Source organism: Argopecten irradians, unplaced genomic scaffold (genome assembly GCF_041381155.1).
Source record: "Argopecten irradians isolate NY unplaced genomic scaffold, Ai_NY scaffold_0307, whole genome shotgun sequence".
Taxonomy (NCBI): Eukaryota; Metazoa; Mollusca; class Bivalvia; order Pectinida; family Pectinidae; genus Argopecten; species Argopecten irradians.
The window spans coordinates 859-63,458 of NW_027187774.1; the positions used below are offsets into that span (position 1 = coordinate 859).

The following is a 62,600-nucleotide window of genomic DNA, read 5'->3' on the forward strand; positions in this document are numbered from 1 at the left end:
GCCAAATTGGCCCCTTTTGACCCCGCCCTCAGGCCCCCGGGGGGTCAGCCCCATCATTTGTACAATTTTGAATCCCCTTTCCTATAAGGATGATATCATTGCATTATGGGTGCTATCCCATGCTTGGTTTCAGAGAAGAAGTCGTTTATATGGAAATAGCCAAATTGAGCCCTTTTGACCCCGCCCCTCAGGCCCCCCCGGGAGTCAGCCCCATCATTTGTACAATTTTGAATCCCCACCCTATAACGATACTACAATTGCATTATGAGTGCTATCTCATGCTTAGTTTCAGAGAAGAAGTCGTTTATATGGAAATAGCCAAATTGACCCCATTTGACCCCGCCCCTCAGGCCCCCGGGGGGTCAGCCCCATCATTTGTACAATTTTGAATCCCCACCCTATAAGGATGCTACCATTGCATTATGGGTGCTATCCCATGCTTGGTTTCAGAGAAGAAGTCGTTTATATGGAAATAGCCAAATTGACCCCTTTTGGCCCCGCCCCTCAGGCCCCCAGGGCATCAGCCCCATCATTTGTACAATTTTCAGTTAGTAGCCCATAAGGATGCTACCAGTTCAAATTTTTATTGAAATCCGAACTGCGGGTTTGCTACCATTCGCAGATATACCAGAATGAAAATTAACTCATATCAATATAAGTAATATGTTGAAATCCGACCATCGGATCGTGTGTATCAAGGAGACAGAAGTCGACTGTGTTGTTAAAGGGACAATTCGGTCTACGAGAAACATTAAACGTACATATATTGGAAAAAACAGTTCTTATGGAAATTAGATTAGTCGGTTTTACTGTGATATGCCAGAAAAGCCCATGGTGGAGAAATGTGTGTGAAATATTCAAACTCGCTCGCTGTCCGCCATTACACATTGTGGTAAAAAGTCTTGTATGCCGAACCCTGTCCCTTGCTCGTAGAAAAAAAGTAATGCAAACTGTTTGTCCTAGAACTGGCTAAAATCGCTCTGACAGTAGTGTGTTTTACCTAATAGGGCAATTGTCGTGCCTAAAAATCATGTTAAGCACCCCTCATGTTATGTAGTTCATTTGTTTAGCGTGCGTGACTTTGGCTCCGTAAAGGGTAAAACGATACATGAACGGCTTTATCGATTGATCAACATTTTGTAATTTCAATTGGATCAATTAGAATCTTACAATGATTGGAATTTGTCAATATTTATGTTATCTGTTTCATAAGAAATGTAGAACGATACATTTATGCCATATTATTGATTCTTGGTTAGTGTAAAAGAATAAGCCTGAGTGAATTTGTCCCCCTTTAAAGGATTCCAAGTACGTACATCCTGACATTATAAAATGTTGAGGTTTCTTAACTGGTGTGACATTAAATTCATGAAAATTCTTTATTTACCCAGCATTCCAAAGTTTTCTTTCAGGCTGGTGTATTGATAAAAAACATATGCATATAAGCAATTGCATTAAGGTAGATTGCAAACTGTTTGTAAAAAATAACTTCTTCATAACATCCAACCTGTATTTAACATTGTCTTAAAGAAATTCCTCTAAATACCAAACAAAACAAGATTTTTCTCATCAGAATTAGACTCATTCTAAAGCCCTTATCAAATCACAGCTAATCAAATCCTTAAATAATTCTATTAAATCACTAAAATACAAAAATTGACATCATTACCCATTTCATAACAGGCATTAAGTTATAATTAATCAAATAAATATAAATTAAGTCAAATTATATGTCTTAAACACAAAAATGATTAAATAATCAAAGAACAAAACAAAAAAAAATAGAGTTTTCAATAAAATTTTATGTAATTAAATTCTATCTAGAACCAACCTTAACTCCATTTTTTTAAATATAAATGTTATGACAGATGACTTTGAAGTCATATGTTGGGAATGTGATCCTTCGTATATATAACGAATATGGGAGTTAACCCCTTAAAGATACATAATTTAGACAGATGATCATGATCAAGAACCTTGGAACTGTTTTTTTCCATTTTAAAACAATATTTTTTGTTTTGTTTATTTATTTTTCTAATTTATATTTAAGGCAACCAAAGATACAATAGAACGTTCATAGAGGAAAGAAATTTGATTAAGTTATTGATTTTTTTTTCTGATTTCCATCATAATATCATTACAAACACAATAATGTACAAAAAAAAATAAACAATTGGAAATAAACACAAATGAGATTTTTAATGCTTCAGAAATCAATGAATTAAGAATAAATGGAATAATTTAAATAGAAAAAAACTCAAAATAACTGTCGATGGTCAGTTTACTTGCAAAATATGTCCAGTTTAAAATTTTAAAAAAAAATCCTTAGAAACCGTCCACAATGCAGTAATGAAATTATGTAACAAAACAATAAATTAAACCATAACCTGTTAAATAATTTAATTTCCTTTATATTGAATACAGTAATGTCTAAAAAGTTCAAGTTAAATAGCAAGATTACCACTATAATATATGGCTATAGGTTTTCAGATTTATTGTAACTAAACACCTCCGCCAAGTAAAATCAAATACATTACAATTATGTAAAGTCATTCAAACAAGACACGTAAATTTCAGCAAATAAAATTAAATTCCAACAGATGAAACATTCACTTCTTAACTTACGGTTGTAACTTTTTATACATTTTTGTGGTGGCAACAATGATCTGCACAATTGCAAAAATGTAACAACCCTCTGAATATTACTACATCAATTCATTTTTTACAATTTTGGTCTGCAAAAATACATTTATAAAGAAGTCCCATTAAATGTAAAAAGGATCCTATATTCCATATCCAAATATGACCAAGTTATCCTTACATCCATTGCAATAGAAAATCCTTGTGGTATGAATAATGAACATTTATAATTAACGTTCCAAACAAATGCTGTGTAAATCAAACGGGGGGGGGGGGGCCGGGGGGGGGGGGGGGGGGGGGGGGGGAATTAATTTTCTAACCAAAGACTTATTTCTTAGATTGTCTCTAACTAATATTTTCAACGAAATTTTATTTGCAATTTTAAAGTCATATATGGTTTCTACAATATACCCCCCTAAAAAGATTACATAACTTCTGACATTTTATTTCGAAATCTAAGAAAATTGATTAAAATGCAAATGATAAAAAAAAATTCAAATCTTCCTATAATTACCTGGCCAAGAAATAAAATTTAATTACAAGGTGAGAGTATGTTGATTTACAGTTATACTTGGGAGAAGCAAGCAAAAATAATCTTGTGATACGAACCATGATGTCGTCCTCGATACACCAGGAGTTTACAATCCACTGATGTTAATATCCAACCCTAGGACATATCTCATTGTAAAACTAAAAAACTAAATACAATCAGAGGACACAGTTGATATTATGCTTTGAAGTTGGGTGTCGCTCTCTCTCTCGTACTCTGTAATCTTTAAAGGAAGTCTCTGCAGGTCCTTTGTATGGTCAGGTTTAATTACTACTGAACTGCCTCCAATTTTACTATGAGTTTAGTCCCAGGTGCTGGATAATACAATCATTGGATAGTAAACCCATAGTATTGGGGATGACCATAATGCATAATACAACTAAATGTGCCAGATATTGAAATGAACAAAAAAATCAATGTGAACAATGAGGAAAAGTGTTGAAACATTCATTTGAAATATTGAATCTTACCAACACAATAAAAATCACGAAACAACACATGCCTTTGATGAGGGGTAGTTTAGGATGCCACCCACAGGGAAAATGACTCGAACCGTCCACCACAGGGTCCTAGAATGACACCACAAGACTTTCTCGGGGCCTTGAGTTGTTCCTTTTTATTCCCTTACAATACAGAGCCCATACACTTGCTTGAGGGTTGTATCAAACATATGTCTCATGTTAAAAAATCTCATATTGGTTGAGTGTAGACTTATTACAACGTTTCTGTAAGTACAAGACCCATACACTGGAGGAATTCCTGTGAAGTTATTTACTAGTACACAACTATTGACGAAGAACGCACGAATCATACCTCCAAATTATGATTAAGGTCTTTATAACCTGGAGTGAAGGTTATTTGTTCCCCCGCCTCACCGTAAGCTTGGTTAACCGGCTGTTCGATTTCTCCATGCTTCTATTCCTAAGTTTGAAGTTTAAAATTCCACATACTTTTGTTTGTTTCATGCCCAGAAGAGGAAGACACAGAAGTTCCAGTGATACTCTAGCGTTAACTGATTTGGTTCTCGAACTGTTGCAACTGTCACTGTCCCTACTGATGAACAAATGATACACAAAAAATAGTGCCCTGATGACACGCAAACGCTGTCCGTTGACCCGTTCTACATCAAACTGGCTGTAAAAAAATGTGGTAGTTTTGTACAGAATCCCTTCGCATATCTATAAGAAATATAAAGTCTTTAACCATTTATTATTGATTCAATTTTCTCGGAGAGAGCTTACTTAAAGATGTTATACCATGTGTCCCAAATCATATTTGTTCAACATATTAAAAGGCTGTAATACCTGTCTTAAAATCACCTTTCATTATATTTTTATTTACCCTTACTATATAACCATATAACAAGAATGTATTTGTAATCAAGATATTAATGGGCCACACAATCTATTTCATAAATAAGGTAAAAAAATGGAATCTGGATAAGATACTAACAGGATGGGACAAATGAGTAACACTATATGTCCCCTTCCCCGTTTTCATGATAGGGCATATTGAGAAACTCTATGGGGAAGGGTGACTGGAATTTTTCAATAGACACAGTAACACTTATCATCTATTAACTCATTCCTCCTTAAAATCACATTTAGGCACTTCTAAATCAAAGACTAGGCCAGTTCATTTTGATTTCAGGGTTGAATGAGTGAAAATTTAATAAAAGTGCCTTACTTTTATCCGTCAAACCTACAGGTTCATCTAGATTTATTTTGATATAGATTAATTATTCTCCTACTTCAAAAATCATTTTTCAAATTAAAATCTTTTCATACCTATGGAAAAAGAATTTGGATCCATATAAAAAAAAATTCCTCACAGAGATTTAAAACTTTTGTATCATTGTTAATGCACATATCTTAAGGGCTGTTCCAGCAAAACATATATGGTAGGGAGGAAGGCACTTAAAATTGGGAGACACCACCGATAGAAGCGATTTTCAATTTTGTTGACCCCTCCACATATCTAAATTTTTTGTGTGTTTGAGACCTATGGGCAAAGAAGCGAATTATTTTTTTATTTGGGATTGACATCTTTTTTCGATTTACATATTTGATTTTTAGCATAACCAAAAGAGTCCTAGGACAAAATTGTATCGTATAGGGTGCAGTGAACTATTGTTTAATGTGTTGCATCAATTAATTAAATGTTATATAAAGGTACAATCTTCCTAGAAACAGTGGAAAATCTAAAGATACTGAAGTGTTCCACAACTTAGGGTTAATCAAAAGAACTGCATTGTCATGATAAAACAAACCCAGAAAATATATATTTTTTTATTAATGATGAACAACACAAATAAAATATAGTTAGAAATAAATATTTGTCATCAACAGTTATTTTTTGTATTCAGGATGACATGACAGCGACATTCCTAAAACACATAATTGTGCAATTTTATTATCAAAAGGTTACAAATGCTATCAGATAGAACCCACCTTCACGAAGGAATTTTATTGAAATGCCACCCTAGCCCAGAAAGTAATATTATTTTGAAACCCACCATGGCACATAATAGTTTTTAAAGTGCCTTCCCTGGTTGCCATATATGTTATGCTGTGGAACAGCCCTAACCACAACATAGTTAATATCAATGCACCATCTGCATAACGGTGATTTTACAACACATCAGGTAAAATTGGGCATTTGTTTGATGTTTGTAATTTCACAGTCTTAACGAGTTTGATTAAAATCATTTGATGATTATAATTGTTTATTATCATTGTAAATTATAAACTTTATTTTCTTTTGCAATCTTTTACTGTAACAATAGTATTGTTCCCAAGTAAAAACAAGCAAGAAATAGGATTTGGTAACAAGTTTAAAAACTTATATTAATCCATGTCCTAATATATTAATAAATGATTCAATTTTTGTTTTAGGGAAAAAATATTAGGCCTTTTACGCTTTGATATAATCCTTTCCAGAACTGGACAGTGTTTGTAACAAAGAAGGGCGTCTGTTGACATAAGCCTGGAGAATCTGGACATGGTCCTGCGTCGTGAATGTTATCGAGACTCAGTATTAACCACAAAATCTATTGGTTATGAGATACCTAGCATCCTCACATCACGCTTCCCATCAGTCTTCCACATCCTCTGCTTGGACCTAATCAGCTTAATTGCCTTTTGGTGCTTCTTTTCTTCTGTAAGCAATGAAATACAGTAAACCTGCCCTTATAGTGGACCACCTCTGTATAAAGACCCCTCATGTTTAATAAAACCACAGTTCTTGTGTGGTCCCATATTACCAATTACAACATAATTCAACCTTTGTATAAAGACCACCTGTGGCTATAAAGACCATTATTGAATGCAACATGGTCTTGTATGGAGCATTTTTTGAATGAACTATGTAAAACAACTGCAGAACAATAAGGTTCCCAGACATTTTTTTTCTGTATTTTGCATATGTAAAGGTATATATATATAAATGATATCACAACAATGTGGAACTAATACCTATTGAGAGTAATAAATTCTGTAATATGCAAAGACGTAAATATTTGCGAAAATCCTTCTTCAACTGCATGTTTATGCTTCCCAATTTATTTCTGATACAATGTATAAGTATCCTTAGTCTTTCCGATATAATTTCTGATATAAAAAAAAAAAGGTATAATTTCATTTCTATCAGCATACGTTTTAAGATGCTTATCCAAAATGGTCCTAGTATTTATGTATAAAGATTATTAGAGCTCAATTACTACACTTACACCTCTTCTTTACTGGCAAAATTGCAAAGAAAGGAAATGCTGTACATAGCCCTCCTAATAAACTTTCCAATTTAAATCTGAATTGTCACATGATGATTTAGCTTAGTTGTTTAATATCATAAGTATTTCAAACTCTTTCTACCCTTAAATCAATTCGTCCCCTTTAACACAACTTAATACATGAATATACTGTAGTTTTATATGATTAATAGTAATAATATTTACCTTACCTGGAACATAGTTGTTTGGACGTTTCCTCCTTCAGATTATACATTCATTAGTATCTGTTTGTGGTCTAGGTCAAACTCATCCAAGTCCTTTGTCCAAACCAGTTTGACCTCTGACCCTTCTCCTCCTACAGCACCAACCAATTTCCACTAGCTTGTATTGCAACTTTTCACGTTGTGCACATGCAATTAATCACAATAATTTATAATTCATACAAACATATGTATTGCTTACATGTGTACGAGGGAATCTCGTTTATTTCAGATTTAACGTCCTATTAATCAGCCAGCGGTCATGTAAGGACATGAACAGGTTTGTTGGTGGAGGAAAACCATAGTTAATCCGGAGAAAAAACCACCGTCCTACACTCTATACATATATAAACAAGCGTCATCTCCACATTTACAAATGAGAACATCATCCATAACATTAACCAAAAATCTACAAGTTGAAAAATTTGTGTTTTTGTAATTTAATAATAATATTTCAAAACTTTTTTACTTGGATCAGAAATCATAGCAATCACTGCTTTTTTCATCCGACGCCGGTGGTCGCCATTCCCTTCAAATTCCGGCCATTGGCATAAATGTAGTATTCGTGAAATTCTGAACTGACATCAAGATAATATCTTCTAGATTAAGTAGTTGGCATGTAAAAACTGGTAGTTTCTACACGATAATGGACGTAACCTTGAAGGATATATACACATGCTGGTCACCAAGAAAATCCATATAAACCGAATAAATAAATATTAAATTAATGTTTATGTCAGATACTGTATATACTTAACTTATCTGATCGCGTGACAATATTGCTTGTACATGTTATTGTTTCTTCCAAAACAATATGAACATGTAGCATATTACAGCCTAGTACATGGCGTACAGAAAACCAATATTTTTAGATGCAGCAAGACAAAAAGAAACTTGCATTGTAATAAAGGCATTAATTATAGAATAATAGACGCAAGTGATTTAAACAAAGTGTCACGGCGTGCTATCCTTCTAAAAAATACTATTGGAGTACTAAGTTCAGGCCAGCTGACTTAGAGCTAATGTTGTAATGGAAACAGATATCCATCCTATTCTGAAAAATCAGTCAGAAGGTGAATAACCTTATTTCCGCAACAAACAGTAGCTACCCAGCTGACTAGTTGACAGTACAGTAACGTTTACATGTAACGTAGTATTGATTACAATGTACACATCCACTTACAGCCAGTGTTACATATATTCGTTTTTGGCCTTTTCCGTACCAATTGAAATTCCATTCTGAACAATATCTAAAAACCTGTTTTGAGGAATGGTTTATTATAGAAGTAAGGACAGAAATAGTGCCAAATGTATGACAATTATCACAAGACTATTTTCAATTTACCATAAGAAATGAATCGCCGTTTCTTTGAAAATATGCTCAAAACTAATGGAAAAATTAAAATGCAGACAGATCAGAATTAACATGCTTACCAACCCTGTGTTGAGAAGCTTGAAATGATGGAAGCTGTAGTAGAATTTGTAATTTTATCTGGACGAACTTTTCTTTTCTTAGGCATTGCACAATTTACAAGCGTAAAAATCGACGTGTTGAAACTGTCGCGGCTATTTAGGTAATTAAGATGTTAGAATTAAAAGCGAATACCCCAAAACAAAGACACAGGGAACACGGTAGCAAATATCCGAAAAACGCAACTGTTGCACTTCACAATCAGCCAGACATTTAATCTTGTTACTAAATATACGAAACCTCAAAAAGTTACTGACTGTAGACCCCATATCCCGTGCATATTAAGTAAATAATGTAAATATTAATATAATCTACCAGATATAAAATGTAAATCTATCCATTTTGGTTACAATAACATTCAACAAAGTTACAATATGACTGATGGAGATTGAGCTAATAACTGAAATCAAACAAACTACATTTGTATAAAAACAAAAACCCTAGGAATTATTGATTTTGATAAGGACCATAAATGTAATAAGCATAAATCTGGAGAGCATATCCAACAGCAAATAGAATGATATGTATTTGACAATATGCAGATATGGAACAAGTTTCACAATCCTGTACAAAATCTATCACCATTATGGCCCTCAATGTGGAAATATTCAAGCTTTGTTTGAAACCCAATATAATAAAAAGGATATTGTATCGAATTGAAAACGGGACTGCAACGCAGCGTGAAAACAAGACTTTGTAAAGAAACACAGAAAAATTAGACCTACAGTGAGCCGGACGAAAGAAGTTTAGGAATACCAACACTATAACACATTATCGGCGGTAAGAGGGACGATAAAGGTACAAACATATCGAAATATAAAAATGACAATTGACAGAGTCGACAAAGATGATTTTGTTTTATGTAGAAGTTTGAAACAGGAACCATGCAGAGGTACAACAGTTACAAACTTACGGAAAAGAAGATGCCTTTTTAATTGTCGAAAAAAAAATGTTTTCTATGTCCATAGAGTGTTGCCATCATCTGTGAATACATTTTACCTAAACAAAGAGGTGGAAGCAAAAGTAATAAATCATTTCAAAAGCATTATTGAGTGAAACACTGTAAGAACCTGGAAGCAGAATTTCAAACCTAATTGTTAATAAGTCAACTACAAACAGGATCAACATAGTTAATAACAATAACAGAAAGAACCCTTTTATAGAGAATTATAGTGGGGTTACCTCGCTAATCAAGAATTTTTACAATGAATGGGATTGAGTGATGGGCCGACATAAAAATACAACGTAATAGGAAAAGTGAAAAGAACGGACAACAATATGATAGGGTGACCAATTTTTTATCATTTTATTGTTTTTAACAACTTCTCTCTTTGCATGCGACAACACCATAAAGTGAATAATAGGAAATCTGTATTAAGGTCAGTCATAATAGCTTGGAGCTATCATCACGACTAGGAAAAACAGTGCGAACAGTGCGAACATACATACAAACACAGTAGGGCCCACCACTGAAAACGTGTTACCGCTCTCAAAATGTGTTAGCTTATATTTATATTGTATTTCCAAACACTTCAATAAAATATTATAGATACCCATTACAAGTAGTTTAAAGCAACAACTGTAGGATTCCGATTTGCATTGATATTTCGAACAAGCCCAAACGATCATTGTAGTATGGTAAGGCCTTACGCTCAGCCGATTACACAGTAGAGTAGACTTGTCCTGTCCCCCCGATGGCGAACAAAGATGCATAGTCGTAGCTAATTCGTTTTAGGGATAAACTTATTCCAACTCACAGACTGAGTTTGTCCAGAACAAATCTTATCCATAAACGAACCACACCAAAGTTGTTAAGAAATACAAATATGGATGTAGATATACATTGTTGTATCGTACAACACACGTCGTCGTCCGACCTACAACATGTAAACATTGCGACGTCATCGGAATGTGCAACAACTGTAACTACGCACCGAAGCATATGCTCAAAGAGGTACGGTAGAAACATAAACAATGATCTTTTCTACATTTTATTATTTACACACGCTACATTGTAATACATATGTGTTAAAACCCTAATATTGATACAATGATCATCGATACGTAAGGTTGTTACGTCCCGGATAACTGGAAAACAACCAAAAGTTGTCAGATTTGGACACATCAATAAAATTCGATCCGTGCGGCTCCAAATTGCGCGTGACATACTCAAACTAATTCGAAGAAATAAAGTTGAGTAAACATTTTGGTTGACATCAACGGGATTATAACTATCAATTCACCACCGTATGTATATATACATGTATGAATAAAGCTGCGGAAATGCTAAAATAATTGTAAAAATGAATCTTCACTTAACAAAAGAAAATTTTTTTCACACTGGCAATTCTTGATTTGTTAGATGTTTGTTATTGGGGTCTCACATAATCAAATTCGGTGTAAAATTTCTTATGTTATTGTTTCGGAAAACTTGTAAATCTTGATTACGTACAAGTAGTGGTTGGGCCTTATAAAAACTCTATTTTAATAAAACTGAAAACTTGTTGACTTTTTCGATTAAAGCTTATCAATATTATATTTTAGTCCTAAATCACTCCTGCAAGATCGCATGTTAATCAATATCACTTGAAATATTAAAATGTCAGGATTTGAATGCAAGCGATATTAAGATAAAAAAAATTGTCATATTCAAAAAATATAGTTCTCTTATAGAGTAACATTGTGCAAAAAAATCTATAGTGTCGGTAGTTTCAGAGGAGTTTTGATTGTAGGAACCGGAGTCCTGAGATCAAAATCCCGGACTTTTTTAATTTCGTAGAAACCTGGGAAAAAAATTAGGGTCTGACCGGTAAACCCTTAAAACAACCATAATTATTTTTGGGGTCACTTTTTTAACTTACTGTACAATTTTAGGACTTTCCCGAAAAACGTTCGATCAAGTAACATAACAACTTTTAAATCTGTATTAAAACTTAACTGTATTAAAACTTTACTGTAATAAAACATTGATTTGTATAAAGATAGCCCCTAAAACAATAGTCCTTTCCAAAAGTATATTTGAACGGAGAAATTTCAAGTTCAGAATTATTAAAAAAGACAACACGGAAGTTACGGTGATTTAAAGGGGGGGGGGGAGGGGGTGGGGGGGGGGGGGGGTGGGGTTGGTTCTACAAGATTAATTTTGCAACCTTTGTTGTTTTGAAAACTCGAGTTGACGTTGTGTAAATTTTTATTTTCCCCTCGTTTAGTTTACCGTATGAGGAAGTAGACACAACAATAATGTTATGCAATCCTTTGACCACTGTGACTGCATCTCATGACACGATGCCCGGTCAATGGTAAAAAAGCGATTATATTGAAAAATTTAAACCCCATCCCAACGTTTATGCAAACAACCATAACAAAAACCCCCAAAATAATCCTATCAATAATCAAATCTCTCCAAAGAAAATTGGAAACAGTGAAAAAGACTCCAGTCACCGATGAACCATCGGATATATCATACGAAGTAAAGTTTAGATAACAAATATATGCGCTAAACAAACTTGCAATACAAAAATAATCAGAACATCTATTGAGAGATTTTATAAAAACAAAGTTTGTTTGGTTTTTTGTTTCTTAACATGTACATAAGAAATCCTCCTGCATAACGATTGGTAAAGGTGCAACAATTCTGATTTATTATAAGCATCAAAAACATAAATATATGGCTCGCGGATATCTAGTAACAATTTGAGCTATCAAAAATCTAGAGTTGCCTCCCTTACAATGCTTCAATCCAAAACTGACGTAAAGGGAGTGAAATTGAGTAATACTTCTCTGATATCACAATGTCCGAATTCGCAGGCAACAAGGATTATTCAAAATGTGATTTTAACACCTTCAACAGAGTTATCCCCCAGTTGGGAGCAATAATAAACTTGGTATTAGTGCACTTTGTAGTGCACACACGTAGTGAAACAACTGTAGTGCATACTAGACTAAAACATTGTAGTGCACTAGAGTGCACTACGATGTGAACTCCAGTTCACTACAGTGTTAACTCTAGTGCACTACAATGTTAACTCTAGTGCACTACGTAGTGCACTTCAGTTTTACAGTGCATGTACGTGATACACACATGTTCCAGTATAACCTTACAAATACGAGTATATCCAAATTTGTGGTATAACTTATATTCATTTTGAAATAAATCAATGAATGAATTTTCCGGACACCATATGGATCCTTACAATTACTAAAAATTGTAATATTGGGGATGAAAGTTATCCCAACAGTGTGCATGGACAATTAAAATTGTCAATTAAATAACTTGTATTTTTAGATACAGTGTTCATGAAGCTACATTTATTCTAGCTAGATTATAGGTTTTACCAGAAATTTATACAGTATATTATCTAAATATCTTATTTTACATACGTTCATTCACGTAATCACATCTTTTTCTTGGATTAGTATGTATGATGGTCGTATGTATACCTGAGCCAGCATGTTAGTTAAATTTCAGGTAAAACAATTCATGTCCAGAGGGCAGAATAAGTGTCAGAGTGGTGAAATACACATACAATATAGCTAGGTAGGTTTGGGGTGGGGCTGGGGTATCAAGGAGCCCAAGGGGTATTGTCTCGAAGCATGTTTGGAATACACATATAGTTGTACATGTACATGTCCATGTACAGATGTAGTATAAATTTAACTATATAGTACATAATTAATGAACCCCTCTCCATCTCCTCAAAATATATAAATAAAATAAAAAAACAAGATACAAAAAACAATATGAACACATTATCTTCATTTTGAGGGAAAATAAAAAAAAATAAAAAACAATATTATAACAATTAGTTCTCAATTGAAAGAATAGGTATATTTTGATAAAAAGTAGCTATAAAAGTTTATTATTATTATTATTATATGAAAACAAAACCTCATGGGGTCAAGTAGGCAGTTTAGACTTTACTAAACTAATCAGGTACAGAAGGCTGTCACAAGCATGCTAAATATCTGATGAATTGAATGCTATAATGGACCCCCTGGGTTTTAAAGAAAATAGTATACTTACCTGTGACGACCTGACTGATCATCTCAGGTAAGTTGTGTCACCTCAAGTGGTGGGATGCATGGGAAATAGGCAGAGGACAAGGGCCACTAGGCCCTAGTGAACCCCCGCATCACCACTTTAGACGACGACCTGGGATGTGCCTAGAGTTATACCAGTATACTTAGTCATTTTTTGCAACGGGTTACAGTGTATACCTGTGTATCCCCAAATGTACAATAGGTAAAGTTACATGTATATCAGGTATTGTGGACGACTTCTCGGTACAATGACACATCATATTAAATTATGTTAACAATTAAATAATTTATATGTACTAATATGTAGTTAGAAATCCTTGATTTATATGATGATAAAAATATTGTAAAAACTAAAACACAACATGCTTTATATGTGAGATGTAACTCACACATTATTTTTAATGTACATGGCAGGGGTCGATGATCGATCACCTTTGTATGTTAATAATCTTTTAATACAATTCTGTAAACAACTTTGCATGGCTTAATTGTTATTGAATTATTAGTTTTCATATGTGTATATATTATAGATAATTATATAAAATAAATCTAAATTTAATATATCAATCAAAATATATTTCAAATATTATGATGTAATATATTACATGTGTAGAAATATATGCTTAAACAGAAATAAGGATCTGATTTAAATAATTAGACTCATCAACGTGGTCCGTTTATCATATGGAATGATTTCGCAAATTTTATTGACTGATCGTCCCAATCGCACAGCTGTTAATTAAATAACCATATAAATTTCTTGCTATAATTAACTAACAGAGTCAGAGACATATAAAATCTATATTCGTATGTCTCTGACAGAGTTATTTGGGTACAAAGATAGCTAATAATAAGAACGTTTTAATAAATTTCAATTTTATTTATTTCAGTTAAATTGTTGACTCTTGGCAAAATACAAAGTTCCGTACTTTTCAAAAATCAACCCCAGTGTAGTTTGGTTCTTGCCCTGGAGCCTGGCCAGTACAGGTAAAATTCACCTAGCGACTTATGAGGGTATAATAAAAGTGTAATAGCCAAAACTGCTAAATGTACAAAATCTGATATTCTAAATGTGAAATACAATTATATATAGCTGTTAATTTCTAGAATGGCAAAAGATATATGATTCAAATAAATAAGTAATAAAATCAAATAAAAAATTAATTAAATACATGAAATAAATTTTTATAAATATAGCTATTTATATCTAGAATACCTAATATTTGATCTGAGTAATAACTGTAGCTATTAGTAAATGTAATATAACAATTAAAAAATATTTGATCCTAATAAATAAATAAATTCATTTATTTTCTGAAATTATCTAAAAAAAATGCATGTGGTCAAGCCATATTGCAGCTTACGGTATATTCTTTACTTTAATATTAAAACTCATATTAGGCTAAATTACTCAGATAAAACCCATATATGTACACTAATAAAAGTAACCATTTTATTTAATAAATTAATTATTTACATACTAATTGACTTAGTTATGCTAATTTTTAAATACAGAGTACATTTGGTAATTCATCTGAAATAATTGAAAGATATTTAAAACCATTCAATGAAATATATACATGAACAGATTGTTCATGTACCAATTTGTGCAATAAGTAGGAGTATCAGGCTCATTTATCTTGGCACTATGATGTGAACTCTAGTGCACTACAGTGTTAACTCTAGTGCACTACGTTGTTAACTCTAGTGCACTACAATGTGAACTCTAGTGCACGACGATGTTAACTCTAGTGCACTACGATGTTAACTCTAGTGCACTAGCTAGTGAACCGGAGTTAACTTTACTTGTGCACTTCAGTGCACTTCGCTACCAAGTTTAGCTTGCTCCCAACTGTACTTGTATTTTCGGAGCGAAGCCAAGCGGAGAGTAGAGAAACTATGTCAGGCAATCCAGTCTTGACAAAAAGTAAACATATCCGCAACTTCCGTATCAGATACACTCACAAAAACTTCAGATCAGTAGATGTTTCTATATGTGTGGCTGTTACTGGAATTTTCAATCAAATAACCTTTGTGCAATTTTTTTGAAAGGTTCGTTCACCATATTGGTCCCGGAATTGGAACATCTAATTTCATTGACAGGGTGTTTTGGACCTCTCTACGTCACTTTAGTTGTTCCATTTGTTGTCAAATTACTGACACTGTATGGCGAGGAAGAAACAGCTTTACCCGTTAACAAGTTTAAACGAAAATTGACATTTCTAGCTTGTGTGATAATCTTGATATTTGGGATATATTCGACAATCTCAGGAATAGGTGTGGCCGTTTATACTACTCTCTATCATATCGAAGTGTAAAATGACGACTAAATACTTAAGTAAAACCTTTCACATGGCTGTTGTATATGTCACCATAGATTGTCAGTTGTTAATTAAAATCCATCATGAGAACAAGATCAATCTTCACAATCAGAGTATGATGCCAGGCTGGCATGGTCGTATAGAAACATGGTATCTATGATATTTGTAAAATGTAAGTAGTTCCATTGTTGTCATTGCCAAAAATAGACACAAGGACCCCAAATGTAGAGAATTTTTTTCAGGACATTTGAGTGTATGTAAAGTTATGACGTTTTTCTCTTCCACAGATGATGATCAGAAGCATGTATATTCAAAACAGTTATATATAACAAGCAATTTTGTGCAAGATATTTTGCGGTGCGTCAAGGGAACATTTTAACCTGATATAATTGGCAACAAAATAAAATTAGAATTGCTATATTTGATATGTACAATATGCATTCTATCAACACAACTTCTTTCGAGGTTTGAAATATTAGCGCCCCTCCCCACCTAACATTCACATGGTCGATTCCCGCCGGTTACCAGGAAGCATGTTTTTTATTTTGCCGATTATAACATTACACACTTGCAATAAGGCATTTCTAATTATCTTTGCTAATATAAAATCTCCAGTTAAAGTTTGTGTAGATCTTCAGTCATATTAAACAAGGTTAAGAAGAATAACCTTGGGTCCTGTCTGATATACAATTTTCTCACTTCGTCTGGTACCTATATCTGGAGTCGTTCATATTACACTGGGATTGTACATTCAGAAGCGAATCAGCTGGAGAAGGCAGGTTTGGAGATTCAACACTATTGATATGTTTGATATTTTCATAATTATATTGATAAACTTAATTTACTTTTGTCACTTTGGAAATGAGTTTAGTACAATGAATTGATTATAGATTTAAATTTCCTATAACAGGTAGTGACCGGAGGTCGGTGATTTTTGGTATTTGTTTATGTATTTATGTTGTTATTTTTTACCTAATCAATCAAACCAAATTGTTTTGAACAATGATGCATTACCTTTCAGACAGCTTCGCGGTACATTCTGCTAAAATCAAACATCCAAGTTCGTTCAAAAAGCTATAGATGAGCACTCCATCAAATCCACTCTATAAAAAAAGACACAAATTTAATATATAAACAATATTTTATTGCAATGCGGTCGGTTACAGCTATGAGATTCGACCAATTCATTATTGTAGAATGGTACCTTCTGGTAGACAGTAGATATGTATATGTTTGTTCCAAGTTTCTTTAAGCATAAAGACGATCTTATGTCTCATTATCGACCTTATAAGCACTGGATCGGGAACCTTCATCAAATTATCAAATTCATATTTATGTAATAAATTATTCTCAGCAAAAAAGTCTTGCGTCAATATCTAATGTTATTCTTTCTCTTTAAATAATTCTCACGTTGTCCAATGATTCGTCGTTAAACAAATATTAAACTAGATAATATAAATCTATAATTACATCTATCGAAACATGCGAGTTACAATTTAAATATGGCGTATGTAGGGTGGGAACAACAAAACTTAATAAAATAAGGACCTTCGAAATGGCCCTGTTGTATACAACGAATGAGCCAGTTAGGATATAATTTATAAACCTGGCCGCTGAATTGGCATGGCTAAATTATGAATTTCAAAATAAAAATGGTTTTCTGACAGGTAATTATTTCTAGATAACCATGATATGAATTTGGAAATTAAGATTGAAATTTAGGTTCAAAATATCAATTTTAATAATGAATAGGTAAAATCATCAGAATTTCAGGATTTTTTAGAGCAAAAAGTGCCTGATTTCAAAATAGCTACCCTGGTTGGAGTTTGAGCTGAAGAACCAAAACTTCTTTTTTTCTAGTGTTATATGAGAACCTAGGCTTTAATTATAGAACACAATAGCTTACTAATATACCTTTGTTTTAATAATACAGTTCAAAACTTTAACAAAAGTTAACATTGTGGTCTATGTAAAATTATTTATGTATTACTATCGACCACGTATTGCTATATCAGTATGTGGTTTTCCAGATGGCTGTACTGAAGCATTAGCAGGTATGCATCAATTAGGATATGGTATTCCTCAACTGTTCCGCATAACATGTATATTACATGGTGGTAAACATATGTCAGTATTACAAACTGTACTTACTTGCAAAAATAACCATGATCATCTGTAAAAGAGTGTCCTTTTGAATACATTTGAATAATTATAATTGATACATTGTGGATTATTGTCGTTCGTGATTCAATTTGATTGTACATGTAATTCAATTACCAAATGTAAGAATCAAAATATCCTCCTTCAGATTTATCACCTTGGGTACGAGTGGTTGGATGTCACGTAGAATGTAAGTGACGGCCCGGGCGCCATCAGCTGGATTATTTGTTAAAACACTGGACTGTTTGAATCAAATAAAAATAACAATATATGACACCATTTGCTGTCTCATTGAAAATTCGCTAGCCAAGGGTAACGATCGCCTACTCCAGTAAAATAAATGCAACGACAGTGATATTAACCCATGTAATATCGGAGATGTAAAAACTGAAATAATCCGTATCTTCTTTGAAAATGGGAAGCCTGTCAGACTTTCCATTGATTGATGTTTCTGAATACATGGATGTATCACTGCAGTATTGCGAATGTGAAGTATACTGCTCAAACGTTGGGTTCATCAGTTTAGTGCCCTGTGACCATTGCTTTTCTTGTAAGTAACATACACTTCAATTGAATTCTTTTATTTTCGTAAGTTAACAACTAACAGTAATTGAAATTAACGTAACATGCATATATATATATATATACACACAAACACAACTTGGAAAAACAGTACATTATTAAGATAGATTGCAATTATGTAAACGGTTAAAATGAAATATTAAGGCTCTCGAGAGTCTAATAAAAGATATATATTTATAATAAAACAAATTTTGTTTAGTGTTTTTTTAATGTAGATTATTAAACAAGCGTTTTTAAATGACCATGAGACGATCGTTTTTTTTCAAGAGATATTAATCTATCATTAAAAAATACATCAACTGAATATCGATTTATTTAAGTGCGATAGGAAAGAAGTACTCACATTTTTTTTATTTTTTGTCTATTATGTGGACTTCCGCTATATATACTAACCCAAACTGCGCTGAGATACCGGAAGTCAATGCTATGTCCCGTCATCTCTTCAAATCATTACTCCAATACACTATACACTTGTGAGGAATTTACACAAAAAATTCAACATAAGAACAGACTTTCTCCAGGCTTCCACCACAGTAATAATAAAATTACAATTCTCTTATACAACCTCTTGAATATAGAAATGCTACATATCTCTACGGGAAATTAAAATGGAATAATTTATTTAACTTTATAAACAATCCTTTTGGTGCAACTAAAAATTCTAAACTACACTGGTAACAATATAGAGTCAATCAACATATTTTAACATTTAATTCTTTTTTTGTGTGTCTAAAATCGGGCTTGCTGAAAGTGCGAATTGTTATCATTGTAAAACGGAAGTAGAGACAATAGTACATATGTTATGGGAATGTATAGAGGTGCAGATTTTTTTAATTAACTTTGAATCCCTATTAGATAGATTACTCATCCCATTCGCCTTTAACAAAGAAACATTCATTTTTGAATTATTTAATCAACCAATACTACATAATAGGGTAGACAATATGACTATTCAATTATTAAAACAACACATATACCGCAAAAGGTGTTACCAAGAGAATATATCAGTATGTGCCTTAACTAAACTTATAAAGGATGCATTCTCCGCAGAAAAATATACTGCTGTCAGCAAAGGTGACATTCATATTTACAAATAAGACACTGAATGGAATAAATGGAATAGCTCAATCAATTTGTAACCCTGGTTAGATAATTATAAAAAGGAATATTACTAACCAGTAAATAATGATTAAAATTTACATGCATATGCACTATTAGCTATATCTTCTGAGATCTCTCTTACCATAACTCTCTCTCTTTCTTTCTTTTTCTTTTCTTTACTCTCTAACCCTTTATCTATCCTCATACAAATCCTTTCTCTCGCTTTCTCTCTTCCTTTTCCTCTTTAGAAAAATAGCAACACAGTTTTTTCCTTTCAAAAAAAATAACTGAATAAGTATGATGTCTCATCATTGAACCTCAAAATAACATATATATAATGTATGTATTTTATAGTTAATACAATAGTATATTAGACTGACTATGAATATACAAGTATGTATGAATCGATCGCGAGATTATGGATATTTGAATGAAAGTGAGTAATTATTTATGACATATTTAAAAATCATAAATTTGATGGGCGAAACGGAAATTGAAGATGAATGGGCGATATGAATGATTATTGGTAGCTCAAACCAGGGAGATTAAAATAGGTGATGAAAGAATGAGATGAATGATGTATAAAATGTATTTCTATATATTAATGATACAATGTGTTGTTTCTGAAAATAAAAAAAGTTACAAAACAAAATTGCGATCACTTTGGGATTGAGTGACGACAACCTATTTAAATATTATTCATAAAAAGATATTAAGGATATTCTACCGTAAATACACAACTTTGGTACAGACTGGTGGCGGTAAAAAAGCTCGTGCCGTCAAAACTTCAAGCGGTTAAGCATTTAAACGATCTACCCCCAACGCTGTACACGGTTAGTACAGTACCTGCAATCTTTCTTTACCTTTTGGTTTGAGACCAAACACCAAAGCTTACCGATTTTTGGTTAAAATATAACGTCCTTTCATTTCTTCCTCTTTCTCCTTTCCTCTTTCCGTATTTCTTCCAATGAAGGGAATGCAACTCCCGAAATGCCCGCTTTAGGACCAAAACGACCAATACTGTGGTTTATATAGATTTTATTATAATAATTTGTTTAAAACCAATCTATATATGAGGAAATATAATATTTCCAACTATTTCCCGACCGTTCAATAAAATTTTGTTATATTGCACAGTTCGAAGTTATATTGCACGCTTCAATATGGAAAACGTTTTATTACATAATTTGTTTACACCAATCTATATATGAAGAAATATAATATTATCATACAAATACTTTCAAAGGCCGAGTGCAATATAACTTTGTTTGATTACCATTCACCCGAGGGGTAAATATTATGAACTAGAGGCACAGTAACCATGGGAATATTTGTTTTTATTACATAATCAGCAGCTTTTTCAGTTGAATATTTTTTTTATAAAACTAATACGACCAATCACTTAACAAAATCATCAACACCGTACCGTACGGAAAAAAAACCTTAATATCCTATTGAGATTGACGTATAAGCCCACGTACGTCACGTTGTAACTCCGGTTTAAAAGGCTGCATACAGGTCGAATAATTCAAAAGATTGCAATTCGACATGAAAAGTGGAATTATGCCGTGAAATACGTGGACTAGACGCAAATTTTTCAATCATTTTAAGCTTTCCCGTCCGATACGGTGGTGAAGATATTGATCTGTAATTTTGGCATTCATTAAAAATTAACTGAAGAAAACTGGTGAAAAATTGATTATGTAATTAAACAAATATTTCATGGGTTGCTGTTCTCTAGTTCGAAATATTTACCCCTCGGCCTTTGACCTCGTGCAATATAACATTTGTTGATTATCATCACCTTGGATTAAATATTATGAACTAGAACACAGTAACCCATGAAATATTTGTATAATATATATGTAAAAGATATATTATTATTGCCCTTAAAACATTGGTCTTCATGATATAGTGTGTCGATGAGATTCCGAGGTTGAATAGCAAGTGCATTAAAATCCCATTAGGAATATCCCAGCAGATATACCTTCAATCGTCAGCATTAAAACCTAAATGTGTGATAGACTTGAGGCAATCGAAGTTTATTCTAAAAGAAAGTTCGGAAACTACTAATAAATTTTACTTGAATAGATATGAATCTACCATATGGCGCCCATCCTTCTGATGTTACAAGTCATAAATATGCCATTTACACCATTAACGGTAAAGAGTGGATGTTACACAATGCCTCACATCTGCAATACAGGCTAATACTTTTATACCAGGTATGAAATTAACACAGGATGAAAGCAGATTTATGATTGTATGAAATTTAGTTGTTTTCAGTTTAAATGAGAGATACAAATGAATGTCATACTTATTCTTCAAAGCAAGTTAACACGTGTTGTTTCAGCTGAATTGATTTAAGTGTTCCCTCTGTAACAAAGACTGTTTTGTTTATTGAATTAGAGAGTACATAACGATTCCGCTTCGGTGCACTCAATACTTAGGAACTCGTGGTACGTTGCCTGTCATCCACGCCACAATGCCTTCCAGAAGTGTGGAACTCGATTCAACCTGCATGACGATGTTAAATGGAAACCAACAAAGCACACTAAAATACTCTTCGCTAGAGGAAACTGTTCATTCTAACAAGACCCGTACTGGTATGTCAGATGAGACCATGGAACAAGTTGGTCATGGAATAAGGTCACAAGAGACCAAAGATTACACTGGAAATGAAATTGGGTCACACGAGACCAAGGACAGTACTGGTAAAGGAATTGGGTCACACGAGACCAAGGACAGCACTGGAAATGGACTTGATCCACACGAGACCAAGGACAGCCCTGGAAATGGAATTGGGTCAAACGAGACCAAGGACAGCACTGGAAAAGGAATTGGGTCAGATGAGGAGGAGATACTCACGTAAGTACATGGAGCAATGTGGCATAAGAAACAGTATTATAAGTAGATGGAAATGTCGATAGCTGTCGAACTTTCAAATTATACTTGCAACCTATTTGGATTGCATGTAAAAATATAAAAGCCATTGGTCGGATTTATTTTTCTTTTTTACATAATAATGAATAAAAGCAACATAGACCATAAAAATCAAGTGTTCTTGACTCTAAATAAACGTTAGCGAGAGGCTTACCTCACTGCCGATGAAGTGAATTTAACACCATGTAGATACTGCATTACCAGTACTTCAATGCTTTGTGAATGTATTTTTATGGCGTAAAGTGTATGAGATCGTTAATTTGTGAATGTCTTTTTTACTATTTGTAGAGATTTTCAAGGATTTATGCTACTTCTCCCATGTTATATTGGAATAGGATTTCTTGAGCTTCCTTACATGGTCAAACTTCTAGGCCTCTGGGTAGGTTTAACATCAACATAATGCTATTTTAGATGGTGACCTAATGTATGATAGTTTGAATCATATTTCATTCTCTCAAACAATTCACAGAATTTGTATTTTCATTACTTAAAGTTGCTCCACCGCTGAACAAATGGTATTTTTTCGACTATCAAAATCAGGAGTAAGACTATTTAGTATTTTTTAATTTTACTTCAATAGTTAAAACTATGAAAAATAATTAATTGCATCCCGAAAAAAGTCGTGTCATTATATTCCTATTATGGAATGAAGTACTCATTGCGCACACGCACCAAAGGCGAAATAAATTATTTTATATTATTTTTTGTTTTTATTAGACATATATATACACGATTAAACACCAATTATTGTTCAAATGATGAATATCATTTATGCTCTCTCGGCGGGTTGGAGCATCTTTAAACAAAATGAATGGCAGGTAAATTTTGCGGCTGGATTATTTTCACTTTATTCACGTTTAAAACTAAAATCCCTCGAATTTTATACAAAAGTGAAAAAATGAAGTAAATCATTGACATACTGTTAACATACTCATTTTAGCGGTAGTTTTATTTTAGCGCTTTTTGCGCTGTCTTATATCCGCGCTAACATTTTAAACATTTACATTTCGCTAAATTTTGTAAGAAGGATATTTCCGTTATTGAACCACCGGAAATTATACGACAAATAAACTAAAATTTATATCCGCGCTAACAATGTTAAACCATTGTGCTCTTATACATGATTTACAATTTAGTCACTAAATTTGCAAATCAATTTATGCTAAAATTTAATCTCGGTAATTTATTCATATCATCATATGTCAGTGTATATAGCAATTTATGTTGCAAAGTCATTCATCGGTTTATAATCTATGTGCACTAATCAATATCATCATGTATATTAGCAATTTATGTTGCTAGTCACTAATCTATGTGCACATAATCATCATGTTTATAGCAATTTATATTGCTAAGTCACTAATCTATGTGCACTTATCATCATGTTTATAGCAATTTATGTTGCTACGTCACTAATCTATGTGCACATATTATGATGTATATTCATACGTAGCTTTATTTGTACTGACTGTAATTAAATTAATATGTCCCGTACAGGAAACCACGAAGTATTGGCACTGCGAATAAAAAGCGTTATACAATATGGCCACACATTCATAAACTGAGTATAGATAAAATGGTCTATTGTCAATGTTCGTCAATGTTTTATTTTGTAGTCAGAATTCCAGCATTACCAACTAACGTCATTTCCACTATAAACTGACTTTCTTTCAGAGTGGAAGCATTGGACACTTTTTTATATGGATCCTTAAACATATTGGCAAGTTTAATGTTAGTTGACTGTGCCAACACGCTAACGAAAGGTATTACCCTTTTTCATCTAATCTTGTAAAACATTTTCGAGAGATGCAAATTTTTGTGTAGTTTTGCAAGAGTTCGAAAGCGAATTAAAATGTTACTCGAATATTTGTATGTTTTAGATATGCTCTGATTTTTCCACTATTTTCATTGGATAATACATGACACGTGACGTTCAATATATTGCATACTGACTCGGTGTTTCCATTTTTTAGAAACATCGAGTTGATATTCCTTTATTAACTTCATTGCAAAAACTCTGCATTCTTCAGGGTGCTGTTCTTTGACCAAAGCTATTCTAATAATTAAGTTCTCCCAACGGAGTGGGGGAACTTATTGTGTTTGCTCCGTTTCTTCTTCTTATTGTTATTATTATTATTCTGGTTCTTCTTCTGGTTCATCTTTTTCCGCCGCGACATTGTCCGACCATTTTCTTGAAAAATATAAGTCGGATCGCCATGAAAATTTGTGTGAGGTCTTTTCTGGTGATCTGCAAATGTGTGACCGGTTTCATTTTTTCCGACCAGTATCCAAGATGGCCGCCACAGCCTTTCATTCTTCAAAATTGAACTGCTTATAGATATTAAACTACTGGTCCGATTTGCCTGGAATATTGGTTTCAATATGAAGTTTAAATCATATTCTAATTTTTAAAGTGAATATACCAAAATCATGAGTAAAAAGACAAAATTTGTGACTATTTTAAATTTTCTAAAACCAGTAAGAGTTATCTCCCTTTATTTACTGGTAAGCAGGGATCTATTTTATGTCCAAGCTCATTATTGTTGTATTTTGAAGTCATAGATCTTATTGTTGATAGTGACATATAAGTATTTTGAGGTTATTTTTTGGGGGGAAATTTTGCAGACCAGGAACCAAGATGGCAACCACGGCATGCAATTGGACAAAATTGAACAAAAAAGAACATGGTTGAGAACACAAATCTAATACAATGATAGGCATTCTGTGCCTAATATATTAACTATTAATGATGTGACTTTTCAAAAAGCATTTTTCTTCTACGAGATAAAATTTATTTACAGGTAAAAGAAAGTGATCATTCAGCAGAGATCACTCTTGTCAAATTAGGATTTGTGGAGATTGGGGAAACTTTATGTGACGGCACCCGTCACAATTAGATCTTGATAAAAAAAACCTCATTAGATATTGTTTTTGACATTTTTTTGAAGAAACAAACATATCCAATTAAAAAATAAGGACCTTTTGATTTGTTTCGGTACATATCGTGTTATATTGCCTTTGTGCAATATAACACTATATGGCCTCTAACAAAAAGGTTGTTATGTATGACACTAAATACATGTAGTTATGAGATAAGGGAGATAACTCCTATAGCTTTTTTTATCAATACATCCTATGAAGGTCATATCATTGATTTAGGTTATAGAACTTTCTAGAATATAATCATGTATAAACAAATATGTTTGTAAACATGTTGATTTTAAGTAGAGATCTAGAATGATCTATTTCCAGAAAGTTATGTGTGTTTATTTGTTTACTGCTTTTAGTTAGATATTTCTAGAAGTAGAAGGTTCTCCAATATTCTTGAATTAGGGTTTAGCTATATATACTCCAGCTGTCCAAGGCTAATCAGAACTGTAATGAGACCTGTAATAAGACATATCAAGAATTGTACAGCGCCATATAAGATTCTATTGGGAGAGCTATTGTGACTTTATCTGTGGATTATTACAACACTTTGTGTGGATTTATTCATATTGCCTGGAACTTTACAAATCATCGGTGGACATTCAATTTCCTTGTGGATTTGTGATTATTGTTAATTTGAAACCTGGAAGGATCAAGGATTATACCAGGACATTCGCATACAGATAAGTAACACTTTAAATCATCGTACTACTCTTGTACCACCACCAATTACTTTAGATATTGTAAACCATCTCTGTATAATATTGTATATATAATTAAATTGTGTTTTGAATTTAGCTGCTGGTTTCTCCTTTCTGTTATTCGTTCATGTAACAGAAATTGGGGGCTCTTGTCCGAGATCGATATTCAATTTGTGAAATCTAACTTTGAAAAATTAATTAAGAAATTTTCAAAATTTGTGTACAAACTTTGAGTTTACATTTGAAACCAACAGCTAGATAAATATGACTACTATGCAGGTAGAACAGTTTGTTAAAGCGCCATCCCTGGAAGTTCTTTTGCAAGTTAGTAAGAAGGATTTACTGTTATTGGGTAAACATTTAGGCCTTACTATCAAAACTAATTTGAGGAAAGCTGAAATTAGGAATGTAATTATAAGATATTTTGTTGACAATGGCAAATTTGACTCTAGTGCATTAGATAGTATAGAGGAAACAGTCACTTCAGAAATCCAAATTAGACAAATGGAACTTGAACATGAAATGAAAATGAAACAAATAGAGAATGAAATGAAAATGAAACAAATAGAGAAAGAAATGAGAGAAAGAGAAATAGAAAAGGAGTTAAGAGAAAAAGAAATAGACAAAGAAAGAGAGTTAAGAGAAAAAGAAATTGAGAGAGATCAGATGTTAGAGCTAGAGAAGCAGAAAATTCAAGCTGAAACAGAACTTAGAATGAAAGAATTAGAGCTAGCTTCTCAAGACAGTTCAAGTAATCTAACTTTTAGGGGTTTACAAGGAAACAGAGGTTTTGATGTCAGTAGAAATATTAGGTTAGTTCCTCCTTTTCAAGAGAAAGAAGTTGACAAGTATTTTCTGCATTTTGAGAAAATAGCTGATAGTATGAAATGGCCTGAAGATAAGCTTACAATGCTTCTTCAGAGTGTCTTGATTGGTAAAGCTAGAGACATTTATTCTTCTTTATCTGTTGATGATATTTCAAATTACCAAGTAGTCAAGAAAGCTATTTTGAAAGCTTATGAGTTAGTTCCTGAGGCTTACCGCCAGAAATTTCGAAACTCGAGAAAGAGAGATGAACAAACTCATGTAGAATTTGCCAGAGAAAAGGAACAATTATTTAATAGGTGGTGTGATTCTAAAGAAATTGATGACGATTTCGGTAAATTGAGGCAATTATTGTTGATAGAGGAGTTTAAACGTTGTGTCCACACAAACATAAAAACTCATTTAGATGAGAGAAAAGTTGAAACACTTAGTGAAGCAGCTACAATGGCTGATGATTACGCTCTCACCCACAAAGGCTCATTTGTTAAAAACAGTTCTCAAGACAAAAACAGTACCACAGGTACTAGTAAATTTGGTCAGCCTAGGAACCCAACCTTTAGTGGCCCTTCCAATGACAAACCTAAATTAGGTGATAAAACTAAGTCTGCTTCTAAAAAAACAGATGATAGGGTAGGTGTGGGGTCTCCTTCTGGTCTTGTTTGTAATTACTGCAAGAAAGTAGGGCATGTTATGTCTGAATGTTATTCTCTCCAGCGTAAGGAGCAAAGGCGTAAACAGTCAGTTCCTTCTGTGTTAGCTATGTCAAAGCCTAGTCAGAAACTTAGTGATATTGTGGAAGATTCTAAAGTGTCTGTTGAAATTAAGAGCTCAGAGTCTGATAGTGTCTTGGAGAAGTACTCTCCCTTCATTTCTGAAGGTTTTGTTTCACTTACTAGTGATATTACCAACTTGAAACCTGTGAAGATTTTGCGAGATACTGGGGCTTCTCATTCTTTGATATTAGATGGCGTAGTGCCTTTGTCTGAGGAGACCTCATGTGGTAGTAGTGTTTTGCTTCAAGGTGTAGAGTTAGGTTTTGTTAATGTGCCTCTCCATTCTGTTTATTTAAAGTCAGACTTGGTTACTGGGCCTGTCACCATTGGTGTTAGACCGGAACTTCCCATAGAGGGCGTGTCGCTCATTTTAGGCAATGACTTGGCTGGAGAGAAAGTTAGGGTAGATCCCTTAGTGTCCAGTATTCCAGATAAAACAGATGATGCTGAGACTATTCAACAGGAATTTCCTGGTATTTTTCCTTTCTTGTGCTGTAACTCGTTCAATGAGTAAGAAGGTTTCTGATGTTGCAGTAGTTGAGGATCATTATAGTCCAGGGTTAGGTGACACTTTCTTGGCTCATGATATAGAGGATGTCGGGAGCAAGTGTGATCTTTTGAGCAATCCTGTAGACTTTGATAGTGATAGAGTTGTTCCTAACAAGGGTACTTCTTTGTCTGACATGATGAGTAAATCATCTTTGTCTAGAGAGGAGCTTATAGTAGAACAGGAGAAAGATCCTGAAATCTCCTTATTGTGTAATCGGGCTTTGAGTGAGGAAGAGGCTGAGAAAGTCCCGGTTTGTTACTTCCGTCAGTCAGGTGTGTTGATGCGCAAGTGGCGTCCCCCTGATGTGTCTCCCGAGGAAGACTGGAAGGTTGTCAATCAAATAGTTGTCCCACCGAGGTATAGGCAAGATATTCTAAGTTTGTCTCATGACGTACCTATGGCAGGGCATCTAGGTGTGACCAAGACTTATAACAGGATCTTAGATCACTTCTTTTGGCCCAAGTTGAAACGGGATGTGGCTGATTTTTGTAGGTCTTGTCATACTTGTCAGGTGGTAGGGAAACCTAATCAGAAAATCCCTGTTGCACCTTTGCACCCCATTCCAGCATTTGAGGAACCATTTAGTAGAGTCATTATAGACTGTGTAGGTCCTCTACCCAAAACTAAGTCTGGGAATGAGTATCTTTTAACTATCATGTGTGCTTCCACACGCTTTCCTGAAGCCATTCCACTCAGGAATATTAAAGCCCCTAACATAGTCAAGGCTTTGGTTAAATTCTTTACATTGGTTGGTCTTCCAAAAGCTGTCCAATCGGACCAAGGTTCGAATTTCATGTCTGGTATTTTTCAACAAGTCATGTACCCAGCTCCAGATCAAGCAGTATAAGTCTAGTGCTTATCATCCAGAGTCTCAGGGTGCTTTAGAACGTTTTCATCAGACATTGAAGAATATGATGAGATCTTATTGTTTTGAAAACAAAAGAGATTGGGACGAAGGTATACACATGTTGTTGTTTGGCGTTAGAGAATCTGTACAAGAATCTCTTGGCTTTAGTCCCTTTGAACTTGTGTTTGGACATACTGTACGTGGTCCTTTGAAAATTTTGAAAGACAAAATTTTGGACGAAGATTCTAAAGTGAATCTCTTAGAGTATGTGTCTAACTTTAAGCAAAGGTTGACAAGGGCATGTGAACTGGCAAAAGAAAATTTGGCCGTTACTAAACAAAAAACATGGTATGATAAAGATGCCCGTGCAAGAAGTTTTGATCCAGGTGACAAAATTTTGGCCCTATTACCAATACCGGGTCAGCCTTTGCAAGCTAGATATTTTGGACCTTATGTTGTTGAGAAAAAGGTCGATGATGTTAACTACATTGTACAAACTCCAGGGAGGCGCAAGAAAACTCAATTATGTCATGTTAATATGCTTAAGGAATATGTAGATAGAGAAGAGAGCAAGACCTCTCAACCTATTGCTACTTTGGGCCTCTGTACCATCACAAAGTGAAAGTACAGCTGATATTTGTAAATTAGACTTAGATGGTGGTGTACAAGATGTAGGTTTAGACTGTGGTGTTAAGTTACGGAACTCAGATGTGCTCGCGAACTTGGACAAGAAACTGTGTCATCTATCAGAAAAGGAACGCAATGAACTTAAAGATTTGATACTTGAGTATAAACATTTGTTTCCGGATACACCAGGCAAAACAGATGCTATCTATCACGACGTGGATGTAGGCGATGCGCCACCTGTCAAGCAACATCCTTACCGTGTCAATCCTTTGAAAGAAGAACACTTAAAGAAAGAAATTCAATACATGTTGGACAATGATATTATTGAACCAAGCAAAAGTGAATGGAGCTCTCCATGTGTTCTGGTACCAAAGCCAGACAAGACATACCGGTTCTGTACTGACTTCAGAAAAGTAAACTCTGTCAGTAAAACAGACTCTTATCCAATTCCAAGGATTGACTCGTGTATTGACAAAGTTGGCAAAGCCAAGTACGTAAGCAAGTTTGACCTGTTGAAAGGATATTGGCAGGTGCCATTAACAGAAAGAGCTAAAGAAGTGTCGGCATTTGTAACCTCACAAGGTTTGTACCAGTACAAAGTTATGCCGTTTGGTATGAAGAATGCCCCGGCAACATTTCAACGTCTTCTTAACAGCGTGATATCAGACCTGGAAGGCTGTGATGGATACATTGATGACGTCATCAACTACCACGACACGTGGGAAGACCATCTACGCGGGATTCGTGAATTCTTCGAAAGACTCACTACCATGAAATTGACTGTAAACTTATTGAAATGTGAATTTTGTCATGCAACTGTTGAATTTTTAGGCCATGTTGTAGGACAGGGGCAGGTTAAACCTGTTCAGGCCAAAGTAGAATCAATTATAGATTTTCCAGCTCCTGGAGGCAAGAGAGAGCTGATGAGGTTTCTTGGTATGGCTGGATACTACAGAAAATTTTGTCAAAATTTCTCTGTTATAGCAGCTCCACTTACATGTTTTGTTAAAGAAAAATGTCAAATTTGTCTGGTCAGACGAATGTAAGTCTGCCTTTGAGAAATTGAAAGCCATACTATCAAACTCACCAGTTCTGACTGCTCCAGATTTTAATAAACAGTTTAAACTGTTTGTTGACGCCAGCGATGTAGGTGTTGGTGCTGTTTTGATGCAAGAAGGTACTGAACAAATTGACCATCCAATTTGTTATTTCTCGAAAAAGTTTGACAAACACCAGAGAAATTATTCCACCATTGAGAAAGAATGTTTAGCATTGATTTTGGCCTTAAACCAATTTGATGTGTATCTATGCACTACAGTTGTGCCTGTGTTGGTCTTCACCGACCACAACCCTTTGACATTCATTGGGAAAATGAAAAACAAAAATCAAAGAATTCTCAGGTGGAGTTTGACTTTGCAAGAGTACAATCTTGACATCAAACATATCAAAGGGAAAGACAATATTCTAGCTGATGCTTTATCAAGGATTTAAATATTACTTGATATGTCAAGAAAGTTTCCTTTTCAAGAAAACTTTCTTTTCTTTAAGGAGGGGTGTGTTATGTATGACACTAAATACATGTAGTTATGAGATAAGGGAGATAACTCCTATAGCTTTTTTTATCAATACATCCTATGAAGGTCATATCATTGATTTAGGTTATAGAACTTTCTAGAATATAATCATGTATAAACAAATATGTTTGTAAACATGTTGATTTTAAGTAGAGATCTAGAATGATCTATTTCCAGAAAGTTATGTGTGTTTATTTGTTTACTGCTTTTAGTTAGATATTTCTAGAAGTAGAAGGTTCTCCAATATTCTTGAATTAGGGTTTAGCTATATATACTCCAGCTGTCCAAGGCTAATCAGAACTGTAATGAGACCTGTAATAAGACATATCAAGAATTGTACAGCGCCATATAAGATTCTATTGGGAGAGCTATTGTGACTTTATCTGTGGATTATTACAACACTTTGTGTGGATTTATTCATATTGCCTGGAACTTTACAAATCATCGGTGGACATTCAATTTCCTTGTGGATTTGTGATTATTGTTAATTTGAAACCTGGAAGGATCAAGGATTATACCAGGACATTCGCATACAGATAAGTAACACTTTAAATCATCCGTACTACTCTTGTACCACCACCAATTACTTTAGATATTGTAAACCATCTCTGTATAATATTGTATATATATATATAATTAAATTGTGTTTTGAATTTAGCTGCTGGTTTCTCCTTTCTGTTATTCGTTAATGTAACACCATACGTATCTAGACTGAGATTGAATGACCAGAAGAGAAATCAGTTGTTACCTCAGAAAATATTGAGCCATGTAGGCAAAGAAAGTAAAGCAAACACTCTTCCGTTAGTGAATGTTACAGTCGGTAGAAACATACCACCCATTAAAGTATATTAACAACTGACAACCAGTTGTCATCTCCCTGTGTTCCCAGCAGGGGCAGAAACATACATACTATGGCTTGGTGTCTTTGACAGCCTGCTTCTGTAAGAGCAATAGTCCAGCTATTACAAGGAGACACAACTACTCCCAAAACATTCAGGCATACAATACTTACATTTCCATTTTTCTTAGCTATATAACCTTGCCAACTGGGAAATCGTTTACACTTTTGTAAACGCAGTCGGTTGCCGCACAGGAATACATACACCGGAACACTGACTTCCACAAGTAGTGTTAATGCGCATCAGATGTGGCTTATATTGTTTTCTGCATTTTTAATTCTTCAATTAAAAGAATGAATGTAATGAAGATCTTAAATTATATTTCAAAAAATTAAATAGTTGAGAAAAATTGCAGCAATAGGATGAAAATATAGTGTTATTGCTGAACTATATTTTGTGTACTTTCTGAACTTGACAACATTTCCCGCCAAATTGGAGCCAGCTGTTTCCGGGATTCCATCAATTGAACGGCTGTTACATCAATCGGATAACGTTGAAAAAAAAGAAGTTTATTTTATCGGAACATTAGATTTAAAAGAAATAGTTGGTTGAAATATAAATATAAGTAATGATTTTTATTTTTTTGTGTGGTTTACTGTTGACGCGCGTCATTTAAAATATGCCGAACAAATGCAGTTTACACACCAATAAACACACAAAAATAAAAATCATTCCTTAATTGAATGGAGGAGGATGTCGCCCTTCAAATATCCTACCTGTTCATAGAACGTTAAGCCCTTCCACCCAACCCACAGACTGCGGCGTCTTTTGGCTTGGGAGGTAGCGGCATAGCTACATGAACAATAAATATTGGAACGCATTAAATGGTTCATTTTAAACGCCCTATTTACATTATGTAAAATCCATGGTCATTTAAGTGCCAGAGTTATATAGATGGTGGATGGAACCCGGAGCATACAGAGATAAACCGCTGACCTTTAATATATTCAGGCAACTGTCCTTATCGGTTTTCGAACTCATAACTCAGTGTTGGAAGACTAGTGGTAATATTTTGCAACAACTTTAAAAAAAAAAAATGTGTGATCGGTACTTAAATACTTGCTGAAAGTTATGCATATTGGGCCGTGTGATTCATTTGTAAATTATTCAAAATGTAAGGAAATAATGCAAGGACAAAAGTGTTCGTCTTCATTTCAGACTTTCTGTGAACACGAGTATATTAATCAACTATGGTCTATTTTTGCCGGATCTGCTTTCAACTATGAATCTGTTTATGAAAGATGTAAGTAGATAAATGAGTACGAGTTTCATGAACGGGGAGTTTTGATAGCATGTTTATCATTGCATTTATACTCAGACTAAAGTTCGGTCTAAAAGTAGGTGGCAGTTTGAGCCCTTTAGAGGTCGTCACATGTAAATTCTATTCTTGCATGTAAATACATTGACGGTGTTAACCAGCTATATTATGCCATATAATTACCAGTATCATATTAGGTCATGTTAAGGATCATTTCAAGTTTGAGGAAGTAAAATTGAAAGCTAAACTTCCTAAAAAAATTCACAAAATTCACAAATCATGATAATAGTAGTAATACTACTAATAAAATCATTTTCTTTGTCATATCGATGCTTTGTAAATGTAAAAAAAAGTCAATTGAAAAAGGAATGATACTGAGAAAAGAAGGTCACAGTGACTTTATTCTATAACTAAATCTGAATTGCGTGTGTCCTATTTTGTGACTTAAAGTATCTGTTGTTACAGCCACCCTAACATGATGTTAATGGAAATAATTTATTTTCTGTAGTTCCTGCTGCAATACGTCATTATCAATGACGTAGTATCCATTGTTGGAATCTCTGTGTTACTGTTGCCCGTCTACCTGACGAGGAGGATAAAGCTTCTGTCTTACTTAACTACAGCGCGGGCAACATCGTTCTGTTTGGGATCAGTATAATAGCTTTCCAGTACATCTGTCGGGACCTTCCCGATACCAGGACACGACCAGCCTTCAAACCCGTTAACTTTGTAACATTCACTAGCTTTGTCAATGATGTCATGTTTTCCTTTGATGGAATATCTTTGGTAAAATTAATTGCATACATTTCAGAGCACCGTTGATAAAAGAAACAATTTGAAAGTCGTGAATGTCCTTGATTTTATAGTTCTTGTACATTTTTTTTTAAATTTTTTTAAATGTTTTGTAAACAGCAATATATGCAATATTGACAGTTTACGAAATTGTATTAGGAATGCATTTTGCTTAAATTCCCATATGACTTGATTTATTTAACATTTTCAGTTTCTTTCGCTGCATATGGAGAGATAACCATTAAGAAAAGTATCTTTTCAATCGCTGAAAGCAAACTTGAATGTGTAAAACTCGATAGAGCATATAACGAATATACGTAAACGGCCTACAATACTTTTTCGGCAGGCAAGACGACATCCTTATCTAGTCATCCATATATGATTATATAGTCTTTTGAGCTACAATATTACAACTAGATAGATAAATAAAGCACTACCTACCTACATGCAGATGTGATTTGTTACAGATATTGCCAGTTCGAGCGAGGATGGCTAACAAGAAACGCTTTGACGGTTTGAATGGCGTATTAGGAGTTGCTCTTGTGTTTGTGACTAGTTTTCATATTGGGTGTGGATTTTTTGGTTATCTAAAATTTGGAGAATTAACACAAGTCAATTTTATTTTGAACCTCCCAGGTGATCAATGGTGAGTATAAATTCTCTTCACATTGCCCATAAACCACGTAAAAAGCTATAAAACTTTAGTCATTATGGTCCAAAGCGACACAAATCATAAGGGTGTCAAAATGAAAAGAGAAAATAGAAGAACATTAACTTATGTGTTTCATCATATCTTCTGGGATGAATTTTTGACAAAATTATTTTCAACATGAAAAGTATATACTGTGGTTTTTTTCATCCATCACGTTAACCGGCTTAGGGTACATGGCTCATTGTTACCTGGTAATAATTATTGGGAAGCAATAATAAGATAAGATAAGATTTATTCTGGTCCTGACAATCATGAGTCCTCTATACCAGGCTCGTATAGATACATATTACATAAGTCATAAATGCATTTATAATCTGTACACATCATACAAAATTGTGGTATTATGATATTGTTGCTTCGTAATTGAAAAAAGTTTCTGATTCTTCCAGTGATTGTCCAACTTATTCTTAAACGAATTTACATTAATTGTTCTGGCAGTTCATTCCAAATATTTACAGTTCTTATAGCGAAATAGTTCTTTCTGACTAATGTTGTTGATCGTTTTTGGGAATATTTTTCGTATGTCCTCTAGTACTATTGCGGTCTGATGCATCTTTCCAAAGTAATATGTCATTGAAACATTCTTTATCGTAGAAAATGACTTGTTATCTTATACAGTTCGATCATATCTCCCCTGATTCTCCTGAAGCGTTGGTAAATATAGTTTCTTCAACCTGTCTTGGTAGGTCATGTTTTTTTTTCTGGAAGACATTTAGTTGCTCTTCTTTGAACATCCTCTATTTTTCCAATATGCTTTTTTAGATGTGGTGCCCACACAGGACTGGCATAATCGAGCTGGGATCTTACTAAACATTTGTATAGGGGAATAAATAACTCTTTATCCATAAACTGGAAAGTTCTTCTAAGAAGTGCGAATTTGCTTTCTTAACTTTTTCTGATATGTGTTCTGTTCATCAAAAGTTAATTCCGAGTCTATAGTTACTTCTATGTCTTTTTCCTGGACGGTTTTCTGCATTTTGTTTCCGTTGAGATGATGAAATTGTTCAGTTTCATTGTGGTACCTGGTACGTCTTCTGCCTATCCTCATATGCTTACACTTTCCAGGGTGCATTTTTAGCAGCCAAGTGTCGCTCCACTTACACATAGTGTCAAGGTCTTTCTGAAGATCTAGGCCATCTTGATTACTTTCAATTATTCGAAATATTTTAGTATCATCAGCAAATAAGTACATATCCGAGTCTACTGTTTCAGGGAGGTCATTCACGTAAATAACAAACATTAAAGGGCTTAGTACAGAACCTTTTTGGAACTCCTGATGTTACGTTGGTCCATTCGGAATCTATGCCGTTTACCGATACTTTTTGCTGTCGACCCTATTAAGAATGACGAAATCCAAGAGATTATTTGATTGGAAAAATTATAAGAATGTAGTTTGTTGATTAATCTGTTATGAGGAACCGTATCGAAAGCCTTCTGGTAATCCATATAAATACAATCTATTAGGTGTGTTTTATCCATAGCTTCAGTCCATTTATCGAATACTTCAAGTAGCTGTAAAGATGTTGATCGCCCTGATATAAAAACCATATTGCTTATCCTCATGAATTTAGTTATATGTTCTCTTATGATGGATTCTAGAACTTTACATATTACTGACGTTAATGAAACTGGTCTATAATTTCCTGCCTCACTTTTATCCCCTTTCTTATAAATGGCAGAGACTCGAGCATTCTTCCAGTCGTCTGGTAGTGTTCCTGTTGATAATGATTGGTTGAATACTGTGGTCAGAGGATTTGATATTGACTCAGCAGTATATTTTTAGAAACATTGGATGTAGTTCGTCTGGAGATTTTTTCTGGTTTAAGGTTCCTAAGTAATTTAAATACCATTTCGTTGTTGACAGTTAGCCTTGCCATTTGCTTAGTTACTTCCTTTGGGTTTAGATGTGTTGTTTCCTGTGAGTCTTCATTTACAAACACACTACTGAAGAATTTTGATAGCACCTTAGCTTTTCCCAGGTCTGTCGATACCTTTATCGAATTTTTATCTATTGAATCTGAGAATAAAGATCACCAATGTTCGACTTTGATGTCGATTTAGATCTAAATATACTTCCAAACAACTTTGGGGTCTGTTTTGGTTCTTTTGGCTATATTGTGCTCGTACTCTTTTCTTAATTTCCGAGTTAGTTTTCACTCATTTTATTCCTTGCCCTGTTATATTGTGTCCTTGCTTCCGAATCCATACTTCTTGTAGCTTTCCTAAATAACGAGATGTTTCTTTTTAATTGCCTCCAACATGACTTGATCTGCTGGGAAGCTATGTTTGTTATTCCCTGCCAACTTTAATTGATTGAATCAATATAAGAATAAAAAATATTTCCAGGCGAGAATCACTGCCAAACAATGTATATTTGCTATGTGTATATTTTACTGAGAATAATCATAAGGCAACATTGTGTCCAGTTTTTACGAACATTCTTTAACTTTAAGGAATTCCTTAACTTAATTTTTTTTCCCATAAAAAAGTATTACAAAAGTTCAGGAAAAAATCTTTAGGGAGCCTGTAATGTTTTCCTATGGAGAATTTTAAGTTCAGGGATTCTTTAAAATTTAGGAATGTGCATGAAACTGGCCCTCGGCAATACCGTAACGTATCTTTTAAAAGGTTGTTACCTTGGATGATTTGAGTGACACACGTAACAATTGTTATGAAAGACTGGTAACAAATCATTATATAAAATTACTGACAAAACATCAACGTTGATTATATCAGCTTAAAACACTGAATTAATTGGCCATCTGTGGTTATTATACATCATTGTTAAGTGCATAAACAACGAATTTACACATTTTAAAAACGTCACCTGTTTAATAGTTTAATTCCTTGCCGTTTAGGGTGTAATCAGAGTTTGAAGCTTCTCAGTCGCTTCGTCAACCATGTACCTGAGTATAGGGATGGTGGTTTATATTGTAACTGGAAACTGTTGTGGGGACGGCTCAGTACCATGGTCAGTGGACGACGGAGTATTTCGTAATAATGGAGAATCTGTTCTGTGTCGAGTTCTTCTGTTGATATTCACTGTGTAAGCAATTTTAAACTATAGGGGAAGGCGAAAAAAATATTGTTGTCATTTTCAAGATATTATCCCCTCCACTCACGAAAATTTAAATAAATATGATTTGCAAAAAAGATAACCTGTTGGCGAAGATATGCCGATGTTTTTCCCATATCTTCTTCATTAGTGGGGTTGGGGGATGGACCTTGCTCGAGAAAATCAATAAAAGGGGCATAACGAAAGCTTTAACGAATTCACAGGGGGGGGGGGGGGGGGGGGTGGGGGGGGGGGGGGGGGGGGGGGATTACACAGGGACACGATCAAAAACTCAAACTGTGCTTCGATATTTAGTCAACTACGGACTTTGTGTGAACATACAAACAACCGAAATGTTTTTGAAGTTGCTTTTTTCGAAGTCATGAATAAAACATTATAACTCCAATTCACTCCTCCCCTGCCCCCCTCCCCCTCCGACCCCCCCCCACCCCCCATCAAGTAGATGCTTTTTACATGTTAAGATTAAGATACTGACATCAAATAAAGAGATATAACTCTACTATGGAATCAGTTAAGGACATTGTGCTAAAATGATCTGATCTATCTTGGTTCGATTTCCTTAAAAATTTACTAAATAAAATGCAACTAAGTTTATTTTTATTCGACTACTTTTTCTGTAAAAATCAAACTTTCATGTGAGGATTGTATGGGGGTCATTTACGAGCATAGTTTTCACTTCATTGTCACCCAACAAATATCCATCCGGAATAAGTCAACGCTAAATGTTAGACTGGTATTACCTGCTTTAGTACCAATTCTGTCCGCTAGGCTGCGCTCATTAAATACTTGTATTTTCGTGAGCGAAGCCAAGCGGAGAGTAGAGAAACTATGTCAGGCAATCCAGTCTTGACAAAAAGTAAACATATTCGCAAACTTCCGTATCAGATACACTCACAAAAACTTCAGAACAGTAGATGTTCCTATATGTGTAGCTGTTACACAATCAAATAACCTTTGTGCATTCTTTTCAAAGGTACTTAGTTCACCATACTTTGATCCCCGGAATTAAGAACATCTTAATTTTCCTTGACGGGGTGTTTCGGACCACTTTTACGTCGTTTTAGTTGTTCCATTTGTTGTCAAATTACTGACACTGTACTGGCGAGGAAGAACCAGCTTTACCCCCTTAACAAGTTTAAAACGAAAATTGACATTTCTAGCTTGTGTGATAATCTTGATTCTTGGGATATATTCCACAATCTCAGGAATTAGGTGTGGCCTTTTATACTACTCTCTATCATATAGAAGTGTAAAAATGACGAGCAATACGTTTTCTCAAGGGGACGTTTTAATAATGGTTTGCACAGAATATAATTCTTTGTACCTTTGAAACAGTAATAGGGCACCTAATTGTAGCTCCAAAGACGACATCATTTTCTGTCTCTTAAAGTCTTTTGAGCTACAATAATTGCAGATAAAGGTGATATATACCACCATTTATAGTCAGTTATTAATCAAAATCAAACATGAGAACAAGATCGTAATTTACAAGCGGAGTTGTGCAGGCTGTCATGGATATATATGAATTATTTGTTTCTCTTGTGATGATGGGATTTTTTTTTCAAAAGAGCGACACAAACCTAAGTCTGGTATTACTACGATATCACATATTTGATCATCTAAGTCTGGTTATCAATTATTCTATCCTACTAAGCGCCGTAGTGGATAAACAGTGTCGCTGTGCTAGGTAGCTCCGGGTTTTTTTTTCAATTTTTCAACGAGGCTGAATGGTTGGAAGAAGTAAAACAATTTTGGCTGTACATGAAATAGTTTTATTGAAAATCACGTGTTTTTTATGTGATTCTGATGGATTTTCCTATTGCATGAAGCTAATAAACTTTTGCAACTCTACAAAATTATCAAACTCGTTTTTCAAAAAATCAAAAAGCCGTTTCGGAATGGCTGCGGCTAATGATCGATCGACATATTGAAATCATTGATAAGAGTAATGCCTATGTTCGAGACTTTCCCTTCAAAAAAATGCTTAGAATAGGTAGTAATTTTGTGATGAGCGTGTTGTCCTTAACAACAGACATTCTTGTAGTATGCTACGACCGGCAGCAATCGTGCGTGACTTCTGTTATGTTCTAGGGATCGTTAGCTTCGCGGCGCCGTCGCTTCAAACGTCACTGCTTTTTCACACTAATACGGGGAAATATTGAAACAGTTCCTTGACCACATCAGAAAGTGACCTATGACCTAAGTTTATACCACATTAAGACAACGTTGGTATCATGTCTTTATTAAACAAGCTGTATCTGATCTTTCGTTTTGTTACTCTGTTAAACTTTGTTTTAGTTCGGACGTCGAATAGTTCCCGAAAGAATCGTTCATGTAGACAACATCAGGAAACTGGCCGTGGGCAGGTAGGCGCCGATGAGGTGGTCTCAATCGTCTTCGCGTCAATAAACCCCGCGAGTAGGTTGTCATTTTTATCTCCGTCCAACACTGTGGACCACAACAGGGACCGCTCAATCTTCGTCCTTCGATTAGGTGTGATGTGGAAGCGGAACAAACCCAGACTCCCATTGGATAATTGGTAAGTTGCACGAACCCACATCCGGTCCTATTTTGGCCACACAAATCTTCTTGACAATGGCAATTCTGTCTTTAGGACGTACATTTTCCCATTTTAATACAACACCATCAACATAACAGTATTCTTTTAAAAAAAACACCGATATTGCTCGTTGATAGTCCGGCCAAATCCAGTATGTCAGCACATGCCGAATACCAGTTAATCGTTCGTTTTCGAATTTTTCCATGGTTTAGCGGTGTTCATTTAACCATGTCAAGAACATATCGTTTTCATCACCATTTGTCATTAGCGGACAAAATTATTTCTGCGTTTGAAGCTTCTCGTTAAAATTGCAACTTCTAAATTGTTGGACGAAAGCAGGGGCTTGTAATAATCAGAAACTTCTATCAAACAATTTGTCGAGTCATTTCTTTTTCAAACGGGTTGATGTGATGCATACCTAATACATTTTGGAATGGACAATTATTTTTACGTGACTACAGATTTTTTATGTGAAAGACAGTAAAATTATAAGTGTCCCTTCGTTTTCGAACCCAATCAAGTATTTTAGAATGGTTTCTGGCGAGTCCGAATGATCTTCCCGACGTTTTATATATAATGCGGCAGCAAAAATGATGACAAAGTTTTTTGATCTGCTGAAAAATGAGTGAGATATATGGTACGCTTATCGCTACAAGTCCCAGTCTGCCGTACACACTCCGCCCGCACAGTTGTCGAGATTTAATCCTCACCGAGACTTATCTATACTTTTGATTCGCGGAATTTAAACTAACACTCTAGAAAGGAATGTAAAATGGTGTAAGTTTCCACTTTCTGGTAATAGGTATGAGCAGGACGACAAGACACTTAAAAATTGCGAAACTCTCCCGAATGCTTTCCATTCGGTAAACATAAGCGGTTACGAGACGGTGCTTTATAGTTGTTAAGAGGAGGAAGGTTCAATTTGGTGGATTTTCAGAAGTCATTTAAAACCGACGTACTGGCTTATTTTCCCGTAGCTTTGATCGGTATATTTGTAAACATTCAACGTTCATATTATCTATTCCTCAAGCTAAAGCACTCTTAATTTTCTGAACCTCTATTGAATATCGGAACAAACACTTTCAAACATCAAGAAACTTGCAATGTCTTATTATAGCTACGGATTCTTTAATAGCGATAGTCAGACTAGGAGAAACTTGGTGTATAAAAAAAAAAAATGTCGAAACCATTATCCTAGGAAAATATGCCAGCTACTTAATATTTCCCCCGAAGGCATCAAAAGAGTGAGTGGAAATTTCAATGTCCAACTTCAAAAACCTGCTCGAGACCATATCCGGTACCTGAAATGTAATGTAATGGAAGAAGAAACATTGAGAATATTTACGAAAAAGATGACAAAATGTCAAGAATTATGTGCATCGTGAATGTTTTTACCCGAAATATGCATAAATACAGAGTTCTCCTTTCTTGTATTAATAGCATCGATGTGTCCTTCCTCGGTCGGATATCCCCAATGGGTTTACGAATCGGCTGTCATCATATCCACCCCTGTTAACCTATGCCACAGTAAAAGTTGAAGGAAACTCCTGAAAATATAAAGATCTGACCCAAGTCACAGGACAAATATAAACTTCTTTTGAAGTGACTATAGAGACATGTGGCCAGACTAATTTCATAAGACCCTACCATCAAACAATGTATGTTAACCGTTATTCAATTTCTTTGATGTTCGATGAAACAAGCTATTCCACGCCTTTGTCGCACACAGAGCTTTTCAATTCTACTATATCATTCCATGTTTATTCCAGGGTTGGATATAGAGTTTGCCCCAGGGAGAATCTGAGCATGACCTATAAAGAATTAAAATGAGTAGAATCTAATAATGAACTTCAGGTTTTTGTCGCCTTGAAAAATTACCACATGAAACGTACATTAAAAAAAATATTTATTTTGTTGAAAACGTTTCCGTTATGCCGGTTCACACTTTTCATAATAATGTCTGTGACGATTAAATCATATTGATCCAAATGTCGTGTCGTAATAAACGAGTGGTTTTAGAACGAATATACGTGCCGCTTCGGCTACTATACCTTTTCGGCGGACGACAATTATTTTCTGTCCTAAAAGTCTTTTTGAGCTACAATATTGCAGGTAAACGAGTGTAGGATAATGTGTCTCTTTCATTTTATAGACTCCAATTATATATAAAAATCTTATATACCTACTGATTAACCGACATACCTACAAGACTAGGGAGTGTCACTAAGCTTTTATTGGCCCTGGTGACAAATTGCTCAATGAGTAGTGAAACAAGCCCAAGAAACAAATAACTTAATCAGATTAGTGTACCACAGAGCCATGTGACACTTTGGACATGAACCTAGATTTTGGTTGACTATGTGGTCAGTTATTTAGACCCATCGGCCCTTGTGTTGACCCGACCTAGACACCTAATCGAACGGATCTATATTTAGACAGCTTTCCCAGACCAGTTAGATAAGCGCTAGCGTTTTGTTTTAATGTAGTTTTTTAAAGGATATATTAACAACAGGCATCCGTTTCCATCCCTTTCATATATTTTTTTTTAACTTTTCCCTAGAGCAGTATTCAAATTTCGTTGGCCCTGTAAAATGCACATTTAGTTAAAATTGCTCAAAAAGTTATTCGAATAACACACAATAAAAGACTTAGTTACCTAAACCGAAACGATTTTTATTTATCTATTTTTCATATTTAATGTTTTTTTTTAGTTATAACTATATCGAAAACCTTTTAAGAAGTCTATTAGTGTGCTGTTTTCAATGCGACTCATTATCATCACATTCCGTCCAATTACCAATAACGATATATAGTTTGTCTAATATTCTCCGGTTGTCGGTCTGCGCAGAAAATTGTCTGTCTCTTCACAACGCGGAGTTGGCAAAACAGCAAGAGATGAACGTAAATGTTACATTAATTTTGTTACTGAGATTTGACAAAGGTATATCCTACATTTATGAGAGATTATTTGAAATGAATTTAAGATGTAGAAGTATTCTATAAATGAGGTAGTTATAGCCTAAGATAAACCATATGTATTGTTTTGAAATATCCATGTATGTTGATGGAAAAACTTTAATTGGACGATTTGTCCCCCACATACCGTAAATTCCATACTTGAAAAAAAACTATTCAGATTTCGGCATTTTCATCCAAGCAACTTATTCTAAGATTCTAAATCGTAAGAATTTCCGCCAAAAAATACTTGATTTAAACATTATTGGAACATTACATTGATATGCTGATTTTCGAGATTAATACAGATTTGTTAAACATAACAATTGCGGACAGGTAACTCACCAGAGTGCACGCTTCAGCCACCACTAAGTTAAATGTTTGTCAAAACTAATACGAACGTTCTTCCATCTCTTCCATATTTGGTTTTTAAAGAAAACGTCCAAATCCAGCATCAACATCTACCGCAGACCACACAGCTGTGAAGATCTGCTCCACTAGTGGCAAAATTAACAAAAAAATACTGCAAAGAGACCTTTTTCAATAAGCAATAACAAAACAAAAACGTTGTACACGGCGACTGTTGAGAAGGCTATAATCATGTATGTATAGCGACTGTAACGGCTGGACTACGGTACGGTAGTCGTTTTTATATAATATGTTCTAGGTTGCATAAGGTCAGAGATACCCGTTGATCGGTGGTGAGCTGTCTAGCATTGTTGTCCTTACGAGAAACTATTGACCAGGTCTGTGTCAGGTGTATCAAATGCGCTCGTGGGCTCCACAATAACACATCGGCAGTACATTTCCGTCCTGTGTGTTGGACGCTTTTGGTTAAGTACCATTTGTACGTGGGAGGTTTATCAAAAAACAACATGGATTTCAAGAAGACAACATGAGTTCATTTTTTATTTTATCTGAAATCGAGTTACTGTACATGTATATTTATATACATGTATCTACCCATTAGAACATTAGAACATTAGAAAAGCAGAAGGCTATGTGGTGTGTAGACAAGGATTATACTTACGCCGCCTAGTTAGGAAAAACCACTCACACGTTCTAAGCAAAACCCTGTATAACAAACAAAAATATGCGTTGGTGTCTCTTATTCCTCCTTTATCTCTTTAGCTATATCCTAATTTGTAACCTTTGTTTTGATATATAAAGTAAACATATATAGACATATTTAAGCTATCACGTGACAAAATATCATTGTAATTATATATATATTTTTGTTCGGAAAGGACTTTGACCAGTAAGTTGTAGTAACTTTTGTTTCAATCCATTTGTCTTTTGTTACAATAAATTGGATTTAAACTAAAATATATCTACCCAAATCTAGGAAGATCGAGAAATGGAATTACACAAAAAATACTCTCTACATGTATGTGTAAACCGCCCCTCTCCAAAAATAAATTCGAATACAATGAAATATTAAATATGTAAAATGATTTATAATTTAAATGGTTATTTACGGAGCTCATATGAGTTATAGATAGTTTTAGAAGGGAAGACAAACGGTCAGTTATGTGTAGTAACCTGTCCATCAATACACCGAGACACGCTGTGTATCAGGTCCGTCAAAACATTCCATGTTCACTGGATTTACGGTAAGCTAGTGTAAGCAGTTTGTGTAACGACTCGTCCTGATGACATGCATGCGATGAAACGCGTGTAAAAACTAGGAATAGCTGTTTCACAATAAATCTCCTCCTTATCTATTTTGCACTTGATTCTCAATGACATTTGCGCTCCATATACAGAACATAGGCCTACTTGTAAAGTATAATGCGGATGCATGGATAAGAGTCAAGGATTTATAAGTGAAATAATATAGTCCTTGATAAGATAATTGCCGACATTCTGATAAGTAAACTCATACATAAAGGCTGACATATCAATAATAAATCATTTTCCTCTTTGTTTCTGGCTTTCTGATTTGGCCCTATTCATTGTTTTTTCATTCCACGATGATAAAAAAACACTCCGATAATGTCGCTGAAAACCCGACCGTTATCGTGACGGTCACTAATTAAAAAAATGACGTTTGCCGTATCGTATTTGAAAAAACTAATCGCTTTGGAAGAAATCAATGGAATCGTAAAGTGTGAAACGTATTTCGTTTTATAAAAGTAGCATGGAAAATTTAATTGAAAAGTTAATTCTGTAAGTACAACTAATTATTTATTTCATCGGGTAACAAATAAATTTGGTTTGCAAACCTTTGTTGAGAATCCCGCTACGTGGATTCACACAGTTTTTGCAAACAAAATTTCTTTCAGACCCCAATGAAATTAAAAAATAGTGACTTCAATTCTTAAAACAACAATCTTGGGGAGATTTTTTTTTCCTCATCTTTTTCCAGAAACAATTTTTGTAAACGAGAGCTCTTTGCGGAATAAAAATCAACGAGAATATTTCTTATAATCGATGAACTTGATTGTGAGATTATAAATGTATTACAATAAGATACATCAACATGCTTATAGTAAATTTCGTCCCTTTTCGTTTCACGGAACCCAGAAAGTGTCGTTTCCTCCTCCCTGAATAGTACTTGAGGTTAGCGAAAATATCGTCTGTCTTAACAGCAAGAAAGCTACTATTTTGTACGAAAATATGTAGAGACTTGAACAAAATTTTAGTATCTTTAAATTATGATCGTTTCACAAATATCGAGAAAAGAAGGTTTGTGCAAATCAAAATTAAATAACTCTTAAATTAAATATTGACCATTTTTCTTCACAAAATAAATAATGTAGCACTTAGATCATAAAATTCTTCATGATATAATTTCCACAACTTTTTTTAAACATTTATTCTTAGGTACCGTTACTCGTACTAATTTTTGTGCTTTGAATTTCTAAAAAGAATATAACATATCAATCATTCAGGATATACAGACCCCTTACTTGGTTTTTTATAGCGATCTACGTATATATCATGAAGAATTTTTTATGATATAAGTGCTACATTATTTGTATTTTTGAACATTGGTTTTAAGTATTATTGCAATAATTCAGTATTAATATAAATTGATTTTCGCGAAACTTTTCTAACATGATTTTATTCTCTTGTGACATTGGGATATTTTATAGCTACATTTTGTATCATGTATCTATTCACTTCTTTTTCATTTAATTACTCTATATAAAAAACATATGGTTTAATTGTTAATTTATTCATTGTGTGTTTTTATAACTCATCTAAACCTTTGACGTTAATAATCCGAAACTGGTCTTACTAGAACTAATGAAACTTACGAACTCAAATACAATTAGATAATCTAATTATCTCACCTGGCCGAGTACCGACCATCATAATACATGCCAGTGTGACTACCATTTGTATCAATTGTTACATTTATTTCCATGTCCTCATATTCTTGGTAATCAGTTAGGATCTAGAGCTCGGTCTTCAACGGGTCAGATTTTCGGACACTCCTAAAATAAACCTTCTCGCGATTGCAAAGACAAAAGTGAGTTTACCGTAATAAAAATCGTATTTGAACAACTAATAAACGTCTTTGGATTTTTATACCGCAAACAAAGAAAGAAATATTGCAGCTACCAAGGAATTCCGTTGTGTATTATATAACAGCATATTGGTCTATTTAAACAATGTGACATGTCATAGACCAATGAGCAATTTCCATGAAACAATATTGACAGAAAGTATATCTTTTTCTGCATCCGCTCTCCATTACATACGGTGGTATGCATATATGACATGAACAGTTATCTTATTCTAACTTCACAATCCTCGAAGGATCAATTGATTATCCTCGAGCTCTGTAGTTATCACACCTCAAGCACTTATTTAACCAGACATATCATGCTCGAACGGTCGACTTATTTCCTGAAGCGCCGATACATTTTTCTCGAGTGCATGACCATACTAGCCTAAATGCGATAAAAGAACATGATATGTCGATCGTTGAAAGTTTTGCCGAATTTTTTGCGATGGGGGGGGATGCATAAAAAGTATGCTCTAATGACCACCTTTATATAACGACTGTCCTGTCCGATAAACTACCGGTTTTTAGACTCATGTGCATTTAACGTAGCTGGAAGAATAGCCAGTACAACTGTTTTATAAGAATGAATAATCAAACACATTAACTATCGACAGCAAACCCAATCCCAAGGAGGGAATGGTTAGTGGGTAGAATATCCACAGACACTAGTTGCTACTTAGATCTAAACCCATCCCCAGGGATGGAGGGTTAGTGGTAGAATATCAAACACGATATCCTAACTTAGCTAAAACGCCTTCCCCAGAGAAGGAGGGCTAGTGTTAGAATATCAAACACTTTATCTACTTAGCTATCACCCCATCCCCAGGATGAGGCTATGGTAAATATCAAACTCTTTATCTAATAGCTAACACATCCCCCAGGATGAGGTCTATGGTATAGATTTCAAACACTTTATCAACCAAGCAAAACCATCACCCCAAGGGTGTAGGTGTTTAGTAGTAGAATATCAAACACTATATCTACATAGCTAAACCCATCCCACTCTATGGGGGAGGCTAGTGTAAATATCAATAGGTTATACACCTACTAACTCATCTCCAGGCGTGGAGGGCTAGTGATAGAATATCAAACATTGTATCTTCTTACTAACCCCTCCCCAAGGGGTGGAGGGTTAATAGTAGAATATCCAAACACTATATCTACTTACTACCACATCCCGCCCACCCACCCCCCCCCCCCAAAATAAGGGGAAAAATGGAGGCGTTAGTAGTAGAATATCAAACACTATAACTACTTATCTAACCCATACCCTAGGTGGAGGGTTAGATAGTAGAATATCAAACACTGAGTATCAACTTAGCTAACCCAGTAACCGCCAAGGAGTGGAGGGTTAGTTAGTAGAATAACAAAAACTATATCTAACCTAGCTAACACATCCCCAGGGTTGGAGGGCTAGTGGTAGAATATTAAACACTATATCTACTTAGCTAACCAACCCCAAGGGGTGGAGGGCAAGTGTAGAATATCAAAACAACTTTATCCACCTAGCTAACCCATCTCCCATGGATGGATGGGTTAGTTGGTAGAAAATCAACACTTTATTCTACCTACTAACTCCATCCCAAGGGGTGGAGGGTTAGTAGTAGAATAGTCAAACACATATCTACTTAGCAAACCCATCCGCAGGGTGGAGGGTTAGTAGTAGAATATCAAACACTAAAGAAAAGATATCTACTTAGCTAACCCCATTCCCAAGGTGGTTGGAGGTTAGTAGTAAAAGTATCGAAACACTATATCTACTTAGCTAACCCATCCCCATGGATGGAGGGCTAGTGGTAGAATACAAACACTTTATACTACTTAGCTAACCCATCCCATGGGTGGGGAGTGGCTAGTGGTAAAATATCAACACTTTGTACTTGGCTAACTCAATCCCAGGGAATTGATGGCTAGTTGTAAAACAGGTTAACAAGTCTGCTTTAGTCAACCCAGCCCCCATTTTAAATTCAAACCCAAACAAAAACTCAGATCAACAAATCAGGTAAATTTTTATTGATCAACTCATCTTAACCGCATTACAATTTATTTTTTTTCCCTTTTTTGAATTTTCTATTTCTCATCTCATGCTACATTTAAATATTTTTATCAAATCAAAATAAATAAAATTTCCTGTGATTATAAATTTAGTCTGCAGCGAAATGAAGAAACTAATTTCTTTTTGAGATAATATAGCAGATGTTTGATGAAGAATTGCCAAAGGAATCTAGGTACAGCATACAATATTCCGTCTTTTGCATATTACAGAGTTAGCTCCCTTGTCGGGTAAGGTATCGATTGTCATGTCATTATTTGTTAGCGCAATTCACGTCGTTTTCATCCGAAACTGAATTGACATACACGCTCGTTAACACATGACGTCACAATCAATACCTACTCACATATGCAGGATAACTCTGTAGATATGCAAATTGGAAAGTACAAGAGGCCCAGTGGGTTCTGTAATTGCTCACCTGGTTGTTGTTTTTTTATAAATTTTTTATATTATCAACAAAAGCTCTTAGTTTTTGTAGAAGAAATCGTTTATATGATTAATATCAAAAGTGACCCCTTTTGGCCAGCCATCGCCCTCGCGTCCAGGGGGGGGGTCACCCAAAGGAATAGTACATATTTTGAAACTTCAACCTATAGGGACCACTTCCTGTGCCAATATTGGATTACATTCCAACAAGTGATTCTTGAGAAAGTCAATTGTGTGTAACTAGTGACCAATGGACGCCAGCAGTACCAGAATAAGCACACCTCAGTCCTTTGGGACCATGTGATGCTAATAAAAATTGAACAGCAAAACATGTTTTAACAATGGATACCCCTTTAACATATAAATAAGACAACTTTCTGGAATAAATCATAATGCAATGTTGTTTATTGAATAAAAATATGTATATTTAGTCACCGCGGTATCATCAAATTCTTAACAGTCAGACACAAGCACCTGGGAATAAACCACATGTGTCTTGTAACCAATAACAGCGGTTGGTACCAAGCGTTACAATTACCAATACTTTTACATATTAATCAAGTCAACATATACATGGGGAAAAGGTGGAGTGTAGACGACGGGTGGGAAATATAAAGACAACAAATTTATGAAAGTTATGTATCAAATTTATTTTAAATTGATAGGTGAATGATTCGTACTTCCTTAAGCTTCAAAACTATTCATAAAAAAAAACTTTTTTGAAACTACAGCGAATTATCAAACTCTTTTTTATATTGCCGATTTTCAAAACCAAAAGCTGTACCAAAAATTGTAGAGGAGACTCTAAACAGTCCCTGGAGGTCTTATAACATAACAAGGGATGTCAAAATGGCGTCTGGTGTATGGCAACATCATCACGGTCACTTTAGCAGTCTTGTACAATTTTTTGGTAATAGGAAAATTGAATCTGTAATCACAAATTCTGAGTCAGATTCCCCGCTGTTACAACCTACCTTGAACACCTTGCATTAATTAATCTCCATTCATTGTTAGTAGCATCGTTTTGAGTAAGGAGAAATACTTAAAATCAACAGTTAATACTAAAATCATTGATAATTCCACGAATTATTTTTCATTTTGTTGTAAGGTAATTCAATACCTATTTTCCATGTCTTATCCTAATTTCAATATCTATTGTCTTGTTCTTAATTTTTAAAGACATTTAACTTGTAAGCTTAGTGGCCTAATTATGAAAAACGTCTTAACATTTGAAACCTGTCCTTGATTATTTCTCGGTAAAATAAATGATTTAGAGAAAGAACATAATGAAAAGTCCGTATAGACATGCAATATTCAAAAGCTGTTATGCATCATCATATTATTGTTAATCATCTTTTATATGAGTCAATGCGAGAATCAAAGGATTTTACTTTCAAGAATTATGATATTTTCAAAGCCGAGTGTATTTTCAATCTAACAGTTACCACCGCAAGAAATTCCAAGTCTTACTAACAAGATAAGGCCTATTTTCGATTCAAACCCAATCATTGTGAGATTTTATGATATTTTTTCTTCATCTCCATGGGAAATTAATAATTTACTACTGTATACTGCGGGAGAGTCATGCTGATTTAAAGCTGCAAATCAATTATCAATAATAAACGAAACATTATCAAACTCCTTTCAACTATATGTACAGTCAACTGAAACAATCCTGGATAAAATATATACAAAACAAACAAAAACAATTCTGAGAGAAGACCTCATCGAAACGCACATTAAGTTAACATAATTAAAGGACAAAATCAAGGACTAAATAGGTGAGTCACATTATTATCTGAATCATGAAATTTGTATAAGTTGGACGTATGAAGTTAAAGTCAATCTTCTAGAAAAAATCACAGTAATGCGATTAGTTTTTTTCTACTTTTTATTGCTTTTCTTGAGTACAGTGGAGAGTAGACTCCATTGGAGACCCATGCCACGGTCGTTGAAGATTGACCCTGGCAGTTTGGAGGTGCGTTGTTTGGCAGCTGGAAGCTGATTTTCCCTGCAAAGAAGTAAACAGGAGGTATATTGAAGTCTGTCCGCACTGCTGAATAAGTCACCAGTTAACGAGCCCAGCTGTTACTATACTAATATAATAACAAATGAAGTGTACAACATAAAGGTAAATTGAGGTTCTGTGACTGCTAAATATCACTCGCTTACCTTTTAACGATCCCGTCAGTACTATACTAATTTATAACCGAGAAGTGTAAACGAGTATGTTATACCCCAGGTCAACCTCCACTGCGACATCTATCCACCTTTTGGTAGTATAGATAATCATATTTCATAACGAACATGTTTACAAATATTAACATGGAGTGAAAAAATAAGACAAGATCCTTATCGCCACCTGGTTTGTAATCCACGTAAATGCGTCTCTAATATACGTCATTGTTTCTTTCTGAAGATTTTGAATATTTACAAATAAATTCCCCATTGGGCCACACTCTTTCTTGCTCCAGTGGTCAAAGCCAAAATTGCTTAACGAATTCTGTTAACCTCAAGGATAATTCTGGCCAAATTTGGGTTACAATCCATGCAGAACCTAGACAGTACGATTTTTAGGATTGACCTCTATTGTCCCCGATGGGGCCCCAACCCTGCCTGCCGCCCATGGGGGTTCAGAGCCAAAATTTATACAAAGTTTTTTTTTGCCTTTTACCCAAAGGACATGTTTGTGCCAAATTATGGTTTCTATCAATTCTAGAACTCTAGGACAGGTAGTGATTTATAGGATTTACCTCTATTACCCCCGATTGGCCGTGCCGCTCCTCCTGCCCCCAGCGGGGTCAAAGTCCAAAATTTTTACAAGTTCTGTTTCCCTTCCGCCCAAGATGTTTCTATGGCCAATTGGTGCAATCCATTGCTGAACTCTAGACAATTAGTGGCCGATTTTTAGATTACCCTCTATTACCCCTATTAGGGCCCCAACCCTCCTCCCCAGGGGGGTCAGTCACCATTAGATGCAAAATCTGATCCCCTTCCCCTAAGAAGTTTTCTGACCAAAATTTGTTTAAAAGTCCATGCTGTACTTATGACAAGTACGATTTAAAAGGAGAATGTTGACGGAGACGGAACGACGACTACGCACCATGCAATAGCTCACCGGCCCGTCGGGCCAGGGGAGCTAATTCTTCTAGAGGCGTTTTCTGGATGGCGAGGCGCATCGATTGTCTTGCTGAGCGCTCATTTTTGAATGGACATTGAACGGGAGCCCCTATTTGGTGATTTTTTAAATAACCACATATTCTGATAATAGTGCACTGAGCAACGTGCAATGAAAAGTTGTCCCAACTCAACTGGGGGTTGTGAAATTTTGTGTCGCTCTCCAATCTTTGAACATGACAAACCCTATCTGAAACCCTCCTCTGGGACTTTTGGTTTACAACCTACCTCTGTACCCATGTTGGCGTGAAATGAAGAAAAAGTAACTGATAGATTTATTTTATGTAGTGTATTTACTAGGATTAAGTGATACTACAGTAATATAAGTAAAGAAGATGTTCGAAAGTGTATCTATTTGAGAGAATAATGAACACCAGTTCATGACCTGTGTCAACAAAAAATACAGAAATAAAATTTGTTTGATGTGTTTCTGAGGTCTAGCACAGCGGACAATCAAAAACAGTACTGATGGATAAATTGGCAGCGAAATAATTTTATAAAACTAATGATATTCGTAGCTAATGAATGCGAGTAACAACAAGTTTTTTAAAGACCAAATGCTATCCATTAGGGTTGATAAAACACCACTCCCAAGGAGATACTCTCCAAAAACCCTGGATCTGATCTGGGTTAAGACACTGGGACGAGTATGGTGCAAGTGTCCAAATATAAGCTAATGCGTTAGGATTCAAACAATTTGGTGTTTTTGGTTGAAGACAGGCGGCAGCAAATTCCAACTGCTGTCTATAGATCTGGCGAGTGAAGGGGTTGGTGGTAGGAATTCTTTTCTGGTGTATATTTTTACAAATTCGTTTAAAATTCCTTGCTACTGAAGAAATGGATAGATTTGGTTCAAGAATCCATAAGTGATGAAGTGAAAAGGAACCAATATATATAGAAGGAACGTTAAGAGGTTTTGTTCCCCAGGGGCCAGGGAGATTATTGTATTGATGGATATTAACACTTCACATAAACGAACTCATATATAACATTTGCTATGTTTGCCTTAACCCTACAGAGGCTAGCTGCCTTACAGGTACTCTGTGCCTCTGTTTTTTATGTGTTGTGAACTAGATGATCTATGTTTGAAGTTAAGTTTTTACATTACATACAAGGACAATTTTTGTTATGGCCCTCTATAAGAAGATAAACACATCTGACGCAAATAAACAAGCCTATCTTTTATCAGGTGTATGTGTCAGGTTACGGTTCATCTATCTATCATTTACAGGTCTAGTATGTATACCTATAATTCTCTAACAACATGCATTCAAATAAAATTTTATAGTGCAAGACCCGTTATCTCTAGTTTACACCTACACAACCAGTTAAAAATAAAGGAACTAAAAGCTTTCTCTATAAATATCCCCATAAAATCAGTAACAATTTAATTAATTAACAAGTAGATCCACAATGAGGGATCATGGTTGCGCACCAAATCCAATGATCTATATTCTGACAATGAAAGAGGGGATCTTTTCTCTGCTTTTTAAAAACTGTTTAAACTATTCTAAAATCTAAGATGGCGGTAGCCTGAGTTTGCTTATCTTGTTCCCTGATTGGTCCCAAAATAACAATATGCAAATCCAGGAATCCTATGGGAACCTTCATAAATGGAAATTGAAAAAGATCACTCAGTACATTCCTTAAAATATGCAGCTAACAAACTTCAGACCATCAAAATGAAAGTCTAGACCATTTTGTTAAAAGATTAAATGGATGGACCATGACAAAGAGGCGATTTGAATAACCCACCATCTGATGCTGGTGGACTAACAATTGGTCGAGCATAAAAGTATTGTGTTGTAAGGGGAGATGAACTCATCCTGAATTACCAGACAATTTGTTAGCCATAGAATGGATTGTAAGTTCATCCGATGGGCAGACAATTGTCCAGCATAAATTATTGTATTTTGTAAAGGGAGGTGGACACTCATCCAACGGCGCGCGTACAATTAGGTTAGCATAAATGATTGTAAGGATGTAAGGGAGTAACTCATCAGATGACCTTGAATAATAGTCATCATAAAAGATTGGGGTTGTAATGAGGTACCTTCATCAGATGACTTGAAATCTAGTCCAACATAAAGATTATGTATGTGTTAAAGGGAGGTAACTCATCTGAGGGATTTTTCTTCATCAATAACATAGAAAGATTGATAATTGTCAAGGGGAATAACTTACCTGATTTACTCCTGATGAACAACTTCAGGGATTATTGTAAAAATAATGGGAGGTAAGCTCACCTAAGGAGCCCGCCGCATCATTGGACATGGGGTATAGGGTTTGGTGGGGTTTAGTGTGTAGTTCCTGGCATAAAGCAAAGCTGTCAACGTTACTGAAGTTAGCCAACATTTCCACCGCCTAAAGAACCAATAGCAAACTCTATTTTAATCAAATATTTCTTAATCCTTTAATAACTGCTAATATGAACACCTACACATGGTCAGGATATGAAAAGTTTTAAGTTTGAATATTTAGTCAAACACCAAATGACAATCTTCACTTGTAAGTCTGGTCTAGTCTACAACATTCTCTTCTATTCTCTGCGCGGTTCTGCATATCACTAACTTCGAGTTGTCTTCGGCAGCCATAGAAACTCCGCCTAAACCTCTTTGAAACGACTCGTCTCTGATCCCTGTTCTCATATGGGAGAAACATGATGTGAGACGATGTGTGAAATTTTAGACTGCAATTGTGCAAACCACTCATTGTGAAACAATAATTGGTGGAGAGCAGTTTAGGGTGTTTTAGACCATAACTGAAACTTGTAATACATACATTAGAAGGTAATAAATATCAGATCTCGAAACATTATACTTAATCATTTTTTATTCTTTTCAAATACACCTTTCGCTAAATGTAGAGTGGAGGGAAAACTTGAACTCAAATACATTACAGTTTCGATATCCCAAGATGAGAAAAGAAGGCAGTAATTTTCGTTAAATATTGTCATTTTTTTTTTTTGCGCAAAGATGTATTATTTCTATCTAAACAGAAATGAATCCATTTTAATATCACATTGGAGATTGTAAGCAATTCAAATAGAAGAACACACTTACAAAGGCTTACCATGAATGAATAAAAGAAGCATTGTGATTTTGTGAATTTTTGCGGAATTAACTGCAAAAGCTTCTAGATGTAAATCTCTTCTTTATATAGCCTATTAATTTGATAATAATAATACAATATTAAATTGTGGCATATGATTGTCAACAAAACCAGGCATGTAATTGATTGGATTGCATTGAGGTTCTCAAGCTCACTGAACTAAACAACTGAACTTACATTACGCTGAGTGTAACTAAGAAGAGCTGTTACACTGCAAACCAGCAAAAATGTGTAAGTGATGTTATGGAAATAATTAAGAATCTGCTGTTGACGTTATCGTACAACACTGATCAACTTACCCCTTTGGCGTTCTGGACTAGATCGGAGAAAGACTTATCGATGGCAGCAACATTCTGAGGATTGTTTCTGTCAAATAGAAAATGGTGTCAAATTTTCATACCAATAGACTTTTCAGATACATTTTCAAGATATTTAAATGAATACTGGTACTTCTAAAAAAGACTCGTGGATTTCGTATCAGTGGGATCATGGTTAAAAGCTGACCATGGTAATAGTAAATATAAAGTGAAATGTTTGATCAGAACTATGTTTGTTTGTTTGATAATTTTAATGTCTTACTAACAGTCAGGGTCATGTAAGGACGGCCTTCCATGTATGCAGTGTGTAGCGTGTCTGAAATGCGAGGTGTGTGTTTTGGGAGTCTGCAGTATGTTCGTGTTGTCTCTTTTTGTGTAGTGGAACTGTTGCCCTTCTGATAGTGCTACATCACTGAAAAATGCCGCCGAAGACACCAAGCAACACACCCTGCCCGGTCACATTATACTGACAATTGGCTAACTAATAAAATACATTGAATGAGACAATGTCTTTGAGTTTTATAAGTTTAAATCATGAAGATTTAGTTGTGTATATAATTTATAAACTTTCTTTATAGAGATATTTTTATTTTTATCTATTACCTAAAGATGGTGTGGAGCACACTGAAATTAGGTCACTGTGATTGTGGACTCTAGTGTCAAGGACTGAAATTAGGTCACTGTGATTGTGGACTCTAGTGTCAAGGACTGAAATTAGGTCACTGTGATTGTGGGCTCAAGTGTCAAGGACGTAAATTAGGTCACTGTGATTGTGGGCTCAAGTGTCAAGGACATAAATTAGGTCACTGTGGATTGTGGGCTCAAGTGGGTCAAGGACATGAAATTAGGTCACTGTGATTGTGGGCTCAAGTGTCAAGGACTGAAATTAGGTCACTGTGATTGTGGGCTCTAGTGTCAAGGACGTAAATTAGGTCACTGTGATTGTGGGCTCAAGTGTCAAAAACATAAATTAGGTCACTGTGATTGTGGGCTCAAGTGTCAAGGACATAAACTAGGTCACTGTGATTGTGGGCTCAAGTGTCAAGGACTGAAATTAGGTCACTGTGATTGTGGGCTCAAGTGTCAAGGACTGAAATTAGGTCACTGGGATTGTGGGCTCAAGGGTTTAGGAAGACCATATTGTATGTAAATTAAAGCTATACACATCAACAATATTAGAACTGTTAGAGACAGCTCTTACCTGGCATACTCTTTAAGGAAATCACTATAGGATGGATTACCAAGCTTGGCACTGAGATCGGGATTTTTTATTTCCAAAGCAAGAGCCATTCTTCTGTTTCTCTCCATAATGGCACAATCTCCATCACATTCAAGTCTGAAAAATATATACATAACTATAATTTATTTTCTGTTTATGATTTAGCAGCTGATCACTCATTACTGATAACATCTACTGCATTCAAGCTACAGTGAATCCTCCTTAATCTAGAAACCCCAGCCAAAACCGTCTGGATTGCTGTGCAAGCTAGGCTACATTAAAGTTTGAGTATATTTACTTACTGTCGTTTGGCCACTTTCCTGGCTGCCAATGTTATGTTGGACATATCCACTGACTGACCAGAACCAACTGTGCTGGCAAGTGCTTGTACAGTCATCCTACAAATAACATAATTTCATGTAATCAAATTACAGCTACATCATTATTCTGCCATTGATATTAATCATGTTTATAGGTTCAGATTGAAATGAAGAAGGAATCTTGCCAGAGAAAGAGTACTTAAGTTATAAAATCATCATAAACAGGTGACTAGAAATGTCGGACCAGCCTAACATCACTGACTGATGATGAGAAATAAACACTTACTTCTGGTACTCCTCAAGTTCTGGAGAAGAGCCACCAGCATTACACAATTGTCTCCCTGTCTTTCTTCCACATGGGCACTTGATTATTATCTAAAATATAAAGAGCATGTCAAAACAACATCTACTAAACATACACTTGTCCTATTACCTTGTAGAGTTGGTAATGAAATAAATTAGAAGCATTATTGGCAGCGTCTGGCAAGTATTTAACGGTGAAGTCACAATATTAGCACAACCTGATATCAATTACGATGTTACAATATGGCATCATACCTTATAAAGATGGCTAAACATTTGTATGAGGGAAGAGGTCTTACCTCTGCTTTACATGGAACAGATGGACAGTCTTGACCGCTGTGACATGGTACACCACAGGGATGACCACAGATTGGCCGAGGCACTGAACAAGGCTGGACACAACTCTTCCCATCCTCCTGACAGTCGCCCTATATATAACATAAGTCATCAGTGTCCAAATCATATGTCAAAGAACTGTACTAAAGAAAATATTATAATATTTTAAATTATCAACTGTACTATAGAGCCCCTTGGGTATGACAGATTGCAGTCCCTATAATCTTTCAAACCAGCCCCGTTACCATGTCGCTGTGACCTGCTCCTTTTAAGACAAAAATTCCTTTCTTTCCTTTTGTAAAAGGGAGGCAAATAACCAAACATGAATGTTTTAGAAGATATATCTCAAGCCCTGTGGAGAATTTTGGCAGGTCAGCCCCTGGCAAGTGCACACATACCTTATGACAGGTGTGGGTACACTTGTGTGTACCACATGGTAGAGATTTATTACATGGAAGCCTGACGACACACACATACAAACATACCTTATGACAGGTGCGGGTACACTTGTGTGTACCACATGGTAGAGTTTTATCACATGGAAGACCGACGACACACACACATACCTTATGGCAGGTGCGGATACACTTATGTGTACCACATGGTAGAGTTTTATCACACGGAAGACCACAGCTGATGTTGTTGATATGGCAGGGGATGTTTTTCCGCAACTAAAAACAAAGTGGAATATCATTTAAAAAAAAAAAAAAAAATTTCATTGCATCAATGTCTCAAGATTTGGTGTATTTCCATTTCGCCTTGTTTAGTTTCAATGTAGAATACTCTTTTTTTACAGACTTGACCATATAGGCTCAGCAAGTAAGCTTAGCCCTTTTGTTTATGATGATAACATTCCAAATAAATTTGGAAAGTAAAGTTTCTTTTTATCCCTTACCTCATGGTTGCCCATGCAGTAATTTGGATGTAAGTTCCGTGCAAGGGGGACAACTCTCGTCACTGTGACAAGTATGGCGTACTGTTAACACAACAAACACGTAACGATTCAACATTCATGGAGGACCATCTTACAAACCATGACGAAAAAGCTTTTTGAGAAATAAATATGACAAAATTTCAAGACACAAAGAATATCTCAATTTTCTTTCAACTAACCTACTAATATTTAAGGATTAACTTGAATAGATTTTTTTATGTTATGGAGATATAACACAAAAATCTGAGATTACTCTAAATAAAACGCGAAGCCGGTAAAACGGTTTATGTTGAGAGTACACTAATATTTTTGTGTTATATCATCCACATCAGAACAAGGGTTAAAAAAATCTATTCAAGTTAATCCTGATAAAGTATAATTCAATTTACTAAAGATAATCTCTTCAATATTCATGGTGAAATTTATTTTGGGACTCTTTTGTCTATGAAATCATTACGCAGTCATCTCAGCCGTCTAAATCAGAAGCAACGTTACAAACGACGACGCCATTTTTTTCCTTTATGGGTATGATAAAAGTAAATTTAACCAAAGAAAATGCTTTGTAACAAGCAAAATTGTTATACATGGAAGATAAACTCAAAGGATTTGGCAGGAAATGGATTATCACTAACAAGTGATTTAAGGCTCCACATAGTGGCAAAACATCTTTTTCCTGTTTTTAATATTTTATCTTAACACAAAATAGAGGCCCACGCTCAGGGCCTGTATCACTCAAATCTGATTTGCAATGCCTGGTGAAATTCTGAATTAAATGTAAGTAATTGTTCCTTTCACTAAAGTAAAAACTAATTCAAGAAAGTGATTTGAGGCTCCATGTGATGTTGATGACGAAAAAAATGGGATCACGAGGCCGGCTGTGAATAAATCTTTAAGGGCAAGTATAATCTTTTGAAATAACATGAATGGATTGATCTAGACAATTATATTCTTTAATGAAAGGGCTGTACGAAGTGGTTGTAAGAGAAAATGTACAGATCTTTGTATCACTGAATTCCCCTATGGGAACTGCTTCCAGAGTGTGGTCAAAGCCAAAATTCGTATACATTTTGTTAGACCCCAAGGATGTTTCTGGGCCAAAATTTGTTTATAAATCCAAGGCAAATATCATTAGCGATTTACAGGATTTATCTCTATTTCTAATTTAGCCCGCCCCCTCCTGCCCCAGAGGGGTCAGAGCAAAAATTTATACAATTTTCTGTTCTCTTTCCCCCAAGGATGTTTTAACGGTGACGAATCGTGAACTTGAAGGTTACAATGAGAATCCATGCAGACTCTAGGACAAGTAGCCATTCATAAGATTACCTCTCATTTATATTGGGCCCCGCCCCTCCTGCCCCCGGGGGTGGTCAGAGCCAAATTATTTATACAAGTTCTGTTCCCCTTCCCCCAAGGATGTTTCTGATCAAATTTGGTTACATTTCCATGCAGAATCTAGGACAAGTGCAATTTATAAGATTCCTCTACTAGGGCCCCACCCCTCTTGAGGGGCCTGTCAGATCCTAAATTCATACAAGTTCTGTTCCCCTCCCCAAGGAGATGTTTCTGGTCAAAATTTGGTTACAATCCCATGCAGAACTCTAGGACAAGTAGCAATTTATAAGATTCCCCTATCCCTATTGGGCCCCACCACCCCCCCTGCCCTCCAGGGGGTCAGAGCCAACATTTATACAAGTTCTGTTCCCCTTTCGCCAAAGGATGTTTGTGGCCCAAATTTGGTTACAATCCATGCAGAACTCTAGGACAAGTAGCAATTTATAGGATTTACCACTCTATTTCCCCTACTTTGGGCCCCTACCCCTCTTGCCCCCATGGGGTCAGAGCCAAAATTTATACAATTTTCTGTTTCCTTTTGGCCAAGGATGTTTTGTGGTCAAATTTGGTTACAATCCATGCAGAACTCTAGGACAAGTAGCAATTTATAGAATTGACCTCTATTTCCCCTATTGTGCCCCGCCCCTCCTGCCCCGGGGGGGGTCAGAGCCAAAATTTTAACAGTTTCTGTTCCCCTTCCCCCAAGGATGTTTGTGATCAAAATTTGGTTACAATCCATGCAGAACTCTGAGACAAGTAGCGTTTTTATAGGATTTATCTCTATTTCCCCCTGTTGGGCCCTCCACCCCTCTGCCCCCAGGGGGATCAGAGCCAAAATTTATAAAAGTTCTGTTCCCCTTCCCACCAAGGATGTTTCTGGCCACAAATTTGGGTTACAATCCATGCAGAACTCTAGGACAAGTAGCAATTGTTTTATAGGATTTACCTTACATTTTCCCTATTGGGCCCACCCCCCCCTGCCCCCGGGGGTACCAGAGCCAAAATTTATACAAGTTCTGTTCCCCTTTCCCAAGGATGTTTCTGTGGCCAAATTTGGTTATACAATCCATGCAGAACTCTAGGACAAGTAGCAATTTATAAGGATTTATCTCTATTTCCACTATTGGGCCCTGCCCCTCCTGCCCCCGGGGGGGTCAGAGCCAAAATTTATACAAGTTCTGTTTCCCTTTGGCCAAGGATGTTTGTGGCAAATTTGGTTACAATCCATGCAGAACTCTAGGACAAGTAGCGAATTTATAGATTTACCTCTATTTCCCCTTTTGTGCCCCGCCCCCTCCTGCCCCCGGGGGGGTCAGAGCCAAATTTTTCCAAGTTATGTTTCCCTTTCCCCCAAGGATGTTTTTGTGGCCTAATTTGGTTACAATCCTGCAGGACTCTGGGACAAAGTAGCACGATTTATAGGACCTTTACCTCTCTTTCCCCTATCCCTGTCTGTGCGCCGCCCCTCCTGCCCACGGGGGGTCAGTGCACAAACTTTTTCACAGGTTGTTCCCCTTCCCCCAGAAGGATGGTTTGTGGCAAAAATTTGGTTCAATCCATACAGAACTCTAGGACGACAAGTAGCGCTTTTATAGGATTTAGCATTCTATTTGAGCCTCCTATTGTGCCCCGCCCCTCTGCCCCCCCGGGGGGTCAGAGCCAAATTTTTTTTCCAAGTTCTGT

At 35.2% G+C, this 62,600-nt stretch overlaps 1 protein-coding gene and 1 pseudogene across 1 annotated transcript; one reads left to right on the forward strand and one right to left on the reverse strand.

Annotated features, from left to right (window-relative positions):
• Positions 1-22,337: 22,337 nt before the first annotated feature.
• On the forward strand, positions 22,338-37,149 carry LOC138312406 (proton-coupled amino acid transporter 3-like; annotated as a pseudogene).
• A 14,578-nt stretch (positions 37,150-51,727) lies between these two features.
• On the reverse strand, positions 51,728-59,749 carry LOC138312407 (transcriptional repressor NF-X1-like). The gene is made up of 9 exons (XM_069253294.1): positions 59,547-59,749; positions 59,218-59,322; positions 58,615-58,743; positions 58,299-58,387; positions 57,995-58,090; positions 57,675-57,809; positions 56,456-56,522; positions 55,292-55,409; positions 51,728-51,879 (listed from the first exon to the last, which is right to left on the reverse strand). The coding sequence occupies exons 1-9, from the start codon at positions 59,559-59,561 to the stop codon at positions 51,728-51,730; spliced, it is 906 nt and encodes a 301-aa protein (XP_069109395.1). The 5' UTR covers positions 59,562-59,749.
• Positions 59,750-62,600: the final 2,851 nt, after the last annotated feature.

Bases quoted from the DNA above. Each gene is read 5' to 3' on its own strand.
- LOC138312407 (XM_069253294.1), bottom strand. The intron at 58,744-59,217 runs GTATGTGTGTGT...TGTTATATATAG, and splicing joins GTATCCGCACCTGCCATAAG to GGCGACTGTCAGGAGGATGG. The intron at 58,388-58,614 runs GTAAGACCTCTT...TTTATATTTTAG, and splicing joins CTGTTCCATGTAAAGCAGAG to ATAATAATCAAGTGCCCATG.